Source organism: Homalodisca vitripennis, chromosome 7, assembly GCF_021130785.1.
Source record: "Homalodisca vitripennis isolate AUS2020 chromosome 7, UT_GWSS_2.1, whole genome shotgun sequence".
NCBI classification, from domain to species: domain Eukaryota; kingdom Metazoa; phylum Arthropoda; class Insecta; order Hemiptera; family Cicadellidae; genus Homalodisca; species Homalodisca vitripennis.
Window position 1 is genome coordinate 78,798,482 of NC_060213.1, and position 72,089 is coordinate 78,870,570.

General features: G+C 31.7%; 2 protein-coding genes across 5 annotated transcripts; one reads left to right on the forward strand and one right to left on the reverse strand.

Annotated features, from left to right (window-relative positions):
- Positions 1–19,094: 19,094 nt before the first annotated feature.
- Positions 19,095–44,279, reverse strand: LOC124366552 (probable cytochrome P450 4aa1). Of its 2 annotated transcripts, XM_046823142.1 has the most exons (13): positions 44,211–44,279; positions 41,228–41,404; positions 39,809–39,915; positions 39,567–39,660; positions 37,280–37,459; positions 26,019–26,085; positions 23,522–23,651; positions 22,829–22,889; positions 21,905–22,005; positions 20,885–20,953; positions 20,530–20,695; positions 19,556–19,735; positions 19,095–19,428 (listed from the first exon to the last, which is right to left on the reverse strand). In XM_046823142.1, exons 2-13 carry the CDS (start codon positions 41,391–41,393, stop codon positions 19,271–19,273), a joined length of 1,479 nt encoding a protein of 492 aa, XP_046679098.1. In that variant the 5' UTR covers positions 41,394–41,404; positions 44,211–44,279; the 3' UTR covers positions 19,095–19,270. The 2 variants fall into 2 exon arrangements, with proteins under 2 accessions (XP_046679098.1, XP_046679097.1); XM_046823141.1 differs by lacking the exon at positions 44,211–44,279 and having other exon boundaries at positions 41,228–41,441.
- A 12,177-nt stretch (positions 44,280–56,456) lies between these two features.
- LOC124366553 (cytochrome P450 4c21-like) lies at positions 56,457–61,015 on the forward strand. 3 transcript variants are annotated; one of them, XM_046823144.1, is made up of 6 exons: positions 56,457–56,809; positions 57,535–57,595; positions 58,405–58,506; positions 59,341–59,409; positions 59,599–59,764; positions 60,690–61,015. In XM_046823144.1, coding segments are annotated over exons 1-6 (405 nt in total). In that variant the 5' UTR covers positions 56,457–56,804; the 3' UTR covers positions 60,692–61,015. The 3 variants fall into 3 exon arrangements, with proteins under 3 accessions (XP_046679100.1, XP_046679102.1, XP_046679099.1); XM_046823146.1 differs by lacking the exon at positions 59,599–59,764; XM_046823143.1 differs by lacking the exon at positions 60,690–61,015 and having other exon boundaries at positions 59,599–60,423.
- The last annotated feature ends 11,074 nt before the right edge of the window (positions 61,016–72,089 follow it).

Genomic DNA, 72,089 nt, shown 5'->3' on the forward strand with positions numbered 1-72,089 from the left:
TTTTTTTTCATGTCAGACTGCCCCTTAATATAGCATTGCATACACAATTTATATTTTTGTATTAACGGTATTTTACTTCATCCTATTCAAATACTTGCAATATAACTGAAAGTTATAAGAGTAGAAAATTTTATCTAAAACAGGTATTGCCTTACTTTACAAAAGTGGTGAATTTTTATTTTTCATTGCGTTTGTTAGATTAATTTTAACATAAATTATCAAAGGAACATAAACATATAAAAGTAACAATAATAGTTATGCTTTTAAATGAAATGTTATTAGAAGATCTTAATGCATGGATCTATGATAAACATGAATAGGACACATTTTACTTAATGTTGAATTAACTTAAATTATATTTATCAAGGATTACTTTGTAACCCTAAAAACACCTATGTAGTACGTGATGTATTCCTACTGAAGTTTTAACACATTCTAAACTACGGAAATTTAAAATTACGGAAAAGTTTATAGAGCTATTCTTTTACGTTTCAAAAAAGAGATGGTGTTGAGTTTTAAATGTACTCGTTTTTTATATTTAAAAATGTTGATAAATATATGTAAAATTATTTAAGTTTTAACAGATCGGAAAATATTTATTGAGAAGTATAACACAAACTATATTCAAAAGGCACTTTTTTACACACCGTTGCATGCATTATGTCTTTTGCTATTAGTATGAAATGACCCAGTTCATCATGCAGTCATCGCTCTCTTATTTTTTGCGGTGCGATCCATTTATTTTAATGCTAATTAGTTGTGGAGCAGAAGGGAAATGCGCATTGCTTAACAACCACCCGTTCCTCCTTGAAAACGATGCTAAATTTTCGTTCAAGAAATAAATCCATTGTCTGCATCATTAGTTTTGCTAGGGTTTAGAATGGGATGGAACCAGTATTGTAAAAAGTATAAAAGATTACATTTTATTAAATTAAATTTTTCTTACCTTAAGACACTGAAAACATCCACCGGAAATGTTGAAAAATATGAAATCAGAGTCAGCTAAGCAGCTACTGTCTCTGTATTTAGTTCTATAACAATGATATCACTAATATGTATTCTGAAGTTTGGTTTTAAGTAATAACGATAGGGGAATACAGTCTGAAAACGCATTATCGTTTAAAATTTTAGACCCGTTTAAAAACCTCCCAAGTAAAGCCTCTCTAAATTAAATTAAAATTAATTTAACTGCAGCTAGCGATAGATTTCTTTATCAGGTAAAGTACATATATCGATTGTAATTAAACACAAGTAGCATATATAAAGTGCAAATCGGGTTTTGACTTAGACTGTAATATTCATCGTCCTAAATCTTCTCTTTCAAATAGCCCCTGCTATTTTCTCTCTGATTTTGAGTATACTATGGAGAGTAAAATAATTCAAACGGTTTATATTTAAAATAGCCTAAAGTTTTTAAACTTCCCTTGCTTCATGTTTACTTTCATGATTCATGTTGTCAAAATATGGTTTTCATTAAAATATTGAATTCTCTAATTCATTCACATTTCATCCATCATTCCTGTATGAAGGTAGTACAAAAGAAAACAAATACCTGAATCAGGTGTTAGTGGTTCTGTAGTCATGGAATTGTCTAAAAACCTGCCTCCACTGCATGATGGATACAATTTCTCTTTTGGTAAATGATTTACCTAACTATAAATTTAATATCATTTAATAGTTTTAAAAGACAAAGGAACTACTGGTACTGGAACTGCCAAAGTCAATGTGAGAATGTGTAAAATACAATTGAATAAGGAAAATCCATGAGTAATACAATGATCAATTTTGAAAGGGGGAAAATGATATAAGCTTTATAAAATACAATGGCAAAAATGTTGTTACTGTATCCTCAACTTTATATGATGTTGAACCAGTATGAAAAGTCCAAACGTGTAGTGCTGCAGATAAAAAATGTTATATGCAGCACTTTTGACTTGCTACACTTGCCATGCATGATAGAAGTGTCGGGCTAAACTCTGATGCTCGTAACCTATTTGGAACCACTGTTTCATTGTTTTATTAAAATAAAAAATGTTTATGTGGGTAGTTTGGTTCGCACGTGGGAATTTCCACTAATGTTCTGGTCTGTCGGCTCCACTGAACCAGTGTCCTATGTTTTTAAAACCTCAAGTCCAGTTCCTGATCTGCTGAGAGGAGTGTAATGGACGTAAAATATACTACAATGACTACGAGCCAAAAGTAAGTACCGTAGTGTAATGTGGACTCGGAAAGTGGGGTTCCGATATCATGCTTATACATGTACGTGATGTATTCCTACTGAAGTTTTAACAAATTCTTTTGACTCCTTTATATTGCATAATAAGTGATTTTACAATGAATTATAAGAACCAAATAGTGAGGACTGCCTGAAGCATGGTTATTGGCAAATAATCCATACAATTATCAAAAGGTTTGTTTGCGATTTGTACTTTGAATTTAGAATAAAAGCTGTGTAATCTGGATTATTTTCGTCTGCCAAACCACCAATGTGGAGCATATAAATGATGTCCAAACGTTTATTTCAGTAATTTACTACATTTCGAGAAGTCAAATTTACAACTTATGAACTAAATCAATGAACTAAAAGTTTATAATAAACTGATATACCACTAAGAATAAGACAACTTTGTATCAGAACAGTGTAATATTGTTGAACTCTACAAATGAGTGCAGTTATAACGTAGTATCAACATTGAAGCAGGTTTGATGTTGTTATCACAAACACTACTGATAAGGAAATTGTTTGAAGAAGACTTGCCAGGTAGTAAATGTTCGTATGAAAGAAACCATGATACTGTTAGATGTATGGTAACTAACCGTTATTCTTATAAAATTGATACTTTAAATTATAGATTTGTAATATCATAAAAAGCGAAATTCTAAGTTTTTAATCAATATAAACATGTCAGATAATATAAAAATTATATTTTAATTAAAAAAAGCAGTTTAATCAATGCATTTTTATCATAATAAACATTTGGGAGGCCAATTGTTTCATTAGGAACATTTTAACTCAAAGAACAACATTGTTGTATAATATCATTCACTTTCAGCCGTATGATAACGTTTTAAAGGGCCAATAAAAATAAGTTATTAAGGGGATCCACCACTATCTTAGACTTTTTTTTATTTAGACTTTTTTAGCGGTTTAAGCTTTTTTTATTATTGAATAGGACGTAATTAGAGGAGTTATGCATTGAAACCAAAAACTCAACAATCAATTTTGTTTTTATGAAGCTTTTCAAAAATTTTTACAACATGTTTAGTTAAAAAAAATTATAAATCACTTTTTTATTGACAAACCTATATAAAAAAGTTGGATATTAGTTTGTTTCTAATATTAACAAAAATATTGCTGTGTATGGTCAACTTGGTAACTTAAAACATAACTTACTTATGAAATGATTTACAAAATTATAAAAAAATCCCTCAGTTTTTCTAATTTTATATTTTTTTCTCCTACTTTTACAGAATTAATGCTTGTATTACCTTGCCTATACACACAAACCTTCTTCATAATGCCAAGGTACTATGGTATAAATTTGACAGCTATATCTATCATAGTAACAAAGTTATTCAAACTTACGTGAAGCAAGTACCTCTAAATCTAAGTTTTGAGAAAACGGCCGTAAAAGTTAACATTTGTTTTTAGTGACTTTAAAACTCTCCTGCACCATATGTAACACTATCCACTTTTTTAAATATTCTTTCTCTCTCAGCTGGGCACTTTTCGCTAGTTTCCTGTACTTCTTGTATTTTTCTGTGTCTCTTTCTCTCCGAAGGCGAAGACGATAAGATTCCGTCTTCTGGGCAAGTCGCACTGTATTACTCCCCGGTGAAATACCAGCCAAGGGGAGTTGAACGCAAAAATCGGTAAAAAAAGATTTTTCGCTTTTATTTGTTATTTTATTATTTGATTCTTTCTGAACAATTTACTGCAATCCCTACATAAAAATGGCTTCCCGTTGAGCTTCTATGATTTTTCAAATATAAGACTACATAACAAATTTCGCATCAACTTTGCCCTCCGCCTCCTAACACCTGGTGCAAATACAGGTTAGCAGAAGTAAATGAAGAAGAAATTACCTACAATCACAAACATTTTCTACCTTAAGCTGTATTGACAGCAATAAAACCTACATACAGAGTTTGTCAAGATTAGATCTACTAAAAAAATGTCTTCACGGTAAAACCCAGAACGTGAACGAATCTTTCAACAATGTAGTGTGGAACCGAATCCCAAAAAATGTGTTTGTTGGAAGAGAGACTCTTGTATTAGGTGTTCATGGTGTTGTTCTAACATTCAATGAAGGTAACATTGGTAGGATCAAGGTTTTAAAGGAGTTAGGAATAAAAGACTGTGGCAAATACACCGTAAGCACATTGAAGAGCCTCGATGAAGTCAGGATGAGGAAGGCAGATCTGTAAGCAGAGTCAATGACTAAGGAAGCAAGAATAAAGAAAAGGAGACAGTTATTAGGTGAGGAAGAGGAAATGGATGGTAGCTACTGTCCTGAAGGCTTCTAAAGGTAATATAAACTTATAATTATTTTGATATTTTGTTTTCCGCTGTTTTTGAAAATTACCGGTTTTTAATATATATGTACCTTTTTCTCAGAAACTATAAATGCTACACACATGAAATTTTTACTGGTTATAAAGTAGCCTTTTAAAAGTATGTAGCTCTAGTTTTATCAAATTTCATTAATAAATAAATATTTAGAAAAATATTTTATCTTTAAATATAAAAATAAAAAATAACACAAATATAAAATTTTTTTTCTTTAGTTCTATAAATTATTTTACAAAGATTTTAGAGGTATAAATACAATATTATATCCTACACCTTGTGTATAAATTTCAACTTCCTAACTGTTATGAGTTCTGAGAAAAAGGTACATAAATTTACCTTATTTTAACATTGGGCCTTATGGACCGTTCAACTCCCCAGAAAGACCTTGGTCATTTTCATAGCATGTCCCTCATTGTACAGGCAAATTCCTACTGCCAGCAAGGCATCAAGTTTCCTTTTGGCAGTAAAAATTGTTTCTGGACATTTACTCTATATAACTCCATGTAGGGACTCGTTTTCGTTTTGAGTTTTTCCTGAGGAGCATCTTTTTATAAGATCATCTGTAGACAAACGGTTATACAAAGGCAAAATATGTTTGTACACAGTTTCCCTTAGTGGTGTTTTTATACAGTCCTTGTGTTTTCTTACTGTTGCGTCTCTTGCAATGTCTCTTTTAAAGAAAAACCAAGTATTCTCGCCTGCAGGACACTTGTCATGAAAAGGAGTGACATCGGTGGAGCGACAATGGTCCAAAGTAGAAAAAATAGCCTCTTTCATCGCTTTGGGGTCTGAAAGATTGTTTGTATAGCATTCCTATAGTATTTTGTAAGCTTGTCAATCGTTGAACCTTTCAAACTCCCATAGGCCTTGCCTCCAAAAGTAATTTTCTTTTTGGCGCAGTCCCTGACCAAGTTCCGTAAACCTGTGCCCAACCGTTTCGCTACGTGGTTGACACACTCCTAATTTTCCTTTATATTTTGTTACTATGGTTTTATTTCATCAAAATACATTTTACAGTAAATAAAATAATAATAATTGGTGAATTCACCAAACGTGATTGAAAAACTGCTAAAACAGAGAGGTGCATTGTTTTAAATTTTAGTTAAAAAATACATTAAAAAATTCTCATATTGAGTTAAAATTTCAATCACATGTTCAGAACTACATGTGATTTTGGTATATACTTAACCAAAAAATCCACTTTTTGGAAAAAGTTTTAAAAATCGTTAAAAAGATAGTGGCGGATCCTAATACGTTTTAGAAAATAAATTTTAAATATTATTAATTATTACTATGCCACTGCGGTCTTTCTCGTTGAAACACGCTAGCACAGTGAAGTCTAATTTGTTGTAGCATATTAATATTTAAAGTAAAACTAATTATTTTTGGTAGTAGAATTTATTTAGAATATGGTTGTGAAACACATTATGGAGAAATATTCTATCAATATAACGTGTACTCAAGATTCTAACTTTCTCAATTTCTTTGTAGTGTCCGTTTAAGGAGTATTTTTAATTTGGCTTGGATTAATATTACAACTAGTCTATACATCTTCTAATCAGAGAAACCTTTACCAGTGTTGTCTTAAAAATCAATATAAATAGTAGCCAATGATATACAGTAATCAGCTTTAAACTCAAGGTAAGTGAATCTTTAGAAGTCCATGGTCATAACTATTACAAATTCCAAATTAAACTAAATATACCCAAATACACATAAATACTAGACGACTATGAATCTTAGCTGAAATTTGTAAGGGCAATTAAGGGTTTAAAGGTATTATTAAAACTTAGAGGGGAATGTCTTGGTAAGTAAAACTGATTCAACAAAATCTTGTACCACTTAAGAGTGCATTGGTTATCAGGAGGTTTAACTTCTGTAAATGTCGATATGTTGGGATACAAGAATAGTACAATACGTCTAGTATACTGCAGAAGATGACTGATAACGTTGGAGGGGATCCCTACGTCTGAAACGGGCTGCTTCTAGCCTAGACATAAGGATGTGCCACCACCTCTTTGCCTGTTTTGACTATAGAGCCTGGCACAATCTGGCGTCTCTCTTTCCCGAGGAAATATGCGCGACGGCTATCTACTCAACGACGACCTCACTCGCAGCTCGCGATACTTCACTGAAACTGGCTACGGGATATTTTTAATTAGTGTTTGCTACTCACATGCAAATTTTATTAGTGTAAAGTTTTGCATTAAGTATACAATTAAATTACATTTCATGCTTTTATTAACCCGTAGAAGAGTACAGTGCATAAATGAAATGAGTGGCCACCAATTATTCTCCACCATTTTTACATGCTCAAAGAGAAGTATGCCCGCCATTTTATATCACGGATCTAGCCAGAGAACTTTAGTTTGTAAACGTAACTCATAAACAATTTACAGTTTGCTCTCTGTGATCTCATAGTCGAAGCGGAACTGGACGATGGTGTCATTCTACCGTTGAGATGTATGAAGTTAACATTTTTAGCCAGAGTGAATCCACATTCACTGATTCAGGCCTGCACTCGCAGAATGACTCGGTCGAGCAGAGATGGTGCTTCGTTGAAGGTCCTTGCAGTCAGTGGTGACAACTCCCCAAACTCCCTCACAAAGCATTTGGAGAATTCCAATGTGAACGATATTTTACAAGTCCGGTCCCAGGATCAAACACAGCGCAACTCCCTCCACGACAACCCTCCAGAGCGGCCCGTAGGCAGTCATGTAAATTCCTGAGGCAGCTGTTAAGTAACCAAAAGTTAGATAGGGTACAAGTCGTCCTGAATGCTAGTTAGCCTGTAGATTTAGCGTTAAGAAGATGTGTTGAAAATTTTTCAAACTAGTTACCAACAAGGCCTCACTGAGATGACAAGAAACCGTCTAAAAGTGCGTCAACGTCACAATCGTCGAGCGGTCTACAAAAAAGGCCGGATAGGCTACCACCAGTCTCAATCCCTTCAAGAGCCTAGACATCAAATCGCCACTCGAGGAGACCCTGTTCTATGTGAGGCGACGGGGTTTCTAGATCACATACCTTTCCTTATGAGACTCTAGCGTTTCACCGCCTATAAAGTACTCCTGATACAAGCAGAGTTTGTATATATTCAGATATAACGGTGTTCAGTTCGGAGCTACCACCTCAAACACTTCTACTAGAACACCATCGGAGTAAGGCGTCTTACGACACCGTATCTTTAAAACGGCCCAAGTATAAAATGGAATTCACATGATGGTGATTGGAATGTACTGATACTTCATAACCAGGTAGATTAGAAACAGGGCGTCCAATATGTTTTCCGTAAGAAAGAAACTCGTGTTTAAAAGATGAACTCATGTTTCAGGTCGGATGACTTTACACAGAGTCCGTGTATTATTACTAGGTAACTCACTCGCGAAATATAGAGTTTATGTTCTGTCTTTACACTTATTGCAATTGCTCACTTAAAAGACCACCTAGATGTGCAAAACCTATGAAACCTCTCTACGACTGCCTCGTGAACATTTAAGCACTTTCAGAGTAAAAAGCGTGGGGTGCATTTTACTACATTTCATAAGTCTCCTCTCGAAGATAATTACCAATAGAATGATTGTAATATTTAATATATCAAGCACCTCACGCTTTTTACTCTGAATTAATTTATTCTGTTAATATCTGAAATTTTATTATAATTTTATTTTGAGGTGATTGACTATGAATGATTGTTTTTCCTTCTACTACCATAATATAAGGTTTTTATAATAAAAAATTATTTTCTATTTTTTAGTTTGGTTAGCTAAAAAAGCGTGTTTTCTTTTAGTTTTTTTACTATTATTTATTGTACTGGTATACAGTTTAACATCGCATACCATACGTAGAGTCTTACTGATACATAATTCATTCACTACCGAAGATCACAGTGCTGTAATTTTGTTTGAGGACACTCAAATGTTAACATTGTTTAGTACAGAAAGAGCAGTCTTGGCAATTGACATTTTTTACTATGGCTAGACTTCAAGTTTGAAGGTAACAATATTAATTATTCGTACAACATATTTTATATATATATATATATATATATTATTTTGCAGTAAGAATATGAGACAAATCCTTAAACTCGCAATCAAGATTTTTTCCGATTAATAACGATACCTGCTGATTTAGAATTACACTAGTATATACTACTGTATACTGTAGCTAAAACTGTACTGTTACATAGCATAATATACTATACCTGGAGTTATCCTGGTTTTCAATAGAGCAATATTACAAGAAGTTATTACTTCTTTTAAAAGTTATTAATCACTCTCTCTCACTGAAATTTGTATATCTTAGTTCATGTATTATGGTTATAATGGGTGTGTTATGTTAATACATTTTGAAACTATTACTAAATAACAAACGTCGTATCTTATATAACTACTTTACTTATTGCCAATGAAGCTGTCGTGTGTATTTAATTTTATTTTGTAGTGTTTTGAATATTTATTATATATGAAGCCATGGTTTTACTACAACATTTTTGAATTTCCTAACGTACAATAAGGATGAGCTTTTAATAAACTAGAGGTAGTAAACATTGTTTTTTGGACTAAAACTCCCAGAGACTGGGTGCTACCAGACGCCGTAAGTGCTGAAGGCTAGGAGCTGTTACAGTCTGGGTGCAGCTGAAGGCAAGGAGATCCCAGAGGTTAAGAGTTCACAAAAGGTCTACAACTGTTCCCAGAGGCTGGTTGCTGCCAGAGGTAAGTATTTCATAGAAACAGATAACTCTCGAAGTCTGGTGGAGATTAAACTGTTCCAGAATTACCTTAATGTACATTCCTGTGACCCTTAAATAACCAGGTTGTTCTAAGAATTAATTTTAATGTATCCATCTTAGTTTTTGAAACATAACTGTATCCAAATCCTGTAACCAATATACCGAAAGTTTGTCTCACAACAATTTTAATTAAAAAATATCACATTTACAAACTTGTGAGTGTGAGGTTTCGTACATACAGGTTTCATGTTACTACCTCACACCTCATTCACAGGTCTTATTTGTTACTACCAAATTCAAGAATTAGTTCGATGATGACATAGGCTACGTCCATTCTCTGACTTAATCTGAGCATCCGTGAAAGCTAGTTCAATTTTTTGCATGCCTGTCTGTCTATCTGGTTATGTAAGAGACATCTCTAGAATAAAATGAAGCTTTAAATTATGCATGCTACTTCAGTAAAGCCTGTTCTGCAAAATATATTCTGACATACTTCCACTTTGTTTAAATATCTCATCATAGCAATCAAATAAATAAGACTTAGAAATACACCCAATTTACTGGACGAAGTAGTTGTCAATAATTTACCTTTAAATATGAATGATGTGGTCCAAACATTGTTACTAGTTTTTTGTGTATACTTATATTGAATAAATTATATTTCTCAAGTTTCAGCTTTTATTTGGTTTACTGCATGAATGCCAACAGATCTGATAATGATAGCAAGAGTGTTCTTATTCTTCCTCATTGTATATTAAGAAACAAGACGTGTTGTCGCAAGGGATCTAAACATAGTGACCTGGCGTTAGTAAACATTTGTATAGTGTAAAAATTTGTTTGTGTTTGTTGAAATAGTTTTCAATTGAGTTTTGAATTTTGTTCCCATATTTTTTGGACTCGAAAGTTGCCCGTGCCTCTTACTCCATTATGATGAAATCCTCGACTAGAATTAAAGAACATTTTCATCTTAAATAAAGTATTAACTCTAAAATGGGGAATTAGGCCAAATTCAGCAATCCCATATCTGTAACGATCTGGCACTCAAATACAAAATCATTCTCAAGATTATTTTTTGGAGTCTGAAGACCCGTTTCAACTAGCGTTTTGTAAAGCTACACTAGAGTCTGATTCTATACCCAAAATGAGAAGAGATTAGTCCAAAATATGGCATAATAAAGACCCATATGGAGCAGTACTTTGCCAAGTTGTAAAAGCAAAAAATACTTTCACAGGGATGATTCAGAACCATTTAGAAGTAGTAATAACAAAAATGTTCGGATCCTAAAGATGTAAGTAATTTATAATTGGACAGTTGTGAGAGTTAGATGTGGCCCGGATATTTCAAAAGTCGAGAACCATGAATAAGAATAATTTTAGAAACTCCATATTCCACGATTTTTTTGGTGGTCAAATCTTAGAGGTTAAACATTTCAATATTTATTAACAAGCTGCAAAGGTATGGTGTATTTGTGTCCCTTTAAAATTACTCGAGTCTTATCTCTTTTACCAAGTGAAGTGTGTACAAATTTCGGACACCGTCTCCTCAATATAAAATATCACACATGCAGTCTAATTCTCTGTTTTAATATAAGTAATTAATCTGAACCAACCAATCCAGAAGAGATAGGTGGTTTAGTATGCGAGCAACTACTCTCTGCGCTAAGAAAAGATCAGTTCAGGACCTGAAAAGTGTCACAGTTACTGAAATGAATTCCTAAAGCAGATTTTTTTCTTAAACCAACCTGAAAACGTTTGTATTGAATGATTAAGGTTATGAAACAAAACATTCTATATTTTTATATGTAGTTATTCTTCAGGGAACAGAAGTCACAACATTCTTTGAAGTCATTGAAGTCTGAAAAGAGCAATCACAACGATCATCCTTGTGCAAGAATTGTAGAAATATTATTATGCTTTCCGTTTCGCATAACTCAACTGCCCTTTTTATTACCTCGAGTCCAATTGTTTAATTATTGTGATTTAATCTTTACACAGATATTTAGGTACACTGTTATTTTGGTTAAAATTCAAGGAACATTAAAAAAGTTCGGAAATTGTGTAAAATAATCTTAACCACAGTTGCTTAACAGTTTGGCTTCTGCTAAGTTATAAGTCTGATATCATTTATAAAAAATTAAGTTTTTTGAAGTTTCATTTCCGTAGTTAAGAGGACGCTAAAGAATGCTTTTCAATTCAATGTAAAGACTGATGAAGAAAGATGGATGTCAAACCTCGTTTATGAGGGATAGTTCTGCATGGGAATTCCAGTTCCATCACATCAAAGCTCTTTGGAGCTCTCATGAATAACACTTGTTCTGTATAACATTAAATTTATAGCTATTTTTGAACGTTTCTGTTAGAATTGTGTTAAAAAATTACCCTCTCGGAAACTATTATGGCATTTACTTAGGGAGGGGAGATTACGCGCGTAAGCATTATGATACACGAATAAACATTATATTTTATAAAACCTATTGGTTGTAAGTATTTTGATATTTTAAATATTCTTAGACTTAAGTTGCACACGATATTTACAAGTAGAATATTTTAGCATTTTCAGAACAGGGCTAAGCCAAATGGACGTTTAGGTGTTCTTCCTGATGAATAACTTTCCCGTAAAGAGGAAACTAAAACAGTTGAGGAATCTAGTAACAAGACAATTGTAGATACTAAAGCCATATTTGGTATCATTTAATTTATTATTTATTAAAATATAAATTTTCTTACAAAAATGACATACGAACAGAGAAATGTGAAACTAAGAAGACCCATGTTCATATGGCAAAATAAATTCTTATTGACCTGAGCAATAACATGGTATGCCTGTGTACAGTATATATATTTTACAGGGATTTAGCTATCCCTGTAAAATAATGGCGCACAATTCAAGCGTAGCCTGGCTCAAGCGGTTAGTTAAGTGACATCTATGAACTTATTTAATACATTATTAAAATATTTTACTTTATAGTTTGGCCTCTTTAATGCCCAACATACTGGTAAAAATACAATGAAAACTCTTATTTGGTACGAAAAATACAGTGTGAAGTTTTGAAATAATGGAAGGCGGAAATAAACTAGAATCATGAGATTTATTTAGTTTTGGACGACATTTAATTCTATGTGTCATATTCACTCTTACAGTATAACAGTTTTAGTCAAGGATATTTATTATTTCATCAAATTAAATTATAGTGTGGTATAAAAGTAATCACAAATGCTATGCCATACCTACTTCGTATCTCAATAGCAAGACCCTTCTTTAGCACATATTGTATGGTTTGATTATATTACTCAGCATGTGCAGACAAAGTTCTGATTAACATTTACCGTCCACCATTGGCACGATGATTTTCCATCCCTAGCCTGAGTGATGGTAATTTTTATTTATATCCAACCATTATAAACATTCCATATTGAAGTTTATTGCGTAATTACCATTATGGAATATTTAAAATTGTTATAATTTTCTTTGTATAAAGACGGAATTTTGATGATCTAATATATTTTTGAAATTTGGCGTCTTATACAGAAAAATCTAGGCTGTAAACTTAGATTTATTAATTCCTGAAGATCATACAAAATTATGAATGTTATATTGCTATTTTGTGTTATTGAATAGAATTATGCAAAATAGATGAAACTGAAAAGATTTATTAAAATTCCTTGAAAGTTAACATAGCCCTCATAACTGTTTGATAACCCTAACAAAATAGCCTGCTTGAATAGTGTATATGTGCGCAAATAATAAACGCACTACTTTCATAAATCTCTAGCTCATGATCAAAGCAGGTTGCCAGTCATTGTTGAATGGCGTTAGAGATTTCATTAACACCCTTGTGGTGGTTGACACGAGAACTGCACTTAACAGTAGATTAGACACAGAGGTCTGGAAAAGTACAACGGCTTCAGACAATGGAACCTGTCTACAATTGATTACAGCTAACACCCGGTAAGTAAATGTGAAGCCATACGTTGTCTGATTAATAGTTGAAAATTATATCGAAGCCCAGTTTGTAATAGTGGAGAGATAATGTCGATCATAGCATGTTTTTAATTTCCTATGTAATATTCATCATTCACATATCTAGAAATCATTTATCCTTATATAAAATTAATTTTCTTAAAATTTATCCACTGCTATTACTATTAGTTTTGTTCGTTGTTTGTAGTTATTTATCTTGTTTTACTTGTATTGGTTTAAACTGTATATAGCCATAAGGATGGGACATTAAACACATTTCTTAATATGTTAATATTATGTTAATAAAAAAAAACAAGATAAATACTTATCAAACATTTCATTATACATTTTTATAGTACAAGTTTTATTTATATTTACCATATTGGTGGCGTTTTACTTGAGGTATCTTATTATGATGAAAGTTAACAAGGCTTTCTCGTTGGATATCCACGTTTTGTTTTTGAAGCCAATATTTCAAATGCTGCTGGGAACTAAAAGATTTACAGAAATTTTCATACTGATTATAAACTATACAAAAGTATGATCCTTAGAATGTATGAACTGAAAAAGTAAAAAAAAAACTAGTTTCCAGAACTGTAAATTACTTAGTTTTTAAAATTAATTATTAAAAACAAAACAAATACTGTCACAAAACGAATGTTTTTCGTTTGAATCCCTTATAATTTCAATAAATGGATAAAAGTGCATATTATTGAACACACATTGCAGAGAATATAATTGTGTGCAAACCGATATAAATAAAGTCAACAGTAAACAGGTTCTAAATTATTTAATTCCATTCTAATTAAACAATATTATAAAAATCTGAAGGGAATGCACTTTGAACTCATTGCGATAACAGTGTTGTTACAGCAGCACATCAGCTAATTAGTTTTGACTAAATAGTATTTTTTTTAATCTTTTATCAGGTAATGCTCATTTGTTATTATTTTGGGCTGCTTAAACCCAGTATAAACTATTCGTATCCGCTTGGTTACTTTAGTTGTGATGAGTGTTATTGCTTTAATATGTCAGAAATATTAATTAAAATTCCATTTATCATTTACTGAGAGTATAAATTATTTAAAAGGAAATTAACTTTAAGTTTGCATTAAGAAATTTTTCGGTTTTTTTCACATTTCACGTATTTTCTCACGCATACGCAGATATTATTTACGTGTATGAAATGACAAAACTACATCTTCAGTTTCATAATATCAACGTCTGTTTCCTCAATTTAAAGCACCAAATAATGACGTATTAGCAAGATTTTTATTAATGCCCATGAGACTGGTTGTTTTTCTCCTCAAAATATTTAATCAGACTGTGGGCTTCACATGAATATGACGCTGAAAGTATTCTTCAAGGATTTGAACGTAGTCCTACTACAATTACGCGGATAATATTTATTCAAATTATAATTAAAAAAAATCGCTTGTTGCGAACTTTACAATAACACGGTTCCTATCCGTTTCGTATGAAAAAACATCTTCACACAGGAGACAATGCTATGGATCTGCAGTTCTGTAAATTGATTAAAAAGCATCTTCTTATTGGTTTAAGAATACCTCTTACTAATGAAACTACTAACAACACCAGGAATTTCGATCAGAGGTCAGATCCTCACGCTATAATAGATAACAGGTTTTAGCGCAAATTTTCAGTTTAATTTTTTGTGTAGTATTGTAGATTAAGAAATTGATTGATGACTTTTTAGAGAAATATAAATAAGATTTTTACATAAACATTTGTTTACTTCTCTGGAAAGTACACAAAATTTAACACGGACTATTGTAAATAGGGTTGGATGAAAAGTTGGGTTTAAATTGTAAAGTTTTACACGAGGTGGACTGATTAATACATTTCACACGCTGCTTTCTTCGTAAATGAAAAGTAAAAAGGTTCTTGAAACAACGACGTAAAATATAGTGAAGCTTTTTAAGAAATGTGCTGTATACAGTCTGTAATAGAATTTTCAAATTTTTTTTATAATGTAAAGAAATCAGTAATGGTTTAACGGCATTATAGTGGTAAAATAAATTTGTATAAGATAAAAATACTATGTTTATTTGAACTTTTTAGGTCTACAATAACATGTTAAAATGTTTTATTTTCCTCCTGAGCCACCGTGTATAATATTATAACTTATGTTAAAAATACTTACTAATTTCCAATATAAAACAACTTATTTAGTGTTAGACAATTCAATGTTCAATACTGCTAACGGTAAACCTTCTGCACAAGGCACTACGAACTAAATCATCCATCAAGAGTGATATACACTCAACTGAGAAATATATATAAATCTCAGGGTAGATTTGTTTGTTTACGATTTCACATTTACAACTTATTTTTGTTATCAAGACAGTAAAATACTATGATATTTTATGAATATTTCCCTAGATTCATTTACGGCGAATTGACAAATATTTTACAACGACTATCTATTTTGTCCCAAAAATGCGTCTAAGCTTTATAAATTTATCTAAATTTACGGATTGTGGTAGCGTTGGATTTTGCGGATCAAGAGAAAAAAATTTCCAAAAGCCTCCCAGAAATGTGGATTAATTAATAAACATACACATTTAGAACACTCGTATTTGAAATAAATTAATAAAGCTTAATTATGATATCCTTATCAAAAAGCAATGTTGTCCTGAGTTGTAACTCTAATACTGTAATGTATATAATGTTATTATATTAATGGTTGATTTTCCAAAATGGAATTTTATTGGCTGTTTCACTTTTTCCAAAGTCTCAAGCTCACAACAAACGCCTCAAAATAAAATTGGTTGAACTTATATTTGCGAAGTAGAGATTCTAGTTGTGGGTCTGCAATAATGTTGACAGAATCCAGTGTAGAAGAAACAAAATCAACTAAATTCCCCGGAATACACCTTGATCAAGGGTTGACACGAAGTGCTAACATCGTCTCTGTTTTGTAACAAATTAGCCTCCGGCATTATGAGATATTTAGACAAATACTGCTCGAGTCATGTATTGATGACGGCATATCATAGTCTGATTTACCCACATCTTACCTATGGATTGGTGCTGTTGGGATCTAGTGCCAAAGATAAATTTTTGAAAGCATTCAAACTTTAAAAGAAAGCGATTCGAATAATTGCAAACATGGATTTTAGGGAATTGTGCCGACCAGCATTCAAAAACTTGCAAATGATGAACCTGCCCTCTCTCTACATCCTGGAAACTGTTCCATTCTGTATGTCTTAATGTACCCTGATGGCTGACCATGACTTGCACAGATATTAGACAAGAGGCAGAGATAAAAATCGTTCAGAAAAACACAGAAAGATGGTTTATGACCACTTGCTTTCGCAAGCAGGTGTCCATTTCAGACACATTTCCAGTTTCTATTAAAAATGGACCAACGCCTAAGGCGTTAAAAACTCATCTTAAACGCGTTTTAGCATAAATGACACTGGGGAGAACACCTATTTTGAAAACATACCCTCTCGTTTAAAATGGTGTAAATTGGCGAGTAAGTAGAGTGAACTAGTACAAAAATTGGATGTGTGAATTTTACACTGTGGTATGTTTGCAACATTTGTACATTAAATGGCTGACTTTTACCATATAATGTATATTGTTTACGATACCAAAATATTTGAATTTGAACTTTCATTAGATATGTTTGTATATAACGTACGTTGGTATCTTTCGTGTTTGGAAACTATTGCTAAATTAATAAAAAACAGGTGTTTTTCTTTTCTAATGTCAAATATCTAAAGCTGTTACTTCAAAGAAACTTGTTCTATGTATAAATTAAATGTGTCAAAAGCTCGATACGTGGGTAGGAAGGAGTAAGTGCAGGATACGTGTTGGATACGCCATGCCATAAGGCGCGGCGGCGATCATGCATTGTGACCATTCATTCCACTCTGATATTCCAACTATTTAGGATTGTGGATTACCAGGATTTAAAAATTACAAGTTAACTCAATTAAATGGTTTAAAGTATTGTTCGTTAAATGAGGGCTCTAATACATTTTAACTAGCGTTCACTATCAAGTACGCCACACACGTGTCATGTAAAACGTTTCGCTGAAGTTACATTACAAATTTCATTTTAATGAGGATTTTCATTTCTTGCTGACAGTGGGCCAGGAAAGAAATTACTGCAACTCCTTGGCAGGCAGAAGAGAAAATTTTCCCACCAACTGAGGAATAGCCTAATATGAGGCTCAGTAAAATTCTACGGATATAATGCACGTACATCGAGATACTTATTGCTTAATTAAATAGAAGTTTCTTGCAAAAGTTAAAAATTTACAGATGAATCATTTTTTAAATATAAAGATAGATGAATATCGCTATATTTTTAAAACATTCTGTTAAATTTTGTGATAGCTAACCAAATTATACAATCAACTTTATGGTTAAATTACTTGTCGAGATATTTCCCTGATTCCTAATTTACTAAGGCTCAGCCATATCCCATGAAAGGGATAAGACTTGCACTAGTCTTACTATCAACCAACATATATAACATGTTAATATGTGTGAACAGTTCGATTAAAATATATGTCCATCGTGTGATATTCACATTGTTGTAATTTTTACCCATAGAACCAACGTGCAACTAATATTTAATGCTAACCAATGCCCCATCCAGTAGTATTTACCATAATAGAGCTGCATGTAAAAGTGAAATGTAACATCTAATTGTTGGTTTTTATTTATAATGCTGAAAGATAGACAAAAATAAATATCCCAACTACACGAATACCAAAGCTCAGCTAATTAAATTTGAAAATATTACATGTTATATACTGTACACACGAGGTGGTGAACTGGCTAGGCTTCTGAACATGAAACCTCAGTAAACATTTTTAATCCCCTTTCGTATCCGATAGGCCTGGAAATAATTTAAATTTGATTTGGTAATAACAATCATTGACATCATAAAAGTTTTAGATATATAACCTTATATAAAGTAATAGACTTTATGAATCATTGTAGCTGGTAAAGTAATTTTATTATTTAAATGGAACAGATATAAATTTAACATATACATATTATTTAGGTGGAATTTGACCAAAACATACTGTAGTCGATTTTGAAAACTGCAGTTTATTTGTACCTACTGGAATATATAACTTAATAAAACGTAATCGCAGTAAATTCTTAGTAGAAATTTATGTATTAGGGCAATGTTGATGGTTTTTTATTGCATATAAGTAGCTTATAGTGGTCAAGCAGCTCACGCTGATGTAGAGTGTAATTTATGATTAAATAGCTTACAATAACATTAATATTAAACGTAGCAAAGTCCGTTTTCAATTATAATTTACGCGATATAATGCATTTACTTCAAATATTGACATATGGATGAAGACCATATAGAAACAAAATATGATTTAGTATATAACTTACGCGCGCGCGTAAGTTATAATATAGCATATGATCTTCATCAATGTGCGCGTATATGAAGAAGAAGTACACACACACACACATTGATGAAGATCATATGCTATATAAATTACCATACGTGTGTGTGTGTAGTGCGCGCGCGCGCGCGCGTTTCGTCCTTCATAAGTATTTATGGAATTTATCATCGTAAAAAGGTATATCTGGTGTTATACTTAATTTTAAAGAAAGATCCCTAAACACGGATTAGATTACCAAGAATAATATTACAGCACAATAGGCAGATACTGCTTGCATGGTGTACATGAGCGTTGAAAAAGTTTTATTTACACTCTTTTTAATTTTAACTCCTTCGTTCATTGAACAGGTTATAAATATATTTGTATAATGCCTTTTAAGAAATATTGGATTTCGGATAAGATAAATGTATAAAGACATTCATTACCAAAGATGTTGTATTATTTATATATTACATACAAAACATAGTAACATATCATTAGTTTTAATACATCTATTTATTTATCTGATTTATAATTAGCTGACCTTACAGTTATAAATGTTTAAATGCAAAAAGAAAAGCTTTTACCTTGCATTAATTTGATTTGAAAATAGATTATCGACTTTCAAATCGTATGAGGAGTTTCGTGTTAGATGCCATTACAACATTGATACAAGGTTCTATATCACACAAACGTACTTTGGTATGCAGTTTGTAACTTCTTAACAAATGCACCATAACTGTCTTCATGAAGAACATAGCGTACACCTTTCCTGTAATACATATTTAAAGTCAAATATAAAACCCTATACAATCTCATATACATACATAAATAAAAATATATAAGGTAAATATATAAATAGAGTTCTTAGTATAAAGATTACATACAGATGACAATACCTATGCAGTTTCGTGGTCCACCACTAAAAGGGAGGAACGAATACGGATGCCTTCCTTCAGAGGCGTCTGGCGAGAAACGATCAGGGAGAAATATTTCAGGATCAGGAAACTGTTCCTCATCTCGGCCCATGGCGTAGAAAGGAATCAGCACACGACTATTGGCTGGCAGCGTGAATGTAGCTGCATTGTAATAAATATCGTGTTGGTAATCAACAAATAATACAATAAAAAAATAAAATAGTAGACATTAAAACATTGTTTAAAATAGGTCAAGACAAAGGTTTTTTAACGTACAATATATTGTAGTAATTAAGAACTTTCCCAAAAACTATAGAGGAAATATATAGGTTTTCAAGATGAGAAGGGAAGAGTCAGGGTAACCCTAAAAATCGAAATAATGTTTAATAATAAACTTTGTAGAGATACATAACTAACCGTATTCCGATGGCTTGTAAACAATGAGGAAAACTTCTGCATATAGACTCTTTTACATAGTAAATTGTTTTCGGAAATTAAATACATTCTCTGCATGTATGCATACATTCTCTGCAGAAAACTTCTGCATATAGACTCTTTTACATAGTAAATTGTTTTCGGAAATTAAATGCATGCAGAGAAAGCGGTATAAAATAAGCTTTACTGGATTAAAATGTATTTAATATTAGTTGTACTCTTTTCCAATATGAATAGTCCTACACACATGTTCATTGTCTACATAATTTTGACTCGAAATGTTTAGTAAATTTATTTTTGTCTCAACCAATATGTATAATGACCACAGTTTGGTAAAAAAAATCGTTCTTATAGTTTTTGCTAATTGATGTACACATGTTCAATGTACGTTACTAGTTTCATACAGTAATACGTGTCAAAAAACATAAAGATTATATCTCAATAAAAATGCATCTATCACTTCGCTGATACATGGCCTATTCAAGATTAACATTTTAAAATATTAACTTACCCTAACTTACACAGTTTCGTGTTCCTAGTAGCTTTCCTCAAAATGGCTGGAACACTTGGATATAGCCTCAAACATTCATTGAGGGATTGTTCCAAGTATGTCAGAGACTTCAGGTCAGAGATAGTAACAGTACTAGGGTCCTCAACTTCCTGCAGGATCTCTCTGTAGATTTTTTCCTATACAGAAAACGAGCTTCCTATACTGTAGAAATATAAAAGGGTCAAAACCAATAATATAGCTTACGGCAAACGTACATAACTCTAAATTAAGTATGAAGGCGTGAGTGTTAAAAGGTGTAGGAACAAGTAGCGAAAGGAACCGGTTTTTATTTCAAATTAATAATTATGTAGTATATAATTAAATACCTGCACATCTGGGTGATTTGCAAGAAGGATTGAAAAAAATGAAAGAGCAGAAGTAACTGTTTCCGTTCCCTGGAAGCAAAAATATTTCCATAGTATCAACACTATATACATATTTACATATCTGTTTTAGTAAAGCAATGAGAAAATTTACAATTATTTATTGTCTGACGTTACTGTAATAGGAGGCATATATATGAAAGTTAATGTTCTGATATTTTATACTCATTTACACTATATCTAGAGGACAGTAAGTAGACATACCTTTGCATGAATATTGTATACCTTACTTAAATATAAAAACTTATATATATATATATATATATATATATATAGATGCTTATAATGCAAAACTATAAAAACAATAATATTTGTTGTCTTTCCTTTCATAGCTCCATTACATGCCTTTTATATTTTGCAATGCTGAAACCCCGCTACAGACATACTCACAATTTTGATTGCATCTGCAGAATAAACAGACTGTTTTGTATAGCAGTGACTGAAGACAACTCCAAGCCTATGTTTTGAGGGAACAAGCCACTGTATTTTCCCTCCTAGGACTGGAGGCAGGAATATGATTCTGTGGATCTACATCAATTAGATATTAACACTCAGACAATTCCCATGGACATCATTGTCCTATGTGTGCCTTATTTTCTTAGTAGACCTAATTTCTTTGTGCCGTTCAATTACTTAAGCATAGTCTAGCACATTGCATGTCTCGATTTTTATCATTTTATAAATCCGTACCGCCAAGACCTGCCAATATCAAGAAAAATTTATCGCATATACCTCAGGGACATAGTTGTATAATTACTTACAACCACACTAGTGCTCAGTACAGGCACATTGCACACATCATGAGAATGCTTCAATTATGTAGTGTATGCACTACAAAAGACGCGACACCGACAGTCAACTTAGACTCCTTTTTATGAACAGCATTCGTCCTAATATTTGAAATTCTCTAAAAAACAGAATTAATATTATATTATAGCAGCTAAAAACATCCAAATTACTTACTGCACCGAGCATTGTATGCCGTTCATCCCTCCAGTCATACTCATCTCCAGCTACAGATGGGTTATCCTTGAAGACGTCCAGAAGGGTTTTGTAGTGAGAATCTATTTAAACAAAGATAAACATTGGATTTTTTCAGTAACATTAATGGAAATCTTCCTTATTAAAAAAAGTGGCTTTAGAGATATAACTTACATTAGGATATGGCATTACGAAAAATAACTTACGAGTTAAAATATAATTATGAACCACTAACAACAATATTATTATTGAAGCGTAGTTTTATTGCAAAATGAATATGCCTTAACATATGTGTAATTGTTTTTAACATAAAAATTCGAATTTCGAAAGTCCATGACGTAAAAATTCCTGTCCAGCACTATAACACCAGATTTGATCTGTATACAACAAAACAGACAGAAAGAAAACATTAATTGTTACAAAATTCCAATACCAGATGTGTTTGGTGTGAGCTAAGTCCACATCATCCTAATAATTAGGAAATAGATTAAAATCCATTAAATCTTATCTAATTTTGATTACTCTCAATTATGTTTATACCATTGTTTGCTTTATGTAATGAAAAACCAAAAGTCCTCAAAAAAATTATAGTTCGTAAAGAAAAATTGTCTTACTTGACTCAAATGTACAGTAGTGTAAATTGAAATTGTTATCGATACCATAAAAATACGAGTAGCTTCATAATTGCACTAAAACGTACGTAATTACAATTTCTAATACCAAACGATATCCATAAATCACGATGAAACTCAAGATTAAGACGAAAAACTGTAACTTTGGAAATTTAATGTTTGAAATTCTGGTGTTCTTTTAACTTAATTATGAACAGAATATGTACTCTTTTGTGTATGCAGGAATGTTAGTTTGTGAGTTTCATGGAACTAAAACTATTTGTTAATTGTTTACCATTATATCCATATTTTTGTCTCTTGTTGTATTCTTCATCACAGAGTTCTTCCTTCGAAAGCTGTGAAAATTTGTTTGGAAATCAATATTGAGGATAATACAATTTCTGAATGTTACTGAAATCTTAATCCTAAAGATTAAATGAATGAGTGACAAAATGAATAGAAGATTAAATTCAAATGAGTATGAGTTGAAGGCGAGGTGAATGCTATCGAATATAAATAAATTCCCAAAATAATACTACATAAAATGTAGATCCTTTATTTAATTATAGTTTTATTTCCTATTAGCTATTTTATAGTATTAGCTTTACTTACATAAAACATAAATTATTACTTCAGCCTAATTTACTAAGTCCTGTTTTATTAGACGATTCATTATGTAATTAATTTATAGTTATTATTTTGCTAAAGCAGACTGCACGAAGATTGTCTGATGATGGTTAATGTATCTGAATTCCCACGCTACCCCCCACGCTAAAAATCCCAGTTACTGATCCATACCAGTGTGAAGCGGTTAACAAATATCTGCAAATTTTATTTTATTCATTCTTTTTTTTAACTAAATAATTTCTAATATATATGACTTTATATCGAAAAAAGCTAGTGGTCAGATGCAATATGGCAAATCCACCTTGAATTATTTTGTTGCGACTGCTATAGTGATAATAATAAGAACTGACATACTTCATACTTTTTCAAAATAGTCCGCTACTTCCAAATAAAGCTGGTGTGTATATTTAAGTTTGCTTCCTAGTAGCTTCGAGATCCATTCTATTTGTAGCCATGGCTTGTATGTACTTTCATGAACCAATTCTCCAAGACTGTAAAAAAATTGACACATTTAAAATTTGGATGTATACGAATTTCAAATTGCATGAAGAAAACTGTGAATAAAATTATTGTTATGAGTTTACAGTAGCATATCTACATTTTTCTACGAAATTAAAAGATAATCAATAATTATCACTGTATTTAAGATTTGTTCTCAAAAAGATAACTTTTTTTGTGTTTACTGAAGACCATCCTATGATATCGTATACGTATGAATAATATTGCTATTACTTTTAGTGCAAAATCATATTATTTTTTAAAAGTAATCAAACTGATAGATGTGTTTTAATTAAAAAGGTAACAGCTTCGATACAGAAGCCAACATCCATTTAACACGGTAAAATAATATAGTTAATTATTGTTAATAAATATACGCAATTTTGTTCTAGAAGCTTATGATTCGATACATTGTCGTAAATATTTGACACAAAATACCTAGTTTTTGAAAGGATAAACTTTTCCGATTTTTTTATTGTCCTGAAAGTTCAAAGAATACAGTAAGGATATTGATATTGACAATATTTCTATGCTACGTAGATACATTTTCCTTTCCTATAGACTAAAGTCATTTCAATTCAAAATAAATTACAAATGGACTATGACAAACAGAAGGGTCTAGAAAAATATGTTTAATGAATATTTCCAAATTTATTTAAATAAGTTTATACAAAATTTTAAAACAATCATATATCATACGTTTTACGTTTGAAAGTCTTGGTTGTGACATGTTAGCGTTCATTGCGTTTTTTATATTAGCAGCTTTAAAATCACAATGTCAAGAAATTCAACGAGTTTTCATTTCCATGTTATCAAAGAATCAGAAATTTGTTCATTTTTGTGAATTTATAATATTATTTATAATATATAGTTTCTATTCCTTTGACACTCCTTCAGCTGGATTAAAAATGCCATACACAATTTACTTGATGGAGTAAGAATTTTATCTACACCTAACTTACGGTGCTGTACTATACAAAGTTGTCATGTTCAAACAAATTCCACACCATGTATTCAACGACAGAAAATTAACATTTAACCTGATTATAAGCATCCAATGTCTCTTCTTTGGTATCAATGCACTTAGAAGTAATAAGAGAATAACAATAGCGAAAACAGTTAAAAATAATCACTAACAGGTCCCCTTAATCCATCAAGGTACGTGCCAAGTATTTAAAACAATATTTAGTTTAAAGCTTCCTCCAATTTACAGCTCAATTTCGTGGTATGTAACAAAATAACTTACATAAGCCCTTGTACTCAGCTTGGTTAATGCTTTCGTTGCTTGACTTAATCCTGTGATGCTTCATTTTTTTGGTTTCAAGGTGATAATATGACAATGGTGACTCTGTTGATTTAACAATAAACAACTGATAGGCCGTCAAAAGTAAAAAACTATTCTGTCGCTATCGAATAGTTAAGATTATATTACGCACAGCATTTTCCGAGGAATGAATAAAATGTCCTCTTTCCCTAAGTATGAGTTATGATTCAAATGAGTTTAGACATTAACGAGGAACATAAATAAAATTCATTCTGTAACTATCTACTTGTGACATATAGCTTTCTCCAAACCTTTTAAGGGACACACACATACAATATAATGTATCCTTATCTACTAGGAACGATTTGCCTACTGTCAGCTATTCTTGGGAAAGATGTCTACAGTCATTAAACTATACCTTGGAACTATCTGAAGTACTTAATTCAAATACCAAAATTCATGTTCATAGTTCAGATAGTTCTTGAGAAGTTTAATAACGCTTAGCCAAAAGCCACGACTCTAATCTATATTGAACTATATCTTATTTACGTAGTAGACTGACACAGTAATATTTTAGTCTGCAGAGAGATTGTAAAGACTTCTCTCTCTGAATGCAGGACCTCTCTACTGAAGCAGTGCACATGTCGATCAAAATTCTAAGTCTGCAAAAAGTTCGTCCTCGATACATCTCGCAAAATACAGACAGGCAGATAAAAATTTACTCCGAGATTAGATATATAGACACAGGAAGAGGTATATTTATAACAAGAAGGTAAAAGAAGTGAGATTGTGTAAAAGTCACATTTTTATATAGGTCACTTATCTTAGCACTGACAATTTTAAATCTGATTCAAGCTACGTCCTAGGATTTATCCGCTCCAGGGTGTTAAATATGCAGACCGCAGAAAAATACCAACATTTAAGAAAAAATTCGAATTTGCAAGCGTTTTACGGGTTATCCGGAAGAGGTGTGGGAAAAGAATTGTTCTATAAAAATTTAATCACAAAAGGTACTTATATACATACATAACAATAAACAGTGTGACTATAGATAATTATTCCGACTAATACGACTCATTTTAATGTTTGTACTTACTTTTTCAATCCCTTTTGAATTGTCCCTCTTATTGATTTTTCTACAGGTCTTTTTGTAAGAACTGTTCCTGAAAATAATTATTAAATTTTATTTATTATGTTTTTTTTGTTTATTTATTATGTTTTATTTATTATTTATTATGAAACTGAAATTTAATTCTAAAGTATTGCATGGTTTTCTAATAAATAAGCAATGTTTAATTTAATCTGTTAATAAAGATAATTTAAATGAACCGAATATTAAACTTACTAAACATAATAATTACATATTATTTTGCAATAAAATTTTGAAATATAGGTGAGAAATTAACAAATAAAACGAATCACAATTTACAACCCTATTAAAATGCAAGATCTAGCATTTATTTCCAAAATATATTCCAAACTAATAAGTTGTTTATAACTGATTTAAAGGCGTAGAATCAATCTAACTAGACAATAATGATAATATAGGGAAGATAAATATCCTGCCATACAATTGTGATGTTTCTAAAAATTCAGGAAGTTTATTACTCGATACATATAACCACACCTATTTATTGGCTAAGCGTTAGAGAAGGCTATCAGTCGTGGGAATGGAACTATTTCACTTCTTTCTGTCCGTTAAATTAATATCTAGATAATATCTTGTGATTTAGACTTGGAATGGTCCACTGGACTTAATTTATGAATTAGCATCACTGAGTTCGATGATGGCGCATATCATTATATAGTATTTGGCTGGGCGTGAGAAAATATTTTTACATTTGTGTTATGTGTAATCATGACAGAAACAAGAAAATAGCAACATAAATACATTTTAAAACAAACTAGGTATATTAGATTTTAACATGTGCAATATTAACACTTTTACCGTATCATGAAATTACAGTCACTTACAGTATCGTCCGGTCTCACAGACATGAAGGAGGTTTTTTGCTGTTTTTTGGGCTATTCTTGATTTTTAGTTCAGATTTAAACACAAAATATATTTACAATTATTCCCTGCTGATAAAAAAACTACAATTAATATTTTTTTATTTTTATAATTGCAAAAATTATAAAATTTAATAATTTGGGGAATTTAGGATGGAAAATAATATTCTAGAATACTGGTATATTATAAAGCTGTATTTACAAATATCAGAAATACACATACATTTTTACCAAAGCAATTAAAACTTAAAAAGGCATAAGTACATACAAAAAAGTATCCACAGATTTTAGATACTCTTAACACAACTTTCTGGAATGCACAACTTTCTACTGCACTCCAAACAGATGGGTTGACCGCATTTGATACATTTGTAATTGGTTTTTCTTTCCTTAGCAGCTGGGCACTTGGAGCATGTCTTCCATTTTTCCAGTTTGTCACTAGGAACACATTCATTAGGATTTGCTGCTTCTGTTTCTCCAACGTACTCCGTGATGACGCGTCTAATGTCTCTTGGCAAATTTTGAATTTCTAAGCGTCTTGTCATGTGAGGCTTTATAAGTTTTAAGGTCAGACGTTTTATGAATTCAAATCTTGTAATGAGTGGATTGTTACCTAAGGCTCTTGCTCTTGCAGTAGGCCCGGGTAATGGTCTCCTCAAAATGTTATGTTGAGGTGTTCTGCGCTGCTTGGGTGGCTCCTTTCTGCACCATACGCTACCATCTTTCCCCCAAAAAAAGTCATCTTCATCTTCCAGTTGGGGTTCATCAACAGCAAAACTATCACCACTTTCACTTTGATTTAGTACGTTATCAGACACTACATAGTTTGGATCTTCATCCGAATCGTCAACAGGTTCATCGTCACTATCATCCCCTTCAACGTTATGTAGGAGTTGTAAAAGTTGCTCGTTAAATCTTCCTTCGTTCACTCTTAAAATTTCCGAGTCACTCATAAGTATAACAAATTATAATAAAACATAAAAACTAATATATAAAAACACGTAATAACTATTCACACTTTAACCGTATCACCCGGTATGACAGACCGGTAGAATAGTTACAGTAACCGTATCATCCGGTACAGTAGACCGTAGCGCTCACAAAATAATTGGACTGATTCAAGGTCAAACGCCCTAGACAAACTAAAACCAATCAAAATCGGCTCAGGAGAGACCGGTTGTCAGCTACTGAGCGTAGAGGGGGCAAACCGAACACCAGTAGTGCCAATTTTAGAAACATGAAATTCCCCTCTTGTCTCACAGACCGGTGATACGGTAAAAGTGTTAATACACCATTTATATTCATATAGTAAAGAAGTTTTAGAGTTAAAGTGAATACATCATTGATAAAATATAAATTTATCACAAACAGGTACTACCCTGTCTACCTCATCGGAAATTTTTATTTCTTAAACACTGCTATAAAACCAAATATCTCAACAAAAAAATAATCAAATATTATGTGTCAAAATATTTATCACGTGCAGGCTTTTAAATTTGCATGAAACATAGACATAGACAGGAATACGCTTTATGAAAGTTCATGTCGAACTATGGAATTTGGCTTCGCGTCTTTGAAGTTTATCCCTTAGTAGACTGACACAGTAATATTTTAATCTGCAGAGAGATTGTAAAGACTTCTCTCTCTGAATAGGACCTCTTCACTGAAGCAGTGCACTTTAGGAAAAACAGCTACATGAAGTGAAAATTAGAACTTTTAAGAAATGATCTGGTATAGTTAACAATAAGTGGAAGAAAACACATTGTATCTAGGCTTGTATTTAATATGATTTTTGTTCGTTTTGTGAATGTAGGACGGTAAGGTCCTTCCACTTTCCATTAGTTTAATAAATCAATTAGGAGCTGCCCATTTCGCACCTATCTGGAGTGTGATTGGATACATTTGTCGGTACCTGTGACTCTTGTGCTCGAAGTTACGAATAAGTGCTAAAAGTGCATTATACTATACCTATTTCATTCCACAAAAATTACTTATTTAAGGTTTTAGCATATATTTGAGTACAGATCTAAGCGTAATTATTTATTTATCTGTCTTCATATTGTCATCTAAGTAATATGTATTTGTTGTACATTTCAAAATAGCCTACCTTTGTTAAAAAGTTTTTGGAAACACTGTTTTGCATCAGAGGTACATTTAGTCCTTTGCTATTAATAGGACATTTTCCCCGTAAAACAGTATTATTTAGTGTGCATTATGTTTTAATTAATCAGTTCATTAGCTTTTGGAACTGTTTCACACTTAGCGTCTACATTAAAAAATAAAAATTCCTGTTGACGTTAGTATTATTTTTGCTGTTAGATATTTAAATTTTTTATTTTTGGCTAACAATATAATAAAATGTGTCATTGTATTCTTAAGAATGTGTATTGTATTCTTATGTATATATATAGCCTAAATATCCAACTTAGAGTGTCATGTCGGTGTATATACCTCAACTGGACTTGGATAAACGTTAGAGAACTGGTAATAATACATAGTGACAGAATAATTTTGTTTATTATCCCCGAACTTTCCGCTGTCCAACTTGTGGAATCTTAGTGAACTATTACCTGCTCCTGTTTTCTATGACCTGATGGCTTCTTTAAGGTGGCCAGGTGAAATCTTATGAAAGCTATGTTACGTGTGAGAAGAACATATTATCTCCGACATATTGCTAATCCATGGGTGGGATATTTCTGGTAGAAGATATAACCTGGTATAGTTAATAATAAGTAGAAGAAAACACATTGTATCTAGGCTTGTATTTAATATGATTTTTGTTCATTTTGTGAATGTAGGACGGCAAGGTCCTTCCCCTTTCCATTAGTTTAATAAATCAATTAGGAGCTGCCCATTTCGTACCTATCTGGAGTGTATTTGGATACATTTGTCGGTACCTGTGACTCTTGTGGTCGAAGGTACGAATAAGTACTAAAAGTGCATTATGTACCTGTTCCATTCCACCAAAATTACGTATTTAAGGTTGTAACGTATATTTGAGAACGGATCTAAGCGAAATTATTAATTTATCTGTCTTCATATTGTTATAAGTATTACCAAGTAATATGTAATTGTTATACATTTCGCAATGGCCTACCTTTGTTGAAAAGGCAATTTATGAAAACACTCTTTTGCATGGGGGCTACATTTGGTCCCTTGCTAATAATAGGACATTATTTGCGTAAAAACAGTATTATTTAGTGTGCATCATGTTGTAATTAATTAGTTCATTGGCTTTTAAATCAATAAAACTGTTAACCGATTAGCCTCCATATTAAAAATAGAAATTTCTGTTGTCATAAGTACTATTTTTGGTGTTAAAATTTTAATTTTTTATTTTGGACTAACAACGTGCCAAGAAAGTGTTTTTCAGTCGTTATTAGTCAACCAAGCTGGGAAGGTCACAGAGATAAGCGCTCCGAGCGGATAGCGTAGTGTGCGTGTTTTGCCTGCCTGCCCGTTCCGACCTGTACTGTCGCGACTCTACTCGTTCTATAATATTGATATAAACTATTGTATTAATATTGCTTATTCTTTTAAAAATTTCCGTTATGAAAATGTTGTGCTGTGAGAATCCTGCCATGCACATCAGGCTGCAGAATGCTGAGTGGAGCGTCGCTGATCTCGAGGATGGACAACATTGAGGTTCGTGGCGACTCGCAGACAAGAAGAGAGAAAACGTTTACTCGGTCCTGAAGCCAGTCGCGAGAGCCATTGGAGTACCATATGACAAGCGGGACATATCTACTGCCCACCGCTTTCCAGTGCCCCGAGATCAACGTTTCCACCCATCCATCGTAGTCCGGTTCACCCTGAGATCCGTGAGAGCTGAATGGTTGGATGCGGCGTAAAAGAAGAGAATATTCTGACGACGGACCTGCACGCCTCGTTCAATCCGGGACCATCTGACTCGTGCTGAACATCTGACTCAGCACAACAGGGCCCTGCTTCAGCGCGGAAAAGCCGAGGTAAGAGCTGGTACACTGACCTACGCATGGTGGTGGCAAGGCAAGGTGTTTATCCGAAAAACACATACCTCGCGGGCCATCGGGATATTACACAGCCTCCGAGAACTGGACCATCTACAAGACCGACAGCCCCAGTCACGGGAAAATACGCCACCGAAACAGTGAAAGTGAGAGCCTTTTAGGAAAAACCTTTCATATTTAGTACGTAATTTCAGGTCATTGTAAAATGTTTAGTTGTAAGCAGGATAAGCTACACCAGATAGTTATTTTTTTGTTTTGATTAAGAGTAATAGTTTCATGCATACCTATCAAAGCTTAAAATCATTTTAAATGAAGAAATCGACGTTAATTTTATATTATTCACATGCATTTTTTGTTTTCATTTCATAAATATTCTGTACATCAAAGTTCATAAACAATTTCCAAATAAGAAATCGACGTTAAGTTACATTACATTCAATTTTATATTCTATTATCATTTCATAAATATGCTAAATTACAATTTTATAAATACAAGTATATAAGAAAAATATACATTTAAAATATAAATTAATCAATAAATAATAATAGCATTCAATTGTTTTTGCTGCAACCAAGAATAAAATCATTTCTCTCTCTCCCTCTCTTGCTTATACACACACACATATATATATATAATATATATATATATATATTATATATATATGTGTTTATATTATTTTACTCACCATAACTAATCTTAGTATAATATGTTCTTGATTTTTGTTTTGATTATTGAGTAAACAAGAATATATTTTTTAAATGCAGCAGGTGTTACTTTTATTTTTAATAGTTATAATACAAATCTTATTTACACTTTTTTTGTAATATCTAGATTGCAATAACGAGGTAAAGTAAGTAGGAAATTTTTACTTATGCAGGAATATTAATATTACATGAAAGTTTTAGTTTTTTATTAATTTAAGGTTTAAAATTATTAATTTTAAGGGGAGTAGTGGAATTTATGTTAAATTGGTTCTGATTTCATTAGTTATGAGTAAAATCAAAAAAATCATGTTAAATATGAAATCGTCATCTTAGATCATCATTAGAAATTTTTGTTTATTTCATAAACTGACCAGGCAAGTAGATAAAAAATATTATAAAGAATAATACTTCATCCAATTTTATTTTTTGGTAAATTTTAATTATTTTAAATTATTTATCTTTTAAAGGATCAAATATATGAAATATAAATTCATTTATATTAAGACCGTTTATTAGTTAAATAATGTTAGAAACAGTAAAATCATTTTCAATCGTAGTCGACTTTTAATTATACAAATGCTCGCATGATTTAATAGCACTGTATGGCCAATATTTATTTATTTACTATTTATTAATATTTTAGATTTAATTAACTGTTATAAATTATTAGTGGTAAAAATGCATTTTTAATAAAAAGTGGTTGGGCGGGCAGGCAGCCTGTCAAGAAACAAGAAAAGGCATGACTGACGATAATGATAATAGTATCCTTCCAGTGATATGCACTGAAATAGATTGTATAGATGAATATGACGATTTTTATTCTTCCCCAGGGGTAGTACACTTACCCATATAAATGTGTTTCATTTAAATATTAGAAGCTTTTAAAAATAAATTGCGATTTATCGTTGTATTTAAGTTTATTAGTAGACAAGTTAGATATTATAGTTTTTACAGAATGTTGGCTGGGGGAAGGAGAGGAGGGGTGAATATAGATGAGTTTGACCTTGTACTGACAGACAAAAGACGAAACCAGAACGACGGTGCAATTGTAATGTATATGTAAACAAACGCTTATCAGTGACAGCACTACAAATAAACTTAGGAGACGTATACGGAATTTCACTTGACTTTACTTTCTATAATAATCACTTTAACTTTTTAGCAATATAAATAACTTTTGATAGTGATGTAAACAGTTTTATTGAAGCTCTCGACAACTATTATTTGAACTTAGAACACACAAAAAATGCATTATGTTGGAAGACATTAACATAGGCCTTTTTACAAATAACGACATTTTGGATAAATATTTGCACTGCCTCACTGGACACGGACTTGTACAATGTGTGGACAGAGCTACTCAGGTGACAGATCACAGCAGGACCTGCTTGAACCATATCTTTGTGAGATACGACGACTGGCGGAATGTGCGGGCAGCAGTGGTACAGACCACTGTCACAGACCACTACAGCACCGCACTTAGTATTGCACTCGGCAGTGCTACCCAGGACACGCCCTCACTGCCCATCACGTACACGGACCGAGCACTGTTCGCCGACAATCTCATATACTCACTGGGAACCTGTACTGAACTGCTGTGATACAAATTAGTGTGGAAATGTTTTTGCTCCTATTGTTTCAGGTGCATTATAAAGTAAAAAAAAAACAAATTAAAAATCCTGTTACACGTAAGAAAAGACTCTAGCCATGGATTTCAACCGACCTAATAAGCACTATAATGTAAAGAGATATAATAAGCAAAATCTTTAAATAGCAACCTTTTAATTGTGAATTACGAAACCAATTTAAAATCCTTAGGCAGTATTTTAGCAATACTTTGATATACGCAAGGCGGCAGTATTACAGAAGTAAACTGAATGAATCAAGAAGAGATGCAAAATGTTCTAGGAAATAGTGAATGAATTGGCCGGGACGGTTAAAATTAGAGACGCATTTCCAATCAAAATCTTCTTCCTGGAACGACCACAAATAACAAAGAAATATTAAAACAAGTTACTAATGATTTCAATACTTTTTTTCATTTGTTGGTAAAAATTAGCAGACGATATCATTGTAAGTGGGAACCAAGAGGTGAAATACTCTGAAATTATATTGAACACGGACTTCACAATACAAACTGTGATTTAACAAGAGGTTGCACGGCAAATCACTGGACTGAGACGAGGATCCGCACCTGGGTGGGATGGGGTTTCGGCGGACCTGATAATGTCTAATATGCATATTATTTTGCACCCTTTAACACACATAATTAATTTAAGCATATAAACTGGCGGATTTCTCCAAAAATTCCAATTACTCTAAAATGTACTCCCTTTATAAATCAAATTGTTGTACCTACAAAAGCAACTACCGTTCTATTTCATTATTAAGCGTGTTTCCCAAAGTTTTAGACCGTATAGTGAAGAACCAGCTAGTCTCACATTTACAAAACAGCAATAATCGTATATTGAGTGTGTGCCAATATGGATTTAGATCAGACAAAAATATTAATGATGTATTGTTTGACGTAAATAAGGAATTTAACGAATAGATTTTTACTTATATTTTAGATTTTAAATAAGCGTTTGACTCAGTTGGTCGCAAAATCTTGAAACAAAAATGGAAATGATAGAAATCCGTGATACTGATTTAGCGTGATTCACTAGCTACTTGAATGACAGGAAGCAGGTTGTGTCTATTTGCGGAGAAAATAATTATTCCACAAAATGTAGACTACGGGGTAATACAAGGCAGTACATTAGGCCCAATTTTGTTTCTAATATATATCAACAATATTGCGAAAACTTTTTCTGTTCGCAGATGACAGTTTAATATTTATTTCAGGGACAAGTTGGCTAGAAGCACAGGCCAAGGCATGGAGCGATTTGATGAATATAAAGCTGTGGTTGGATCAAAATATTCTGTCATTAAACGTCTTAAAAACAAAATTTATGCCAATCTCTTTAAGCACTAACTCAGAATGCCCATTCGATTAATTGAAAATTCATAATTGTGGAACTTCCACAAATTTAATATGTGATTGTAAGAGTATAGAGAGTGTACTGTCCTATAAGTATTTAGGTGTGGTTTTCGATCATGGATCCCACTTTAGGACGGAACATGTTGCTTATTTGCAAAAAATTCAGAAAATACATTTATGCAATTAGAAGATTAAGTAATATTTTAAGTGACAAAGAAATTAAAACTGCGTATTTTGCTTACGTACAGTCTGTATTATCATTTGGAAACATTGCATGGGGAGGAGCTCGAAAATCGGTCCTTGAACCTCTTTTTGTTATTTAGAAAGGTATTTTAAAAGCAGGGTTCAGGACAAGTCAGAGATATCCAACTTACAATCTTTTTCAAGAAGCATCAATTCTTTCCTTTCGCCAGTTGTATATAAAAAGTATATTAACAAACATATATACGGACTGGTCTTCAATTTTCTCTTTAAAGTCACATTCTTATAATACTAGGCACTCTAATAGAGTGGGGATCTCTGTCATACCGTTGATTAAGCCATATTAAAATACTAATTCATTCTATATATCTCAGACCTTATTTAGAAATATATGTAACACATTTAGTAATTTTTCTTTATTCGAAACCTTGTCTATTGAAATATTCAAACATAAAGTTAAAAGTTTTCTACTGCATAGTGGACTTGAGTAGGCCGAGACCTTGCTACTGTCCGAGTGTGGGAGGTCATGACTATTTCTTGTACCAACCGTTTGCTCATGATTATGGTTTACCTACGACTAACTTCTACAGACATTACTGAATAATAAATTATCTCCTTCTTCATTCCCATCTTCGGCTGTAATCTTGAAAATAGCATCTTGACAGATGCTGGAATACACTGATGGTGATGAAACATTTGTATTTAATAGATACTGTAGTAGCTTTGGGTAAGAGACATATCAGTGCTACATTCCTGGGAGATAAGTTTGTATATACTTACTATGTATTAATAATACGACTCTAGTATACGCATACATGTAGGCTGCTTGCCCATGGAGGCTGATTTCCAACCGCTACGTATAATAATTTCAGTTATTGATTGTACGTACATTAATTATCAATTTATATACTATTACTAATTTTAATAGTAATGTAATTATAACAGGAATAAACTTTCTTTCATTTCATTTCAACGTAATAAAACGTGTCATCGTTATCTTAAGAAGGAATAATATTAAGAACTGTAATCAAGTTATGTTATTATATGATGTTATGAGGAAATATTTGTACAGAACCTTGACCGGGATGTAATTATTGGCATACATTTTCAAATTATATATATATGTGTATATATATATATATATATATATATATGTGTGTGTGTGTGTGTGTGTGTGTGTGTGTGTGTGTGTGTGTGTGTGTGTATTTCCAACCTAGAGTGTGATGTCGGTTTATGTACCTGTACAGGATTTGACTAAACGTTAGTGAACTGGTGTTAATACATAGTGACAGAATAATCTCGTTTATTATCCCCAATCTTCCCACTGTCCAACTTATAGAAACTTAGTGAGCTATTTACGCACTCCTGTTTCCTATGACCTGATGGCTTCTTTGGAGGAGGCCAGACGAAATGTTTTGAAGTTTGGGTACGTTTGAGAAGAAGGTATGTTCTGCGAAGTATTGCTAATCCATAACAAGTTGGATATTTGTTATATTACTGAGCCTAATTATTAAATACATAAAAGAGGCTGTATACTTGGTGGACAAATTTCATGTGTATTTAGAAGTTTGGAACCTGCATGTTTCTTACCAGGTAATCTCCGTGAAAATTAAACTTTTTCCTCAGTGTTAAGTTTTTTTTGTTCTCTTAGGGCAAGAAGCTTATAAATTGCACTTAGTCAAGAACCTTTGCGCTGCTTCCGGAGTGACGGGATATTCAGGATGGGTAAGGTTAGGGTGTAGGGTCCGCCTCCTATTGAGATCTATGAGAAAGATCTTCATCTCAAAGTCATGAATTCCAATAACATTTAGCCGATCAATGTTGCAGCCACCAACTGGCTTCTATAAAAGCTAATACATGGAATTAATAGAGGGAAAATTAAGAAATTGTCCTTCTATTAACTGGTATTAAATATTAGATATGTAATAAAGTAGACATTGAATCTTAGTCTACATGATGTGACCATTATCTATGATCTGATATTAAAATAAATTGGTTTATTTGTGAACATAGGGAGGCGGGGTGTTCACATTTTGTCTGATATTTCAATCGTTATATATCCGTTGCAGAACCTGATATTTAAACTTCTCATATTTTGAAAAACCTAATTCTTTGTACACTCTAGTTTTTATTAGCTATATGACTTATTTAGTTACACTTATATTGTGACAGAGGGTACTTTGGAGTCCTAAGAAGAGTTACTATTTGTTAAACTCTTTTTATATGGAGATTTCTATTTCAAAGTAAATGTGGTTTTCACTAAATACTTCTTTCAGTTAATTTTGGCTACTCAAATCTTTTAGCAAATTTTCTATGTGTTACGTGCTTCTAAAGACTAACAACGCAATGAGCTTCCAGAAATCAGAAAACTCTAAATTGTACAATATTTAGTAGAAGTTTCTAAGTTATATATAATTACACAACATATTAATACCAAATAGAAACTTTTTTTATAATTTCAAACATACATACTTGATATAGCGTCTAGCGCCGCATTAGAGAACAAATCAGAAGGGTCAAATATCTCGCCTTCGACGTCAACTTCTTGAACCAATTCTCTGCTCACGTCATTAAACACTGGCAGGAATTTGTGAAGGTTTGTGGGGTGAAAAACAGGATTGATTAAACGCCGAGTCTTTTTCCAAATCGAAACTGAAAATATCACAACACACACAGTATAAAGATTTTTTCTTTTTACAATTTAAAATTCTGAAGTAATTTAAATTAAAATCTGTGTAAACAGTTGTAAATGTTTGAAGAGTATAACAGATGTTTCTAGTTTTATATATTTTAAAATGTAAACATTTACATAAATATTATGTGTATTTTATTGGCATGGTGGCTGAAATTGATTTTAGTTCGTCGTGTATAGCAGTGTTCAAGAATCTTGTACACGCTAGTTATTCAGGATTAATACGTACCGACGTGAGAATTAACATGTTTTCAAACCTTAGATGCGTTAACTGATTGGAAGTATAGAGACAATTAATAATCCAGTCAATGACGGTAAAAGGAGTATAAACTGTGTTTTTACCTCACACAGCACTAAATTTAATAACAATTTGGATTTGGGTTCTACTTGTCGAATAGTTCAAAGTCTACCCTGTCAGGGGGTTTCGTTTTCACTGGGTTGCATGAATACCGACAATTTCACTGACGAGTAAGTCTAAAAGTACTGACTCAGAAAAAACAAAAGTTAGTCAATTTGTAGATTTCAGCACGTTTTTAAATTAAAAATTTCTTACTCATGACAAGGGGTAGTATCAACCCCCAGGGAAATAGCATTTCCTGACACGGGGTAGACTTTGAAATAGAGGACAAGTAGAACCTAAATCCAAATATTTATAAAAATCGATGCTGTACGGGATAAATATAAGGGAATATGGTAAGTAACTGGACTAAATTCTTGAAGGAAAAGCCTGTGATGTTATAACTGCGTAGAAATATGGTCGATACGCTGTTCAGTGTGTTCATGTATGGGTATATTCCGAAGAATAAAAATAATTATGTTGGAAATAAAAAAATATGGATATCAACTATCATTTTAAGAAAGTTGCGAAGAAAGGGAATATCCTTTTTACAGGAAGAAGTAAAGAGTGAAATTGGTTTTGGGAATATAAGTATACTGAATTATGAAGAATTGGGATTTTCTATATTCAAAGTTGGTGAGTCATTACAGGGATTAAAAAGGTATGAAAAGATTATTGATTATTTTTTTAATGAACGTTTAGATATAACTATAGGATACAATATTTTACAAAACGTTTATTGTGACTGGATAAGTTATTATTTCAAAGAAGATAAGTACGGAATACAGAAGGAAGAAAACTTCAATTTTGATTCTAACGTATATAGAAAAGCAATTTACAAAGCTCAGTTTGCTAACGCAAGTAGGATATTCAAGGCAACGCTGATTGAATTTTACCTTGACAAATCAAAAATTGTAATTAACCAAATTCTCATATTATTCAGAAACTGCAGGACATGGATACTGAGTTTAAAGCAAATCTAAGAATTGATTTCAGTATAATCTATGTTGAATATTATCAGTATCTCAAAGGAAACATAATCCTAGAATTAATTCGTCAGAATATTATGATCATTTTCTAACAATTTTACGTTATAATCGGCTAAATTAATGAAAGAGGCAACTAAAATAAAAGTCTGATGGTTTTTAGAGTTCACTAGCAGTAATGTTACGTAATGCTCCTTCATATCGATTAACACTGGGATATTTAATAGCTGAAATTCAGATTTTTATTAAAATTCTTTAATTAAAATGTAATATCTTGACTTTTTCCAACGGGTTTATTGCGAAAATCACCTGTAAAATGTTTCTGATGTCGCTATTTTCATAAGAAATCTTAAAATATATTTTTATTCTGGTAAAAGGCTGTATAATAAATTACAATTGATCACAAAATGACCGTTCTGAAAAAGATATTTAAATAAAAAATAATAATTATACGGTTGATTATTGAGTTAAAAAAGTTTAAATATGATATTTTGATTTATAATATTTTCGCCTACAATATACAAAACAAAAGTTGGTAGTGTTTTGGGACACCCAGTATAATTGGCAAGTACTTCAATACCTTCGATTTGTTTGTTCTTTTTACTTTCTCGAGTGCTAACTGCAAAGGTTAGTAGACAGTTCTGGGATACACCGTATATATATATTTCCAAGAACTCTGTGTGTCGTATAGATTTTTTTTTGTTCTATGTCAACTTATTGATAGAGTATTAAAATGTATCCAACCTGTAGCAGTTACCAAGCCATTTCCTCCAAATATCTTCAAAATAGTGTACGCCGTATCGTCTTTTTCTAATGTGTTACTACTATTCAGGATAATCTAAAAATATATAGAAAATCAGGTTTAATGAACTTGATAAATACAATTATATAAAAGTTCTTATACTTTGTTTTGAGAAATTTTTTAACTATTAAATGTAAACTGAACATTTAATATAAAAATAAAATTATATATCAACAAAACGTACCTGTACATCTGATGGGTCAGATATTACAAAAATTGGTACAGGTCCAACCCAAAGGCAGAAATGCTTTTTAAACTCTGTAAAATTTTTGAAGAGATTTTTCGTCGTACCTAAAACAATAGTATACTTTGATTATGGATTTGCTATTATTTTCTTTAAACACTTTTCATTAACGACGTAAGCTGATTATGTTAGGCCAAAATACCAACGATTTCTACGATTGTCACAACATAGTTTTAAGAGTTCTACTAAGATATAATAGTTCACAGTATCGGACACATGCTTCGTCTAGTAATTTTAATTTAAGTTATAACTGTACCACATACAAGTCTAAAATGTCTAAAATATATACTAGTCTAAATGTAAGGTAATATATATTACATGTGTGCAGAAAAAAAATTGAGAGCCCAATGTTTTGGACAATGTACTTCCTATTTTTATTAGTAATTCAACTCAGCTGAAGTAAACTAACTCCGACATTGGTTATTCCTTCAAAATCTATGTTTCAAAAACTTTGAGATGTATTTTGTCATCCAACAATCAATTTATTAGTATCCATCACCGAATATAGGAAATTACTTCTGATGTATTAAGCATAAGGAGTTAGCTAGAGGATCCAGAATAGTAAAATTGATTCATTTTACAGAGCAGAGAATTTAAAGCGGGAAGTTTGATGAGGTCTGTGAGTGCAACATTCACATGTAATCTTATAAAACTAAGCGTAATTTCCGTAATTATTAACGAGTTATAACTTAAATACCTTTTGTATGAACTATGTTATTGGCACTTGACTTCTAAATTCCATTTATATTCTTAATACTAGTGTAAATCTATGATAATATAATACAATTTTAATCATCCAATAAGTTGTAGAATCTTTAAACATAATATTACTTATTCATAATTTGGTCTGATTATGTATCTACAATTTATTAGTTTCCATCATGAAAAACTGTCATGCTAATTTAGAAAATTAGTACAGTAAACAATATTTTTATTTTGTTCGTATTTGACGAATATTAGAAAATTTGACAAAAAAATTAAATATCTCTTACAATAATGAGGAATAATTATTAATAATTGAGTTTTAAAACTATCCCAAAATTTAAATTTTTATGAAGAGTCCAAAATATAATTCAAAATTGAAATAATCGTGACTTTTAAATATATTGAAACACATACACGTTGATTATAACGTAAGGAAGCTAAAAATATTTTTAAATTAAGGAATTTCATTTTACCTCAAACAGGTAAATACATTGTGGTCAATCCTGTATCACCATGTCAACCATTATTTTCATAGAGATTCTTAAACTCTAAATATTTGATCAAGTTGTCAAATAGAAAATGGATGTTAACTCTGTATACATTATTCGTATAAGTTAAACTATTATTTTAGTTATTTATTAAGTAAATACTTACGAGAAAAATCCCCTAGAAGGGATAGAGCATTACCAATGAGTGGCCAGCCCGGTGGACAAGGCAGTTTGTTAGCTGTGGCCAAAATATATCTGTATCGCCATCGGAACTGGAGATAAATTAGAACTAGTAGAATACTTGCAAAAGACAGTAGTAGTAGTAGCACCATCCTAGTTTGAACTGCAATGAGTAATATAGTATGCATTTTTAAGTATGTAATCATTTGTAGTAAATTAATGTACAAATAAAACGTTTTTTTAAATTAGCATTATATTTAGGTAAAACCGTCTTCAGGTGCATAAATTGTATAAAATATAAAAGAAAACAATACCAACAATAGTAAGTAAAGAGTGAATAAATAATAATAATAAATACAGATGACAGGAACTAAATAATTGTTCCATATGTTGATTTCAAATTTAGAAGTTTTGGCTAAGTTATCTGATGTTGAGTCCATGTAGAATTTTGCTCTATAAACCAATTGGTGTGCTTGTTCTAATGTTTTTCTAAATTGGGTTTGAATTTTTATGTACTTCCCGAATAGGTTTGACTAAATATGTATTTTCAACACTTTTATTGTGATTTAGACCATGAGTGACGACAGTTTTCTTTAATTCTTGGGTGTTTATAATCAAATCGGTGTCCTGTAATTCTTGTCCTCAAGGTATTTATTGTTAAGCTTAATATAATCTGCTGGATATTTTTTACATTGAATTTGGTAAATAACGTTTTTAGATTCACAAGACAAGTTGCCAATGTTTGGACATCCCTTGCTTGTTTTGCTACTAGTGAAATTGGAAGAATTTGGTTACATTTTACAAATAAAACATCTTGGTTTGTTACATGGATGTGATCCCTTTGTTTTTTTATTGCTTTTTCATTGGTGTTTGTCATTGGTAATTTATGTTTGACCAATAAATCTTTAAAAATAGGAGGTATTTTAAAGATTACTCTAGGATTTGTTTTAAACATATCATTAGTTGAACTAGAATTAATTTTTAAAAACAATATCTTTGTACAGTAGTTTACTACAAATAATATATATACATATATATATGTACCTCAAGGCATCAACTCTCAAAGTAAAAGTAAGTATGTTTATTTATTTTCAACTTAAGATAATAAATTATCTTCAAATAAACGATTGGGTGTTAAGAGAAGGGTTAAAAATTTCAATCCATAATAGCACTCGCCAGTGGTTCTGAAAGCAATTTACTGACTAATAAAAAATAAAAAAGAATTAAATATCAACTCAACTGAACGATCTTATAGCAAAAATAATCATAAATAAATGTCTCAATTATAAATAAATAAATGTCCTTTTAGTTGCGTTAAATAGTACCTTGTGGATGGTATTATTTAATAAATATTTATTCCCATATCCATGCATATGAAAATGAAAACATCATTACAAACGTTTGAATTTATCAGGAGAATAAATCGCAAAATAAGTGCTTTGTTTATCCGGTCTATAGATAAAGAAAAAGGGTGAGAATCAGAGTATGAAAGAGGGGAGGGAGTTTGCATGATTGAGATAATAGGCGATAGCTCTTGCTCCTATCCCTCCTTGCAACTCTTGAAATAGTTAGAATTATTCACCAAACTTCTTTTTACTGCACTTAGTGATCTCAATACCAACTGCTGCTACTGTATCAAAATATTACTGCTCACTTTATATATTAAAATTTAAACCATCTGAAAATGTCAAGCCCCACTTGAATAACATTTTTGCGCAAAAGCGAAAAGGGAGGGTCCTAGGGTTAATCATGTTTTTAAATAAGAAAACGCACTACTTTGAGCTGTTTTGCATGACAAATCAAACAATAAAATCATTTAAGAATCCATTGAACATTTTTTTTTACATAAAAACACAATATAGTATATGTAATTATTATTATAATTATATAAAAATATAATAGTGACCATATGTTTGTTTGTATATGTAACTCAATCGCTGAAAACCAACTGGGCTGATTTTATTGATATTTTTAATATGGATTCTTAGAGTCCATATTTAAAAAAACCCCGGGATACGCTTCCCCCTATCACGTTTTGGCTTTATCAGCACATAGTTAAGTTAAAAAAATAATTATAATTTGGTAACATGAATATATGTTTATCAATTAGAGTAAAATTTTTATTTTATTGACGTTTATACCATTGAAAGCATAAAGTAAATTTAAAAGTAGCAACATCCATCTATGTAAGCACTGATGAGAGATAATAAATAGGAAGTTTCAGTAAAAGTATTAGCCGTAAACTTTTAAAAGCTATACTGTGTTATTACATAGTAAAACCATGGTTATTATTCAATTTTGCTATAAAAATATATATATATTGTTTTGACTGAAGAAGGCCTTTTACACAAACTACATTAACCCAACAGAAATTTCTTATAACAGTATAAACTACAAAGGCCTAAGTATAATTTCTTACCAATATAAACTTTGCAGACCAACGTACGTTTACATACTGTTGGTCGCGTCATCAGCTTAATATAAATTTCATTTTAAAATTACAAAAAGAGATTAATTATTCATTATATTATGAGTGCATTAACTAAAAAGACTTTAGAATTCCTCCATGTTAGATTAAAAGAGTTAGATGGTTACTGAAATAATTTTCCATCAAGTGTTGGATTGAAATTCAAATTTATTCACGGTAAATACATCTCTGTAAGGTGTATACTAACTAGATTGAATTACAAGTACTATTTCACTCTCCGACCTGAACGTTAAAAAACTACAATTTTAACTTAAAAAGTGGATCAAAAATGATTGTTGTCTACATTATTGTTTAGAATGAAATTTAAACTGGATATGCCCACGATAACGCCGTTTGTAAATAGGAAATTACGTCCAAATCCGCAAGTAACTGCTACGTCTTAATAGTATTATATATAATTTTTTATTTCTACGTAAATGTAGGACTGAGAAATTAATTCCATTAACTCTTTAAAGAAAACATTACATTGACACTCTCTCACCTTATTCTCTGTAGCATTCTCTATAATTTAACATGCGTCTACTACCGACTTCTTGTCTCATAATGTAGACTTATCAGCCACTATTGCAATAAAAGATATATAACTGTTTACACTACGATAACTGCTCTCATACATTCGGTGAAAATATGTTAGTTCATTCAAAGCCTTTTCTATAAAAATAAAATGATAACAATTTCAATTATTGTATACTTCTAATTACGCAATAAACTTCGATTTGGAATGTTTATCGTGGTTGGATATCAATAACAAATCACCATCACTCAGGCTAGGGATGAAAACTCATCGTGCTAATGGTGGAAGGTAAATTTGAATTAGATTATTTTCTGCACATGCTGGATAATAATAACAAATAATTATAAATTATTAACAATTATAATTATAATTTATAATCAAAACTAGAATATATGCCAAAGAAACAACAAAATAATTAAAATAACAATTAGACTAAGATCTTGCTACTAAGATACGAACTAGGTATTACATAGCATTTGTGTTTAGTTTTCTACCACTCTATAACTTACTTTGATGTAATAATAAAAATGCCTATGTCCAAAAGTTTTATACTCTAAGGGTGAATTTGTCACTTAAAATTAAATGCCGTCCAAAACGAAATAACCCTCACGGTTACAGTTTGTTTCAATCTCTTAACATTGCAAAACTTTATACTGTATTTTTGCGTACCAAGTTTAAGTTTTCATTGTTTTTTTACCAGCACGTCGCGCAGATGCCAAACTATAAAAAAATATTTTGAAATTTTATTGACTACGTTCATAGATATCAGTATAAAAACCCGCTTGAGCCTGGCTGCATTCTTAGCGTTCATATGAGTAAAATTACGCTTGAAGTGTACGCCATTATTTTACAGGGATAACTGAATCCAGTTGTTTCATCCACGGGCAAATGAAGCTAGTTAAATAGTTCTTAGTATATTAATTATTTATTTTATAAAAATCACAAATAAACGGATGGGAAAATAACTACTGGAGACAACTTTTCATGTGGTGGGAACGTGTTTGTCTTGACCTGAAAAATAATGTGATATATCTGTTTACAGAGAATTACGAGACACAATGGATGTATACATGTCTCGTAACAAAAAGGTACATATTTTATGACCGTAACCGTTGGAAAAACTAGGGTATAAAGCCAAAGAGTTTAGCCTTTATGAATGTCATTTAAAGGCTTTGGGTCTCTGTGCAGAAAATAGTTGTAATATTTAAAAACAATTTTTTTTCTGTCATCATTGATGATGATTTTGCTTCGATTCAGCTACTATAAGATGATAGCACTCACGAAGAAAACCAGTTATTTAATTAAGATAGTTACAAGGGAGATAATAGTTCTAAGTAACGTTGCCGATAAGTGGGTAAATGCATTTGTGAGGTTATAAATCACTTAGAAGCTCTACTCGAGGTTCGAAATTACCCTAGACATTTCTTGTACATTATTAACCGAAAGATAAAAGCGTCTTTGGTACAAAATAATGAAAGGACCAACCCCTCAATAACCGCTCTCAGATATTCACCATTGGCCAAACTTCAAAAAGCCAACTGCCATGTCTATCACGGTAACCTCACCAGAATACATTTTCACATCAATAGTGCTTCTATCTGCCCGTAAAATAGTTTACAATAAAGCCTCTTTAAAATGTTATTTGTTATGAGTAATTTAGAAATAAACTGATTAAAAAAATATACTTATAGCGTACAATTTAGTTAAATTATAAACAATTTATATATAGGCTACTCGAATTAAGATTATATGACTTTCTTTATATTCTTAGTCCCCTTTAAAGACACAAGTGTATATAAGTTGTTATGTATATTATAAAACTGTTACTATCTAGACCTTATAATTTTTAAAATTATACCTGACAAATGTTTCTGTAAAGCCTTCAAAGACAAACACAAACACAATATGAGGCCTTGAATTAGTGAGGCCTTATTAATATGTATGTACAGAGTATCCCGTAACTTTCACGACAAAGGTCTACCACTTTATTGCTCAGGTCAAGATAAACGTATTTCACTATATGAACATGTGTCGCCGATGCTTACTTTCACGTTTGTGTGTTTGTATGTGTTTTATATGAAAAGTAATGTATGTAATTATTATTACATACGTAATTATTAGTATAACAAAATTCATAGAATCGTTGTACAGATAGTTGCTTGAAATGAAGTCTTGTATTACAATTCGAAAGAATGGAAGTGGATACGCACATCCGCCCACACACCGCTGATAAACAAGCATTTCCTGTTTGTTACATAAACATAATGCGACGATGAAAGAGACAGCCATGCTGATATCACAAATTGGTACTCACCAATTACGATGGAGAGATTTGGCATAGGCGTGGTTAGGAGAGCTGGCGGGGGCAACATAAAAAAATCAGGAACAACTAGTGAGAGAAAGGAAGTCGAAGAGTCGATTCGGGAAGCGACGGTTTTGGGAGTGTCAGTGCCAGAGTTTGTGTGCGGGGAAAAATCTTTTAGGCGAAATAGTGTCAAGTGCAAACAAAATGTAAGTTAAGAAATTTTTTATTTAATTTTAAAAACGTAATATTATATATCAGGATTCATTAATCATTTTAATATGTCTCACTTAAAATTCCAAGGTACCTGTACCTAAAGTGACAAAAGGAAAAGATTATTATGTTTGGATATAAAACTAATAGTTTAATATTAAAATTTACATTTTCCTATTCCATATACTTTATGTAAATGTTCTAAATTTGTTAAATGTTTTATGTTTTTTTTAATGTTTCTAATTTTATGTAAATGTTTAGATATTTTAAAAGAAACTTTTCTCACGTTTAACTCATGAATACATAATTATTGAAACACTACAAAATGCACTAAGCAATTAAACAAATTGTAATAAATACTTCAATATTAAACATAATTCATGATTGGTATTAAAGTTTTGTGTTCAATATGACTTGATGATATCCATTGTTATTTAAAATTTAATTCAATTTAATGAGATGATACTATAAATAAAATATGTGTTGGTTCATTTGAGTATATTGTATTGTCAATCGAACCTAATATTTAAATCCACTCACACAGCCCTTGCTCTTAATACATTTTAATATTTCACAACCATAATCAAAACAAAAACACCATACTTATCTTAAAATATAATAAATTAAATCATACAAAATTAGGCATAAATGTTTACAATAAGAAGATCTTTTATTGAAAAAAACATTAAATTTGTTTATTATTTTCATAATGGCGGCCACTAAACTTTTAAAAATGCAATATAAGCTCATTGGCTGATGATCTGTTCTAGACTTTTATCAAACTGAACAAGTAGGAAAGTCGGTTTAGTACAAGGATAGCAGTAATAATAAAAATTGCAACAATCAAATAAAGGATTCTATCTCTAACTCGAACCCAATTTGACTACTTACACCACTATGCAACACAATCTTGGTTTAGTTTTTAATATTTCTGATTTATTGCTGTTTTAATAGTCTAAAGTATACTCAACACTTTTATAAACTATTTTAAAGTCGTAAAAAAGCCAAGATTTAGATTTCCTTAGTCAGAGTTATTTTTTCCTGAAAATGTTTGTTTTTGGTTATTAGGTCATATTTTGAAACTGAACCTCTATTAACGTTTAGGTGCACATGTACGTTCTTATTATTAGCACGCATATTAACTTCAGAGTGCGCAAATGTATAGGCTAATGTAGAAAGTCACGTCTATGGTCTTCAGAGTGTGCACCTGGATACTTTTGAACAGTACGCTTGTTAACTTGAGAGGCAGAGTTATATACTTTTGAACACCACACCTGTTAAGTTGGGGGTGATTTTTATATAATGTCTCTACCACAACCGAAACCAAAATTTGTAGCAATTTCAACTTCTTTAATAGCGGCTATCAAAAGTTTTCCCGGAATTTCATCGCTTAACTTTCATCTTGCTTAACAAGTTTATTTTAAAACCTCTGTAAAATAATGGCGTACACTTTAAGCGTAACTTTACTCTTATGAACGCTAAGAATGTAGTCAGGGTCAAGCGGCTGGTTAAAGTAATATCTATGAACGTAGTCAATACAATGTTAAAATATATTTTTATATAACATAATATGAATAAACTTTTAACACTTTTAAAATTTTTTATTTTTCTTACACGATGTACATTTCGGAATCAATGATACCGAAATGTACATCGCGTAAGAAAAATAAAAAGTTTAAAAGTGTTAAAAGTTTATTCATATTATGTTATTTATTATAAAACACTTTTCGAGGCTACATCTCTAATATTTTTTATAGTTTGGCCTATTTTACTTCACAGGGTACTGGTAAAAAAACAATGAAAACTTCCACTTGGTACGCAAAAATACAGAATGAAGTTTTGCAATGTTGGTAGATGAAAACAAACTTTAACCGTGAGGGTTATTTCAGTTTGGACGGCATTTAATTTTACGGGACAAATTCACTCTTACAGTACAAAACTTTTGGACATCGGTATTTTTATTATTGATACAATTTATAAACCTTCCACATTCGGAGAATATTTCATTATTAATTTTAGTATATTTTAGTTAAGCACTGTTTTTCTTAATTACAATTTAACTAATTTACATAGTTTTTGTAGCGTTAGACATTGATTTGAACTCGTAGTAGCGTTCGATTGTATGAAGACAGAGTGAGAGAGAGAAAGAGGATCAGGCAATGCTTACTCCCTATAGGCTCAATACCTAAAATAACCAGGCGTACCGACGCCACCGCTCAGTCCTTGTTCAGATGTCCTGCTCAATGTATCTGCTGTAAGTAATTTCACAACCCACCGCATTAGGCGGTTTTTATGATTTTACTCTCTTAATATCAGTATATTTAAACCTTTCTTTATAATTTTTAAACATTATTACATCTAAAACCCCCTTTTCAACCCCTTTAAACAGTGATTGTGCAATTGCTATAAGCAACATGGCTTCTGAAGACTTCCTCGCGCGACTACCGTGGCTGTTGTGTGTAAACTGACAATGTCCATTATTCGCTCGTCAATTGTACTCTCAACTGCTGCTACATAATCTTCAACCCCTTTGGATACTCTCCCTGGTGTGGACTCGGACTCAAACTACTGGTGGTAGAGTGTTATATGGTCCTCCGAAATAACATACTTTTTAGCCATTTCAGCTATGCCTTATAATTGCATAGCTCTTATTTAATATATTTGCCCTGACGAAGCAACATCAAAGTTTATTGCGTGATTACTATCATGCAATATTTAAAAATTATATTATTTTATTTTTATAGAGAAGTCTTTGGCTGAACTAACACATTTTCCACCCAATGTATGAGAGCAGTTATCGTAGTGTAAACATGCAAACAGTTATATATCTTTTATTACAATAGTGGCTGATAAGTATACAATACGAGACAACAAGTCGGTAGTAGACGCATATTAAATTACAGAGAATGCTACGGAGAATAAGGTGAGAGTATTTCAATGTAATGTTTTCTTTAAAGAATTAATGGAATTAATTTCTTGTCCTAAATTTACGTAGAAATCAAAAGTAAAATATAAAATATTATCAATGCGTAGCAGTTACTTGCGGCTTTGGACGTATTTTCTATTTAAAACATATAAAACATCGTGGGCATATCCTTTTTCAATGTCATTCTAAACATTAATTTAGGAAAAAATATCTTTGCAAAATTACTTTTGATCCGCTTTTTAATTTAAGGTCGGAGAGTGAAATAGTATTTGTAATGAAATCTAGTTAGTATACACCTTACAGTGATGTATTGACCATGAATTATTCGAACTCTTTATGAGAGATTATTTCAGAAACAATCAAACTCTTTTAGGCTGGAATAGTGGAATCCAAAGGGAAAGCTTTAGCTTTTTAGGTAATGCACTCATAATATAATGAACGATGGATTTGTTTTTGTTATTTTTTAGCGAAATTTTATATTAAGCTGATGACGCGACCAACAATATGTAAACGTACGTTGGTCTGCAAATTTTATATTGGTAAGAAATTATACTTAGGCCTTTGTAGTTTATACTGTTATAAGACATTTCTGTTGGGTTTATGTAGTTTGTGTAAAAGGCCTTCTTCAGTCAAAATTACTTTTGTTTGATTTGTATCAATATCTTGTAAAGTTTAAAAAGTACTAATTACACTATCGTAGGCACAACCAACTCCTGTTCATTGTAAAGGGCATATAAAATACAGTATATAGCTTTTGACCGGAGATTTACTGCACAATTTATTACGTATACCTTACATCGTATACCTACATATATTTACCAATAAATCCATTGAAAATTACGCAACCTGTGAGTTTATTACGTATTAGGTACAGTATTCAGCATTTTATTAATATTTTACTGATAATTTTTTAACAATTTGTATTATATCACTTCACTATTATTTAGGATGTATTGCCAAGTAAATATTTCTTGGACCCTTTTTTAGTGGCTTTTTAGTTTAGGAATTTTATCTGAATGCTGAACAAGTGGTTGTTCCCACAACTTACAGGAAGGATTTAACGGAAGATAGGTGACATGACTAAATAAACCAATAGTCCTAGTTTTGAGATTTTTGTTTGACTTTACGGTTGGGGTGGAATTTCAAGACGAATGTGAAACCAGCTGTTTTATATTATAGGTAACAAACACGAACAGAGTTAGAAAACTAGTTGCAATAAAGGAAGATGATGCGGAAGGGGTAGAGAAGCAAATGCAGAATTCCGCATTGAAGGAAGCTTAGATGTGAGCAATAAAACTAGTGATTGATAATCTGTGATAATGGCATCATAGTCTCATGGATTTGACGTGAGCTTGGAAATCAAGGATGAGGAAATCTGAGTTTCAGGTTACGATTAGAATGTAACTAAATATAAAAATATGAATGAAACAATTTCTAAAATAATTTTATGATAAAGAACTAATCTAAAAGAATGTAGAAGGATGAAATGTAGGAAAAAGGAAGGTAATTTAATAATAGTTTGTAAGGAACATTATTAGTGAGAAAAGGAGTCGCAGTTTTTGGTATTTCAAAGCTGTACTTTGAAAGTGCATATAAAAAGAGCGAAAACTCTATTCGGGCATGTTTAAAAACATCATAAAATAGCGAAACGATGCTTTTGGAACTATGGGGAGTAACAAGAATAGTGCTTGTATTCGTTTTATTCCGCATAGTCCTATTACTTATATAAGTAATTCAAGATTAATAACGTAAACAAGTTAATGTTGTCAACGTATAAGTAACTTTCGTGCAATCGATAGTCATGATGCATGATGAAGATTTTTCCATCTGTAAAATCACTATTAAGGACACAATTCGATAATTTATTACGATTTATATAAAGTATTGCAACAAGGTAAAAGAAAACATAATAAAAAAATACGTTTGAGGTAAGAACAGGAAAAAATTAGAGTTTGGGTGCGTAACTGCCAGATTGAGTACACTAATGTATGTGCAGTAAGAAGAAGATTGGTTAATTAGTCTATTTTTTCAGGTGGTGGGGATAGGAGCAAGAGGTTTGGCCTATTATCTCAATCATCCAAACTCCCTCTCCTCTCTCATACTCTCAGACTCACCATTTCTCTTTTAAAACAAAAATAATTGCAACTTTATTCTCATGTAGAATTCAAAAGTTTGTAATGATGTTTTGATTTTAATGTGAATAGATATAGGAATAAATATTTCCGAAAACTTTGTTCAAAAATACCCTCTACAGATACTATTTTAATCAACTAAAAGGATATTTATTTAATCATAATTGAGGAATTTCTTTTTGCTAAGAAATCGATGAGTTGAGATGAATTCTTATAATTATTTATGAGGCAATAAATTGCCTGCAGAGCCACTGGTGAGTGCTAGTAAGTAGTAGTTTGAAATAATTCTCCCTTCTACTAACACGCAAAAGTTCATTTGAAGATAATTTATTATCTTAAGCGTAAAATAAATAAATTTTCTAACATTGATTACACAATTAAAATAGATACTATATTGCTCATTGCAGGTTACACTAGGATGGTGCTACTGTCTTTGGCAAGTACTCTACTAATTTTATTTTATCTCCAGTTCCGATGGCGATATAGATATATTTTGGCCACTGCTAACAAACAAAAAATACGAGGTCTTACGTTTTAATAAGGTTTTAAATTATGATGCGTTTTATTTCCACATTTCTAAGCTATATTTTGATATTTTATTGCAAATAAATTTGTAATCCTTATGTTTAGTAAGTTTAATACTTTTTCATTTGATTTATCTGGACTTATTTATTATAAAACCATGGAATACTTTATAATTACATTTCAGTTCCATTACATAATAAATTACATTAAATATTTATTTGCAGGAACTGTTCTTACAAAAAAACCAGTAGAAAAATCAATGAAAGTGAAAATTTATAAGGGATTGAAAAAGTAAGTAAACTATTAGTATTAGTCGGAATAAATAGGTCTAGTCCACTGTTAATTATTATGTATATATATATATATATATATATATATATATATATAACTAAATTTCAATAAACATTGAATCACAAAAAGTATTTGCTCCACCGGGACTCGGAACCCAGATCTCTCACTTGCCGGGCGAATGTGCTACCATTACACCACAGAGGCCTTACTTCTTACGATTGAATTATTTAGTATTTGGCCCTTTCTTTCACATAATGTGTTTAAATAACCAAACTAACATATGATCAAAAGACCAAATACCTGTCAAATGACTTTTATTTCCGTTTATTAAATTTGCATATGTGACAAAAGCCTAATTTTATTTAATTCCAATAAACATTGAATAACAAAAAGTATTTGCTCCACTGGGACTCAAACCCGGGTCCCAGGTATTTGGTCTTCCGATCATATGTTAGTTTGATCATATGTTAGTTTGCTTATTTAAACACATATGTGACAGATACGGCCAAATAAAAAATAATTGAATCGGAAAAAGTAAGCGCTCTGTGGTGTAATGGTAGCACATTCACCCGGCAAGTGAGAGATCCGGGTTCGACTCCCAGCGGAGCAAGTACTTTTTGTGATTCAATGTTTATTGTAATTAAATAAGGCTATTGCCATTTATACAATTTTATATATATATATATATATGTATATATATATATATGTATATATATATATATATTAATGCATCTATTTATATTTACTTGTGGAATTCGTTTTCGACCTGTCAGTGGCCTTACGCATGGTTGAAGTTCTGAACTATTTCTAAAATGGATATAAAAATTACTTTATCTACTAATAAGTTCCAGTGTGTAAGCCCAATATAATGCTCTTAAAGGCAAAGTTTTATCCCGTTTTGGTATTTTAAGTTAATTTTGCACAACTACAATTGGGTCGCATTAGCTTAGATTTCTGATCGAGTATAACCACGTAAAAATGTAATATTTATACCTCTTCCCGTGTATATATATATGTCTAATATGGGAGTAAATGTTTGTCTGCCTGTCTGTATTTCGCAAGATATATCGAGGACGAACTTTTTGCAGACTTGGAATATTGCTCGACATGTAGTTACTACGTAAATAAGATATAGTTCAATATGGATTAAAGTCGTGGCTTTTGCCTAAGCGTTATTGAAATTCTCAAGAACTATTTGAACGATGAACATGAAATTTGGTATTTTATTTGTTTTTCAGATAGTTCCAAGGTATTTTTTAATAACAGTAGACATCTTTCTCGAGAATAACTGACCGTAGGCAAATACTTCGTAGTAGATAAGGATAGAGTATATTTTATGTGCGTGTCCTGTGAAAGGTTCAGAAGAAGCGATTTTTCACCAGTAGATAGTTACAGAAAGAATTTTATTTATGTTATTCGTTAATGTCTTAACTCAAGCGAATCGTAACTAGTACTTAGGGAAAGAGTAAATTTTATTTATTTCTCGGAAGACGCTGTGCGTAATACAGGTAACCATAACTATTCGATAGCGACAGAGTAGTTTTTACTTATGATGGCCTATCAGTTGTTTATTGTTAAATCAACAGAGTCACTATTGTCATATTTTCCCCTTGAAATCAAAAAAATGGAAGCATCACCGGATTAAGTCAAGCAGCAAAAGCATTATCCAAGCTGAGCATAAGGGCTTATGCAAGTTGTTTTGTTATATACCACGAAATTGAGCTGTAAATTGGAGGAAGCTTTTAACTAAATATGGTTATAAATACCTGGCATGTACCTTGATGGATTAAGGGGACCTGTTAGTGATTATTTTAAATTTTTTTCTTTATATTTATTCTCTTATTACGTCTAAGTGCATTAATACCAAATAAAAGACATTGCATGCTCATGATCAGGTTAAATATTAATTTTCTGTCTTTGAATACATGGTGTGGAATTTGTTTGAACATGACAACTTTATAAAGTACTGCACCGTACGTTAGGTATAGTTACAATTCTTACTCCATCAAGTAAACTGTGTCTGGCATGTTTATTCCAGCTTAAAGAGTGTGAAAAAAAAGAAACTCTTCCTCTTAAACTTGAAGCAGAACACAAGCAATGGTATAAGTGGATTCTGATATAAATATTCTTTTTATTCTAAGTTGGATCTAAAACTTACGCTACGGAAGATTCAAAAACGTCTTATAAATTGAAAATACTTTGTTTAAGTTTTTGTTGTTTTAAAAATATTAATAAAAAGTATAAATCCACCAAAATGAACTGTAAGGTTTTGTAGGCTTGGTTTGGTTTAAGATTAAGGTTGTGACATATTTTGAGCAAGGGTTGCTGTGAGAGGATTTAATAATAGGTTAGATTGGCAGTACAAATACCCTCAAATGAACCAACACATTTATTTGTGACAACATTTCATTAAATTGATTAATTGATTGCGTCAATCGACATATTAAGCACAAAACTTAATGTCTTAATGCTTTGAAGACATTTTTAATATTAAATTATTCATTACAATTTATTTTGAATTTAATTCATTATAACATTTACTAGTAATTTTGTAGTGTTGCAATAATAATGAGTTCATGGACTAACATGAGAAACTTTCTTTAAAATAGCTAAACATTTACATGAATTTATATTTTCATAATTGTGAACATTTAAATAGATATGGAATTGAAAATGATTAATGAACCCTAAAATATACTAAGTTCTTAAAATTACTTACATTTTATTTCACATCACACTTATTACGCCTAGAGATATTTTTCCGCACACGAACACAAACACTCCCGAACTTCACTTTTCGAATTCCCGGCCTCCACTTCCCTCTCTCCTCCTTGTTCTTCAGTTTTGATGTTCTTCTCCCGCCAGCTCATTGACCACGCCTCTGCCAAATCTCTCCATCATAATTGGTGAGTACCAATTTTTCATATCAGCATGGCTGCCCCTTACATCGTCGCACGGTTTTTACAAATAAGCATTTCCGCTGCTTAAGCAAGCATTTCCTGTTTGTTCACCATCGGCGTCTGGGCGGATGTGCGTATCCACTTACATCCGGAGGATGTTTGTCTCGAATTGCAATACGAGACTTCCTTTCCAGCAACTATCTGTACATCTATTCTATGAATTTTATTTTACTAATAATACATATGTCTTACAGAACAAATCTCGGATTCTTTGCTCACATGAAAATTAAAACTGGTTGGATTTCTTGACATAGTGATTTTAAAGTTGCTAACGTAAAAAACGAAATGAACGCTAACATGTCACAACCAGCCATCCTTTCCTAAATATGTAGGTCAAAAACCGAGACTTACAAACGTAAAACGTTTGATATATGATTGTTTTAAAATGTTGCATTTTTATTTAAATCAATTTGGAAATATTAACTAACGTCTTTTTCTAAAACCTTCTGTTTGTCAGAGTCCATTTGTAATTCATTTTGAGTTTAAAAGCCTTTAGTCTCTATAGACTATAGAATGGAAAATTGAACTAAGTAGCATAGAAATATTGTCAATATCAATATCCTTTTATGTATTCGTTGATCTGTCAGGACAATACACAAATCGTTAAAGTTTATCCTTTCAAAAACTAGGTATTTTGTGTCAAATATTTACGACAACGAATTGCATTATTTATTATTGAGCTCCTAGATCAAAATTGCATATACTTATTAAAAATAATTTACCATATTATTTTACCGTGTTAAGTGGACGTTGGCTTCTGTATCCAAGCTCTTACCTTTATAATTAAAACACACCTATCACTTTGAATACTTTTAAAAATGAATATGATCTTGAACAAAAAGTAATAACAATATTATTCATACGTATAGGATATCATAGGAAGCTCTTCAGTAAACACAAAAGAGTTCTCTTATTAAGAACATCTCCTATATACAGTGATAATTATGATTTTCTTTTAATTTCGAAGAAAAATGGGGATAGGCTATTGTAAACTCATAACAATTATTGTATTTACATTTTTCTTTATGTAATTTGAAAATAATATACATGCAAATTTTAAAAGTGTCAATTTTTTTACAGTCTTGGAGAATTGGTTCATGAAAGTACATACAAGCCATGGCTACAAATAGAATGGATCTCGAAGCTACTAAGAAGCAAACTTAAATATTCACACCAGCTTTATTTGGAAATAGTGAACTATTTTGATAAATTATGAAGTATGTCAGTTCTTATTATTATCACTATAGCAGTCTGCACCAAAATAGTACGGTAACATTCAAGGTGGAGTTGCCATATCACATCTGACCACCAGCTGTTCCCGCTACAAAGTCATAAATAGTAGGATTTATTTAGTTTTTTTTTTAGCAAAGGATGAATGAAATAAAATGTGTGTATATTTGTTTACCACTTAACACTTATGTATTTTGTTTATTGAGACTAATTATGAAATGGATCAGTAACTGTATATACAGTTACAACTTGGATTTCTTGAGCGGGGTGTAGCGGGGTAATTCAGATACAACAACCACCATTAGAAAATTTTCGTGCAGTCTGCTTTAGTAAAGTAATAACTATAAATTAATTACATAATGAATCATCGAATAAAACAGGACTTGGTAAAGTAGGCTGAAGTAATAATTTATGTTTTAAGTAAGTTAAATGAAAACTAGTAATATTATGACTAATATTGATATATCAGTTAAAGTTATAAAAATAGTTTAGGAAATAAAACTATAATTAAAAAAACTTGTACATTTCATGTTGTAACATTTTGGGAATTTATTTAAATTCGATGCATTCTCCTCACCTTCAACTCATACTAATGTTTATTCAATCTTCTATTCATTTTGTCACTCACTCATTTAATATTTAGGATTAAGATTTCGTCAACATTGAGAAATTGTCTTGTCCTCAATATTTATTTCCAAACGAATTTTCACAGCTTTCCAAGGAAGAACTCTGTGGTGAAGAATACAACAAAAGACAAAAATATGGATTTAATGGTAAACACTTAACAAATAGTTTTAGTTGCATGAAACTCACACACTAATATTCCTGCATCCACAAAAGAGTACATATTCTGTTCATAATTAAGAAAAACACTAGAATTTCAAACATTAAATTTCCATAGTTAAAATTTTTGATCTTAATCTTCACTTTCATCGTCATTTAGGTATGTCATGTAGTGTTAGAAATTGTAATTACGTACGTTTTAGTGTAATTATGAAGCTACTCGTATTTTTATGGTATCGATAACAATTTCAATTTACACTACTGTACATTTGAGTCAAGTAAGACAATATTTTCTTTACGAACTATAATTTTTGGTGAGAATTTTAGTTTTTAATTAAATTAAGCAAACAATGGGGTAAAAATAATTAAGAGTAATCAAATTTAGAAAAGATTGAATGGCTTTTAATCTATTTCCAAATTAAGATGGAGTGGACTTAGCTCACACCAATCTCATCTGTTATTGGAACTTTGTAACAATCAATTTTTCTGTTTAATTTGTTGTGTCCAGATCAAATCTGATTTTATAGTGCTGGACAGGAACTTGTATTTAATGGCCTTTCGAAATTACCTCTTTTACGTGAAAACAATTACACATCTGTTAAGGCATATTCATTTTGCTATAAAACTACGCCTCAATAATAATATTGTTGTTAGTGGTCTATAATTAAATTGTAACTCGTAAGTTATTTTTCGTAATGTCATATCTGAATTTAAGTTATATCTCTAAAGCCAATTTTTTAATAAGGAAGAGTTTCTTTAATATTTTGAAAAAATCCAATGTTTATCTTTGTTTCGATAGATTCTCATTACAAAAACCCTTTTGGACGTCTTCAAGGATAACCCATCTGTCGCTGGAGATGAGTATGACTGGAGGGATGAACGGTATACAATGCTCGGTGCAGTAAGTAATCTGGATATCTATAGCTGCTATAATATAATATAAATTCTATTTTTTTACAGAATTAGAATTCTCTAAAAAGTCCTATTCTTTATATTAGGACTTATGTTGTTCATAAACAAGGAGACTAGGTTGACTATCGGTGTCGCGTCTTCCGTGGTGCATATATATAAATAATTGATGCATGTTCATGATGTGTGCAATGCGCCTGTACTGAGCACTTGTGTGGTTGTAATTTATTATATAACTATTACCCTATGGTATGCGATCAATTATTATTCATTTTGGCAGGTCTTGAGCGGTATGGATTTTTAAAATAATATAAATTGAGACATGCAATATGTTATACTATGCTAAAGTAATTGAACGACACAAAACAATTAGGTCTACTAGGATAAAAAAAGGCACGCATAGGGCAATGAGGTTCATGGGAATTGTCTGAGTGTTTATAAGAAATTGATGCAGATCTACAGAATCATAATCTTGCCTCCAGTCCTAGGTGGGAAAATAGAGTGGCTTGTCCCCTCTAGAGATAGGTTTGGAAATTGAGCTATGAAAGGAGAGACAAAAAAATTTATTGTTTTTATAGTTTTGCATTATATTTATCTATATATTCGTTTAATATTTAAGTTATATACATACAAAGGTATGTCTACTTACTGTCCTCTAGATATAGTGTAAATGAGTATAAAATATCAAAACATTAACTTTCGAATATATATGGCTCCTATTACAGTAACGACAGACAATAAATTATTGTAAATTTCCTCATTGCATTACTAAAACAGATATGTAAATTCTGATGTGTTGATACTATGAAAATATTTTTGCTTCCAGGGAACGGAAACAGTTACCTCGGCTCTTTCATTTTTTTCAATCCTTCTTGCAAATCACCCAGATGTGCAGGTATTTAATAATATACTACACAACTATTAATTTTAATTAAAAACCGGTTCCTTTGGCAACTTTTTCGTACTACTTTTGGTAATCACACCTTTATATTAAATTTAGAGTTACATACGTTTGCCACCAGCTATGTTATTTGGTTAGTCCCTTTTATTTTTCTACAGTATAGAAAGCTCATTTTCTGTATAGGAAAACATCTACAGAGAGATCCTGCAGGAAGTTGAGGACCCTAGTACTGTCAATATCTCTGACCTGAGGTCTCTGACATATTTGGAAAAATCCCTCAATGAATGTCTGAGGCTAAATCCAAGTGTTCCAGCTATTTTGAGGAAAGCTACTAAGAACACGAAACTATGTAGGTTGAGTAATATATTTAAAAATGTTAATCTAGAATAGGCCATATATCAGTAAACTGATAGATGTTTTTTTATTGAGATTTAATCTCTGTTTTTTGACACGTATTACTGTATGAAACTAGTAACGTACATTGATCGTACTCCTGTCTACATGTCAAAATGCAAAAAGTATAAGAATGATTTATATTTTACAAGACTTTGTTCATTATACACATTGGTTGAAAGAAATATAAATTTATTAAACATTTCGAGTCAAAATTATGTAGACAATGAACTGTGTAGGACTTTACTCTATTCATATTGGAAAAGAGTACAACTAATATTAATTCCATTTTAATCTTGTAAAGCTTATTTTAAGCCGTTTTCTCTGCATGTATTTAATTTCCGATAACAATTTACTGTGCAAAAGAGTCTATATGCAGAAGTTTTCCTTTAAAGTTTACAAGCCATCGGAATACGGTTAGTCATGTATCTCTACAATATATATATATATACATATGCTCTGTAGTTGTTAGGAAAGTTCTTAATTACTACAATGTATTGTATGTTAAAAAACCTTTGTCATGACCTATTCTCAATAAATGTTTTATCGTCTACTACTTTCTTTTTCTGTTGTATTATTTGTTGATTACTAAAACGATATTTATTACAATGTAGCTACATTCACGCTGCCAGCCAATAGTCGTGTGATGATTCCTTTCTACGCCTTGGGCCGAGATGAACACCAGTTTCCTGATCCTGAAAGTTTTCTCCCTGATCGTTTTTCGCTAGATACCTCAGAAGGAAGGCATCCGTATTCGTCCTCCCTTTTATATGCTCATATATATATATATATATATATATATATATATATATATATATATATATATATATATATATGAGATTGTGTAGTATTTTATATTTGATTTTAAATGTGTATTACAGGAAAGGTGTACGCTATGTTCTTCATGAAGACAGTTATGGTCCATTTGTTAAGAAGTTACAAACTGCATAAAAAAGTACGTTTGTGTGATATAGAACCTTGTATCAATGTTGTACTGGCATCTAACACGGAACTCCGCATACGATTTGAAAGGCGATAATCTATTTTGAAATCAAATCACTGCAAGGTAAACGCTTTTCTATTTGTATTTCAACATTTATAACTGTAAGGTCTGCTAGATTAATAAACAGCCACTAGATGTATTAAAACTAATGATAAATTACTATATTTTGAATACGTTATATAAATCATACAATATCTTTGGTAATGCGATGTAAGTGTTCAATTTTATACCCAGTTTTTTGTTCTTAAATGAGAAAACGTTTATTTTGACAAGTAGATGAGTCGATTTATTTTCCCCGATAGTCGTTGTCGTCATTCTATTAGTAGGAGTTGATTTGAGATGAGGGAACCTCTCTACTAGGGGCAGTGCAGTTAGCCGGAGCTCCGATGTGGCCGCTGCGGCGTCTGTCGACGACTGACGAAAACGCGTTTCTGCGCATGACCGGCTGACGGTCTACTTATACAGCCGACCCGACAAGGGACAGGGAGTTTGCCTGCTGACGTGGTTGTGTGAAGTAGATTCGAGGAGGAGAGTTTGCTTGCTGACGTCGTTGTGTGAAGTCCATTCGAGGAGAGGAGTTTTGCTTGCGGACGTCGTAGTGTTAGATCGAGTGGAGGAGAGAAGCCCTGTACGAGAGAATACGCAGTCTGCATACATCATCTATTTGGTGAGTCACTCCGAATTGTAATCATTAAGGAAATTTGAAAAGAGTTCGAATATCGAATGTTGAAGGTTAAATATAAAAATTAGTACTAATTTGTTAACCTTGATTTCTACGGAATCTTCGTATGATAGGTCAAGAAAAGCTTATGGTAAATTGTGTTTAGTGATAGTTGTGTATCTATTAAATACAGGTTCTACTACCCATCACTACCTTTCCCTAGTTTGCAAACGCATATTTTGCACCATATAAGCCGCATAGGCTTGTCATCCTATTCCTAAAATTAATAATTCGGTGCGTAGGATAGGTTAGCAGCATCTTATAGGTTATTGCGGTTAGTGACAGTAGCGTATCTATTCACCATAGGTTACACTACTCTTTACTACCTTTCCTGGTTTTCAAACGTATATTTTGCATCCTATAAGTCGCATAGGCTTGTGATCCTATTCCTAAAAGTAATAATTCGTTGCGTAGGATAGGTTAGTAGCAGCTTATAGGTTATTGAGGTTAGTGACAGTAGTGTATTTATTCACTATAGGTTCGACTACCTTTCACTACCTTTCCTAGTTTGCAAACGCATATTTTTCATCATATAAGCTGCATATGCTTGTCATCCTATTCCTAAAAGTAATAATTCGGTGCGTAGGATAGGTTAGTAGCAGCTTATAGGTTATTGAGGTTAGTGACAGTAGTGTATCTATTCACTATAGGTTCTACTACCCTTCACTACCTTTCCTAGTTTGCAAACGCATATTTTGCATCCTATAAGCCTCATAGGATTGTTATCCTATTCGTAAAAGTAATAATTCGGTGCGTAGGACAGGTTAACAGCAGCTTATAGGTTATTGCGGTTAGTGACAGTAGCGTATCTATTCACCATAGGTTACACTACCCTTCACTTCCTTTCCTAGTTTGCAAACGCATATTTTGCATCCTATAAGCCGCATAGGCTTTGTGATCCTATTAATAAAATCAATAACTCGGTGCGTAGGATAAGTTAACAGTAGCTTATAGGTTATTGCGGTTAGTGACAGTAGTGTATTTATTCACTATAGGTTCTACTACCTTTCCTAGTTTGCAAATTCATATTTTGCATCCTGTAAGCTGCATGGGTTTGTTATCCTATTCTTAAAAATTTATAGTTTGGTGCATAAGATGGGTTAGGTGTATGTGCATGGTCCATTTACTGGATATAGCCTATATAGAACTTTCTATAGCTCACGATAATATATTTTGCATACTGTAAGTCGTGTAGGCCTAATAGCCTAACTTTAAAGTTATTGATCAACGCCAGTATAGGCTAGGAACTTAATTAGGCTATCTAGGTAACAGCGTTGTTTAAAAATATATTATTCATTGGCTTAAGAAACCTCTGAATCTATAGCCTAGTTTCTGAATATTTGTTTAGTACCCTGTAAACCGCATAAGCTTTCTTCCTACTTCGAAGAGTAGGTTTTAAAGTGAATATTAGGTTAAAGGCTATAACCAAATTTAATGCTTGTTAATAGCAATAGATTTGATACCAAGGGTCTAAAGAGGAAAATAGAACACACGAAATACCTGTATTATAGTTGAACTAGGATACTTGTATTAAATAACCTAAATATATTTGCTTGAAGGAATTCAGCTGCTTTGCAGGGGAGGAATATGACTCAAGACTCCCCTTAGTCATTTTGCGTTCAGGTTAAACTTATACGATAACGTAAGTCTTGTTAGTATAGAGAAGGAATTTGTTTGGTTTGATATATTTCATATTTTATTTTGATATTTGTAAACCCATAACATAACCTCAGCTTAGCACAGTACAACATAAGACACTGAAGAAACTAGAGGACGATACAGAGACCGGTTCGAGTCAACGGCTGTGGAATAAAGATCTCGCGGACCACTGATATTAAAAATCTGTTTTCTCACCCACATTTCTGAATAGTCGTCGTTACAATAGAATTTATTTCTAAACGTAATATTTTAGAACGGGGCATTGACAGCTCTAATCAACATTTATTTACGTAAAATCTCGAAATATAGAACAGAAAACTGTGATGATATCGTTCTATTGAAGAGTGCGAATAACTGAATTCGGTCTGAACGAGTCTGAGATGTTCTGTTCACTTACGTTTAACCTTGCGTATTATATCGATCTCTACCAGCGTACGGTGAGGTCGCGGGTAAGATAGAAATATAAGGCGATACCACAACCCTGGAATAGAACCCATCACGACTGTAACTATCAGGAGAGACGATATAAAAAGCGAATACACCGAAACACCTCACAGCGTGTCTTTATACATTTATCTTATCCTAAGGCCAATATTTCTTAAAAGGCATTCTACAAATGTATTGATAATCTCTTCAATGAACGAAGTAGTTACAATTAACAAGAGTGCAAATACGACATTTTCAACGTTCATGTACATTACACTCTACATGAGCGTAAGCTGCTTGACCACTATAAGCTGCTTATAAGCAATAGAATACCGTCACTATTTTGCATATACAGACATTTCTACTGGGAACTACAGATGATATAAAAATTGATATATACAAAATAAAATATTTTAACAGGTTATTGTAGACCTAAAAAGACGAAAATGTCATATAAACATAGTAATTTTAGCTGATAAAAATTCCACCCCCCCCCCCCCCCACCCCCCCCCCCCCCCACCCCCCCCCCCCCCCACCCCCCCCCCCCCCCACCCCCCCCCCCCCCCACCCCCCCCCCCCCCCAAGAATGTTACTGAAATCTTTAATCCTAAAGGATTAAAGGAATGAGTGACAAATTGAATAGAAGATTGAATTCAAATGAGTATGATTTGAAGGCGAGGTGAATGCTATCGAATATAAATAAATTCCAAAATAATACTACATAAAATGTAGATCCTTTATTTAATTATAGTTTTATTTCCTATTAGCTATTTTTATAAGTATTAGCTTTACTTACTTAAAACATAAATTATTACTTCAGCCTACTTTACTAAGTCCTGTTTTATTTGATGATTCATTATGTAATTAATTTATAGTTATTATTTTGCTAAAGCAGACTGCACGAAGATTTTCTGATGATGGTTAATGTATCTGAATTCCCACGCTACTCCCACGCAAAAAATCCCAGTTACTGATCCATTTCATAATTATTTTCAACAAACAAAATTACATAAGTGTGAAGCGGTAAACAAATATCTGCTAATTTTATGTTATTAACTTTTTTTTAACTAAATAATTTCTACTATATATATGACTTTATATCGAAAAAAGCTAGTGGTCAGATGCAATATGGCAAATCCACCTTGAATTATTTTGTTGCGACTGCTATAGTGATAATAATAAGAAACTGACATACTTCATACTTTTTCAAAATAGTCCGCTACTTCCAAATAAAGCTGGTGTGTATATTTAAGTTTGCTTTCCTAGTAGCTTCGAGATCCATTCTATTTGTAGCCATGGCTTGTATTGTACTTTCATGAACCCAATTCTCCAAGGACTGTAAAAAAATTGACACATTTCAAATTTGGATGTATTACGAATTTCAAATTGCATGAAGAAAACTGTAAATAAAATTATTGTTATGAGTTTACAGTAGCCTATCTACATTTTTCTACGAAATTAAAATATAATCATAATTATCACTGTATTTAAGATTTGTTCTCAAAAAGATAACTTTTTTGTGTTTACTGAAGACCATCCTATGATATCGTATACGTTATGAATAATATTGCTTATTACTTTTAGTGCAAAATCATATTTATTTTTAAAAAAGTAATCAAACTGATTAGATTTGTTTTAATTAAAAAGGTAACAGCTTCGATACAGAAGCCAACATCCATTTTAACATGGTTAAAATAAATATAGTTAATTATTGTTAATAAATATACGCAATTTTGTTCTAGAAGCTTTATGATTCGATACATTGTCGTATATATTTGACACAAAATACCTAGTTTTTGAAAGGATAAACTTTTACGATTTTTTTATTGTCCTGAAAGTTCAAGGGAATACAGTAAGGATATTGATATTGACAATATTTTCTATGCTACGTAGATTACATTTTCCTTTCCTATAGACTAAAGTCATTTCAATTCAAAATAAATTTACAAATGGACTCTGACAAACAGAAGGGTTCTAGAAAAATATGTTTAGTGAATATTTCAAAATTTATTTAAATAAGCTTATAAAAAATTTTTAAAAACAATCATATATCATACGTTTTACGTTTGGAAGTCTTGGTTTTTTGACCCATATTTTTAGTAAAGAGAATTGCTGGTTGTGACATGTTAGCGTTCATTCCGTTTTTTATATATTAGCAGCTTTAAAATCACAAATGTCAAGAAAATTCACGAGTTTTCATTTCCATGTTATCAAAGAATCAGAAATTTGTTCTCATTTTTGTGAATTTATAACATTATTTATAAAAATAAAAAAACTTTTTAAAAAAGGATTTTCAATTTATAAGATGTTTTTGAATCTTCTTTAGCGTAATTTGAAGGAAAGTTTTAGATGTAACTTAGAATAAAAAATTTAATTTTCATTATTTTACTTAGAATTTAGATCAGAATCCATTTAATCATTGCTTTTTGTTCTGCTTCCGGTTTAAGAGGAATAGTTTCTATTCCTTTGACACTCCTTCAGCTGGATTAAAAAATGCATACACAATTTACTTGATGGAGTAAGAATTTTATCTACACCTAACTTACGGTGCTGTACTATACAAAGTTGTCATGTTCAAAACAAATTCCACACCATGTATTCAACGACAGAAAAATTAACATTTAACTGATTATAAGCATCCAATGTCTCTTATTTGGTTATCAATGCAACTTAGAAGTAATAAGAGAATAACAATAACGAAAACAGTTAAAAATAATCACTAACAGGTCCCCTTAATCCATCAAGGTACGTGCCAAGTATTTAAAACCATATTTAGTTTAAAGCTTCATCCAATTTACAGCTCAATTTCGTGGTATGTAACAAAATAACTTACATAAGCCCTTAATCAGCTTGGATAAAGATTTCGTTGCTTGACTTAATCCGGTGATTCTTCAAACTTCCTTTTTTTGTTTTCAAGGCGAAAATATGACAATGGTGACTCTGTTGATTTAACAATAAACAACTGATAGGCCGTCAATAAGTAAAAAACTACTCTGTCGATATCACTAGTTACAATTATATTACGCACAAGCATTTTACGAGGAATAAATAAAATTTACTCTTTTGTCCTAAGTATGAGTTATGATTCAAATGAGTTTAGACATTAACGAGGAACATAAATAAAATTCATTCTGTAAACTATCTACTAGTGACATATAGCTTTCTCTAAACCTTTTAAGGGACACACACATACAATTTAATGTAATCCTTATCTACTAGGACCGATTTGCCTACTGTCAGCTATTCTCGGGAAAGATGTCTACAGTCATTAAACTATTACCTTGGAACTATATGAAGTACTTAAGTCAAATACCAAAATTCATGTTCATAGTTCAGATAGTTCTTGAGAAGTTTAATAACGCTTAGCCAAAAGCCACGACTTTAATCCATATTGAACTATATCTTATTTACGTAGTAACTACATGTCGATCAAAATTCTAAGTCTGCAAAAAAGTTCGTCCTCGATATATTCGCGAAATACAGACAGGCAGATAAAAATTTACTCCCAGATTAGATATATAGACACAGGAAGAGGTATATTTATCACACGTGGGTAAAAGAAGTGAGATTGTGTAAAAGTTCACATTTTTAAATAGGCCACTTATCTTAGCACTGGCAATTTTAAATCTGATTCAAGCTACGTCCTGGGATTTATCCGCTCCAGGGTGTTAAAATATGCAGACCGCAGAAAATTGCCAACATTTAAGAAAAAATTCAAATTTGCAGCGTTTTATGGGTTATCCGGAAGAGGTGTGGGAAAAGAATTTTTCTATAAAAATTTAATCACAAAAAGTACTTATATACATGCATAACAATAAACAGTGTGACTATAGCTATTTATTCCCACTAATACGACTAATTTTAATTTTTGAACTTACTTTTTCAATCCCTTTTGAAATTGTCCCTCTTATTGATTTTTCTACAGGTCTTTTTGTAAGAACTGTTCCTGAAAATAATTATTAAATTTCTTTTATTATGTAATGAAACTGAAATTTAATTCTAAAGTATTGCATGGTTTTTCTAATAAATAAGCAATGTTTAATTTAATCTGTTAATAAAGATAATTCAAATGAACCGAATATTAAACTTACTAAACATAAGAATTACAAATTATTTTGCAATAAAATTTTGAAATATAGTTGAGAAATTGACAAATAAAACAAATCACAATTTACAACCCTATTAAAGCGCAAGATCTAGCATTTATTTCCAAAAATATATTCCAAACTAATAAGTTGTTTATAACTGATTTAAAGGCGTAGAATCAATCTAACTAGACAATAATGATAATATAGGGAAGATAAATATCCTTGCCATACAATTGTGATGTTTCTAAAAATTCAGAAAGTTTATTACTCGATACATATAACCACACCTAGTTATTGGCTAAGCGTTAGAGAAGGCTATCAGTCGTGGGAATGGAACTATTTCACTTCTTTTTGTCCGTTAAATTAATATCTAGATAATATCTTGTGATTTAGACTTGGAATCGTCCACTGGACCCTATTTTATGAATTAGCATCACTGAGTTCGATGATGGCGCATATCATTATATAGTATTTGGCTGGGCGTGAGAAAATATTTTTACATTTGTGTTATGTGTAATCATGACAGAAAGAAGAAATAGTAACATAAATACATTTTAAAACAAACTAGGTATATTGGATTTTAATATGTGCAATATTAATACACTATTTATATTATATAGTAAAGAAGTTTTAGAGTTAAAGTGAATACATTATTGATAAAATTATAATTTATCACAAACAGGTACTACCCTGTCTACCTCATTGGAAATTTTATTTCTTAAACACTGCTATGAAACCAAATATCTCAACAAACAATTAATCAAATATCATGGGTCAAAATATTTATCACATGTAAGCTATTAAATCTGCATGAAACATAGACATAGACAAGAATACGCTTTATGAAGGTACATGTCGAACTATGGAATTTGGCTCCACGTCGTTGAAGTTTATCCCTTAGTAGACTGACTCAGTAATATTTTTAGTCTGCAAAGAGATTGTAAAGACTTCTCTCTCTGAATGCAGGAACTCTTACTGAAGCGGTGCACTTTAGGAAAGCAGCTACATGAAGTGAAAATGAGAACTTTCAAAGAAATGATCTGTTATAGTTAATTAAAAGTGGAAGAGAAGAAAACACATTGGATCTAGCCATTGTATGTAATATGATTTTTGTTCGTTTGTGAATGTAAGGTCCTTCCACTTTCCCTTTAGCTTAAATAAATCAATTAGGAGCTGCCCATTTCGTACCTATCTGGAGTGTATTTGGATACATTTGTCGGTACCTGTGACTCTTGTGGTCGAAGGTACGAATAAGTACTAAAAGTGCATTATGTACCTGTTCCATTCCACCAAAAATTACGTATTTAAGGTTGTAACGTATATTTGCAGTGAACGGATCTAAGCGAAATTATTAATTTTATCTGTCTTCATATTGTTATAAGTATTACCAAGTAATATGTAATTGTTATACATTTCGCAATGGCCTACCTTTGTTGAGAAAAGGCAATTTATGAAAACACTCTTTTGCATGGGGGCTACATTTGGTCCCTTGCTAATAATAGGACATTATTTGCGTAAAAACAGTATTATTTAGTGTGCATCATGTTGTAATTAATTAGTTCATTGGCTTTTAAATCAATAAAACTGTTTAACCGATTAGCCTCCATATTAAAAATAGAAATTTCTGTTGTCATAAGTACTATTTTTGGTGTTAAAATTTTTATTTTTTATTTTGGACTAACAACGTGCCAAGAAAGTGTTTTTCAGTCGTTATTAGTCAACCAAGCTGGAAGGTCACAGAGATAAGCGCTCCGAGCGGATAGCGTATTGTGCGTGTTTTGCCTGCCTGCCCGTTCCGACCTGTACTGTCGCGACTCTACTCGTTCTATAATATTGATATAAACTATTGTATTAATATTGCTATATTCTTTTACAAAATTTCCGTTATGAAAATTTTGTGCTGTGAGAATCCTGCCATGTACATCAGGCTGCAGAATGCTGAGTGGAGCGTCGCTGATCTCGAGGGATGGACAACATTGAGGTTCGTGGCGACTCGCAGACAAGAAGAGAAAACGTTTACTCGGTCCTGAAGCCAGTCGCGAGAGCCATTGGGAGTACCATATGACAAGCGGGACATATCTATCTACTGCCCACCGCTTTCCAGTGCCCCGAGATCAACGTTTCCACCCATCCATCGTAGTCCGGTTCACCCTGAGATCCGTGAGAGCTGAATGGTTGGATGCGGCGTAAAAGAAGAGAATATTCTGACGACGGACCTGCACGCCTCGTTCAATCCGGGACCATCTGACTCGTGCTTGAACATCTGACTCAGCACAACAGGGCCCTGCTTCAGCGCGGAAAGCCGAGGTAAGAGCTGGTACACTGACCTAACGCATGGTGCAAGGATGGCAAGGTGTTTATTCCGAAAAAACACATACCTCGCGGGCCATCGGGATATTACACCAGCCTCCGAGAAACTGGACCATCTACAAGACCGACAGCCCCAGTCACGGGAAAATACGCCACCGAAACAGTGAAAGTGAGAGCCTTTTAGGAAAAACCTTTCATATTTAGTACGTAATTTCAGGTCATTGTAAAATGTTTAGTTGTAAGCAGGATAAGCTACACACAGTATAGTTATTTTTTTGTTTTGATTAAGAGTAATAGTTTCATGCATACCTATCAAAGCTTAAAATCATTTTAAATGAAGAAATCGACGTTAATTTTATATTATTCACATGCATTTTTTGTTTTCAATTTCATAAATATTCTGTACATCAAAGTTCATAAACAATTTCCGAAATAAGAAATCGACGTTAAGTTTACATTTACATTCAATTTTATATTCTATTATCATTTCATAAATATGCTAAATTACAATTTTATAAATACAAGTATATAAGAAAAATATACATTTAAAATATAAATTAATCAATAAATAATAATAGCATTCCAATTGTTTTTGCTGCAACTAAGAATAAAATCATTTCTCTCTCTCCCTCTCTTGCTTATACACACACACACACACACACACACACACACACATATATATATATATATATATATATATAAGTAGATAATAATATGGGGTTCCTGGCGCACTTTCGGAGCCGACCGAAAAGCAATGTAAAATAACTGTTCAATGTACCATAAAGGAAAGCTGAGAAATAACACAGCAAATCTCAATGAAAAATTAACCGAATCTACAGTCGTTTCGTCTCCAAAAGCGATCGGTACATTACTATCTACTCTGTGCAATGAAAAATTAACCAAATCTACAGCTGTTTGCTTCTACTTTCTTAAGCTGTGCTTTGTAAAATGTTGTCAAATCTGCTACGAATAAAGGAAAAATCTTCGAAATCTTAATAAAATTTAATCAATTTAAAACATTTTTACTAAAAAACATACTGTACTTTAATAAAAAACTTTTCTACTAAATAAACAACATGAAATTCACCAAAGTCTCTACAATTTCTAGCATTAAAACAGTGGCAACAAAGATGAATTCAGTGAATTGCCGGTTTATTTTCAACAACAGTTGATACCGTCTTCGATACTTTCCTTAAATGATACAGAATTCAAAAGAACTTGTAAAGTCTTTTGCAGAAAAAACGTCTAATGGAGTGTTTTACTATCGGCAAAAAACTAAAAAAGTAAGGGATTACATATTTAATATAATTACGAAAGATATTGGAAAATGAAAGTAAAAAAATAAACAAACAGAGAGTTTTCATCGTTTTTTTATGACATTTTTCCCATATTATACGTTCTTTCAAGATAATCAAGACTTAATTGATGAATTTCTTAGGAATTTTTGTGAGTATCAAGATTTATCAACACAATTCATTAAAGAGCATTATAGAATTTTTCTTATAGAATATAGCCACATTTTGTGTGAAACAAAAGGTATTACTGTAGATAATATTCCATGTGATTCCTATGAAGAAAGACACCAACTATAGTTATCAAAACAGTACTATGACGTGGGGAGGGACTGCAAGTTTTAGAGTTAAGACTTTATTCTACAAAGTTAATTGTTATAATTTCTTTATCTTTAATAGTCTTCTTTCCAGTAACAATCAAGTGTAGTTTTTCATTTTTGTTTAATTCTTTTAATCTTTTTCTCATCCAAAACAGTCAAAAATCTGTTCGGCAAGTGTACTTTACAATCTTCCAACTCGGCAATTATTGTAAACCCCGAATTTATCTTTCATTTTCTCCAAATTCAAGATTCTATGTTTCTTCCTTTCTTCCAATTCATTTAACTTCTTATACTCTTTAAACTTACATTCTCCAATATCATTTAACTCTTTCAAGAACTCCATTTTAAAATAGAAAAAAATTTAAAGACGGAAAAAATGAAATTTGCTAACAATCACTCGAGAAGTCGAGGGAATTGCCAACAATCTTCATTGTTTGATGCGAGGTTCTTCGTTTAATTTCT

Coding starts and splice junctions, on each gene's coding strand:
- LOC124366552 (XM_046823141.1), bottom strand. CDS start 41,429: ATGCATACTATATTACTCATTGCAGTTCAAACTAGGATGGTGCTACTA. Junction 26,086..37,279: donor GGCGCTAGACGCTATATCAA/GTATGTATGTTT, acceptor AATTATTTTCAG/GAACAGTTCTTACAAAAAGA. Junction 20,696..20,884: donor CAAATCACCCAGATGTGCAG/GTATTTAATTAT, acceptor TTTTCTGTATAG/GAAAAAATCTACAGAGAGAT.
- LOC124366553 (XM_046823143.1), top strand. Junction 57,596..58,404: donor ACAAAAATATGGATTTAATG/GTAAACACTTAA, acceptor TTGTTTCGATAG/ATTCTCATTACAAAAACCCT. Junction 59,410..59,598: donor CAAATCACCCAGATGTGCAG/GTATTTAATAAT, acceptor TTTTCTGTATAG/GAAAACATCTACAGAGAGAT.